Raw genomic sequence first — 71,621 nt, forward strand, 5'->3', positions numbered from 1 at the left:
AGCACTTATTTTCGTTTGTGGCTATTTTCTTACTACACGGTTATTAGGCTAATTTTTTTCCTCTGCTGTATCTGATTCCCATGAGGCTGAGCCACGTGTTCTGGTTCACCACGATGTACTTTGCTTAGAAGAGAATAGGCTTTCTGTTAGTGTTCATGGAATTAATGAATGAATGACTGAATGAATCAGAAGCTTGGATACAGACAAGGATGAGGGGAACCTTTGCGTGTTCCGTCAGTTGTTCCTTAGCACACGGGAAAACTAGGTCTTGGATCTCAAGTTCAGAGTATCTCCACGTTATTTTACAAAATCCTTCAAAGTAAAAGAAATGTTGACTTTGTTCATACCTGTGTGTTACCTACCTACACGTTGGAGTGAGGCATATTTTTTTTTAAGTTTATTGGTTTATTTTGAGAGTGCATGGAGAGGGAGGGGCACAGAGAGAGGAAGAGAGAGAGAATCCCTAGCAGGCTCCACACTCCGCATAGTGCTTTATGTGGGGCTTGATCCTATGAACGTTAAGATCATGACCTGAGCCGAAATCAAGTGTCGGACGTTTAATGGACTGAGCCACCAGGCACCCCTAGAGTCAGGCATTTTCATTAACCTGAAAACTCATAAGCTGAGGTAGTAATACAATAGCAATAGAACATGTACGAGGCAGTCTTCACCTTCAGATCAGAAAATCTTATTGACTTTGTTACAATTACAGTCCATGTGCCCAAAAGCATGCAGCCTAAACATAAGAAGGAAACAGGTGATAACTCCACTCTGAGCCCAAACACTATCTGGCGACATGGGACACATTATTTCACCATTTGAGTCTGTGTTACCTTAGAGAAACTGGGAAATTAACTGTGTACTTTCTAATCCTTTATGAAGTGTAAGAGTCATGATTTGTGGAAATGAATCTACACCATGCTTGCATACTGTAACAGCTTAATCTGTGGTAACCTTCTTATCAATTTGAGGGTGTAACTTACTGACACCAGGGACCCTGTCTGTTTGTTCTCTATGGTATCCCCAAGACCATGAATCATGTCTGACACATAGCAGGTACTTAACATTTGTTGAATGGATATTCGGCAGTCTTGGAGAGAAGGCAGAAGGAGGAATGGGACATGTTTGTAAAATAAAGTGATTTTTCTAGGAAAAAGTTTACATTATCCTACAGCACCCCACTTCCATGTATATTTAGATAATAGAGAGTCTTTTCTTCTTTTTCCTAAAACATGCTCATATAATGAGGAATAGGATGCAGAACTTCCCTGAAGGTTTCAGACAAAGCCCCAGAGCTCAGGAGGACTAAACATGTGTCCTCTTCCCTGACCAGAGGCAGTGAGGTAAGAAACTTTGGGGAGCATGTGACTATCGTATATCTTTTTTTATAATGCTTATTTATTTTTGAGAGGGAACAGATAGAGTGTGAGAGGAGAAGAGGCAGAAAGACAGGGAGACACAGAATTTAAAGCAGGCTCCAGGCTCTGAGCCGTCAACACAGAACGCAATGCGGGGCTCAAACTCACAACCTGCTAGATCATGACCAGATCTGAAGTCGGATGCTTCACCCACTCAGCCACCCAGGTGCCCCGTGACTGTCATATTTATTACATGGAGTGTCCATTCTTCATATATGGGTCCCAAGACAGAGGCAGGTCGCAGGTATCTAGGCTCCCCGACATAGTTATCCTACATACCAAAGTAAGATGTGACACTCCAAAATATGACACTAGATGGCCTCGGTCACCCAGCCCTGCCAGCTGCTCAGAAACCGAGAAGGAGTCATTGATCCTTTAGGTGCTGAATCGGGCCAGTGAGGTGGAGAATGCCCTGATGGAATATCTGGCAGTAGCTGAATCAGCTGTGGTGAGCAGCTGAACCCGATTCAAAGGGAGGTAGAGACGAGGACACAGAGGGCATCATGGCTATGTCTGGGCTCCTGGAAGGCAGGTGCAGGAAAAACATTTTCCAGGCCATATCTCCCCTGCCTCCCACCTAGGGTGGAGGGAGGGCGAAGTGCATGTGCATGTGCATTTACACTGTGTGGTCACCAGAGGGTATTGTGGCCCTAACTCTGTGTGACAGAAAATGATGCTTGTGAATGCGGCTGCTGCCAATCTCCTACTGAATGAACCCTTACTATGTGCAAGCTCACTTCCCCCTCACAACACCCTAATTCATTAAGGATTCTGGTACCTTTTTTTTTAATAGCAAAGAAACATAAAGAGATTAAATAACATGCCCAATCACAAAGCCCTTAAGAGGTGGAGGTGGAATGGTTATCTGAGAGGTCTGGCTTCAGAGCATGCATTCATTGATTCAACATGTGTATGCTGAGTACTCACTATGTACAAGGCCCTGTGTTGTGTAGGTTTATGGTTGTAGGGTTATGGTTAGAGTTGGTATGAAGTTTAAGTTGAGGGGCATGTTTAGGGTCACGGTTAGTGTTAGGGGTAGGACCCAGGAGGTTCCAGGCGGTGAACCCCTAGCAGTGAAGTTCTCTCCACTGAGGGCTGAGTGGAGGCAGCATGGGAGTCTTCAGTTCAGACTTAGTTTTTTTTTTCATGCCAGGACCAGCCTCCCGTGTGTGCCACTCTTCAGTTGGGCCTCAGCAACCTTCTTGTGCAACTCCATGCTGGCAATGGAATTGACATGATGATGTTCTGATTCAAATCTGAACAATACTGTAGGGATCGGGCCCTATGTGGGTGGTGTTCTCAGAGATAGGAACCGGATCCCCATTGGGAGGGAGCCATAGATAGGATGAGGGTTTGGTCCAGAGATATAAGAAGGGCTGAAACGACACCAGTCCTGTTGTCTCCATGGAGGGCTGAATGAGGGCCCATGAATTGGTGCGGGTCAGGTGTAGGGTTAGCATTAGAGCCGGAGTGAGGTTGAAGTTGATGTGTATGTTTCTGGTCACTATTAGGGTTGGGATTACTTCCCAGATGGCTCCAGTTGCTGATGCACAGAAGTACAGTGGTCTCCCTGGAGGGCTCAGCGGAGGGCACATGGGAGGGTGTCAGTCATGCTTAGTCTTTGTGTGCCAGGGTGAGCCTCCTTTGTGGGCCACTCCTTGGTTGAGCCTCAGAAACCCCCTTCTGCAACTGCATCTGGGTTTTGGATATTACATGGGTGGTATTCCACGTTCCATGCTGAGTAATCTTGCTCATCTTCTGGAACCCATATGTGTGGTATCGTCAGACTTAAGAAATGGGTCTTCATTGGGAGAGAGCCTTAGTTAGACTAAGGGTTCATTCTAGGGCCAAAAGCAGGGCTGAAGCTACACCAGTCCCTTTATTTCCATGATGGGCTGAATGAGGGCCCATGTGCGTGTGAGGGTTAGGTGTAGAGTTAGCATTAGATTTGGGGTGAGGTTTAGGTTGAGGACTATGATGCGGGTCACAGGTAGGGTTAGGGGTAGGTCCAAGGAGCCCCCAGATGCTGAACCCCTAACAGTGTAGTGGTCTCCATGGAGCTCTCAGTGGAGGCTGCATGGGAGCCTTCAGTTCAGACTTTTTGTGCCAGGGCCAAACTCCCTTGTATGCAACTCTTTAGTTGGCCTTAGCAACCTCCTTGTGCACCTCCATCCCAGCAGTGGAAATGACATCATTATGTCCCAATTCCAACATGAAGAGTACTGGAGGTGTTTGTGCCCTATGTGCGTGGTACTCGCACAGGTAGGAAGTGGATCCCCATTGGAAAGAGACATAGCTAGGGTGGGGGTTCGATCCAGGGATATACGCATGACCGAAGGGACACCAGTTCCGTTATCTCCATGTAGGGCTGAATGAGGACCCATGCACGGTGCAGGCCAGGTGTAGGGTAAACGTTAGAGGTGGTTTGAGGTTGAGGTTGATGTGTATGTTTCTGGTCACTATTAGGGTTGAGCTTATATCCCAGGTGGCTCCAGGCATTGAAGCACCAGTAGTGCATGGTCTCCCCCAAGGGCTCAGGAGGGCACATATGAGGGTATCTCTCATGCTTTGTCTTTGAGTGCCAGGGCGAGCCTCCTTTGTGGGCCACTCTTTGCTTTGCTGCCAGCAAACCCCTTCTGCAACTCCATTTGGACATTTCATATTACATGGTGATATTCCACATTCCATGCCCAGTAGTTCATCTCCTCTTCTGGACCCCATGTGTATGGTATCTTCAGAGTTAAGAAATGGGTCATCATTGCGAGAGAGCCTTAGTTAGACTTAGGGTTCTTTCCAGGGCCAAAAGCAGGGCGGAATCTCACCAGTCACGTTACTTTCATGGAAGGATAAATGATGGCCCGTGAGTGGGTGAGGGTCAGGTGTAGGTTTAGTATTAGAGTTGAGGTAAGGTTTACGTTGAGGAGTACAGTGAGGGTCACGATTAGGGGTAGGAGTAGGTCTAAGAAGGCCCCAGATTTTGAACCCCAGGCAGTGCAGTGGTGTCCCTGGAGGACTGAGTTGAGGACGCATGTTAGTGTGCCAATAAGTCTTAGTCTTGGGACCTAGGGCCTGCCTCAGCTGTGGGCCACTCTTTGGTTGGGCCTCAGCAACCCCCTTGTGCAGCTCCTTCTGGGCTTTGGAAATTATCTGGTCATTTTCCACGTTCCATGCCGAGGAATCCGGCTCCTCTTCTGAACCCCACGTGTGTGGTGTCTCAGATTTCGGAATTGGATCACCATCGGCAGTGAGCCATAACTAGGTTGAGGGTTCATGCCAGGAACATTGATAGGGCCGAGGTGACATTAATCCCATGTTTGCCCTTCAGGGCGGAAATGGGGGCCCATGCATGAATGCTAGTCATCTGTAGGGTTATTTTTAGAATTGGGGTGAGGTTACGTTGAAGAGTATGGTGAGGGTCACGGTTAAGGTTAGGGATAGGGCCAAGGAGGCCCCAGATTCTGAAACGCAAGCAGAGCAGTGCTCTGTACGGACAGCTGTGTGGAAGCTGCATGGTAGTCTTCAGTTCACACTTATGCTTTGTGTGCCAGGGCCAGCCTCCCATGTGTGCCACTCTACAGTTGGGCTTCAGCAACCTCCTTTTGCAGCTCCATCCCAGCAGTAGAAATGACATAATGTTCCAATACCATCCTGAATAATACTGCAGGGGTTTGGGGCCTATGTGCATGGTTTTCTCAGAGTTAGGAACTGGATCCACATTGGGAGAGAGCCTTACTTAGAGTTAGGGTTTGGTCCAGGGCCATAAGCATGGCTGAAGCTACACCAGTCCCGTTGTGTCCATGGGGGGCTGAATGAGGGCCCATGAGCGGGTGCGGTTCAGGTGTAGGGTTAGCATTAGTGTTGGGGTGAGGTTGAGGTTGAGGAGGACAACGAGGATCCTGGTTATGTTTAGGGTTGGGTTCCAGGAATTCCCAGATGCTGAACCCCTAGCTGTGCAGTGGTCTCCCTGAAGGGCAGAGTGGAGGGTGCATGGGAGGGTGTCGTTCAACTTAGTCTTTGGTTGCCAGGGCCAGCCTCAGGTGTGGGCCACTCTTCAGTTGGGCCTCAGCAACCCCCTGTGCACCTCCCTCTGGACTTTGGAAATTACCTGGTGATGTTCCATTTTCCATGGAAAGTAACACTGCACCGCTTCTGTGCCCACATGTGTGTGGTCATATCAGACTTAGGAATTTGGTCCTTATCGGGAGAGACTCTTAGCTAGTGTTAGGGTTTGGCCCAGGGACATAGATAGGACTGAAGGGATAGGAGTCCTGTGATCGCCCAGGAAGGCTGAAGTGAGGGCCCATGCACTGGTGTGTGTAAGGTTTAGGATTATGGTTAGAGTTGGTGTGAAATTTAGGTTGAGGGGTATGATGAGGGTCACCATTACTGTTAGGGTTAGGTCCCAGGAGGTTCCAGGCGGTGAACTCCTAGAAGTGCAGTGGTCTCCACAGAGGGCTGAGTGGAAGCTGCATGGGAGCCTACAGTTCAGACTAAGTCTTTGCGTGCCAGGGCAGCATCCTATGTTTGACACTCTTCAGTTGGGCCTCAGCAACCTTCTTGTGCAGCTCCATCCCAGAAGTGCAAATGAAATGATGATGTTCCAATTCCATCCTGAAGAATACTGCAGGGGTTTGGGCACTAAGTGCATGGTGTTCTCAGAGTTAGGAACTGGATCCCCTCTGGGGGAGAGCCATAGCTAGGGTCAGGATTTGGTCCAGCGACATAAGCAGGGTTGAAGCGACACCAGTCCCATTATCTACATGGAGGGCTGAATGAGCGCCCATGCAGGGGTGCAGGTCAGGTGTAGGGTTACCTTTAGAGTTGGAGTGAGGTTGAGGATGATGTGTATGGCTCCGGTAAATATAATGGTTAGGTTTTGTCCCAGGTGGCTCCAGGCGCTGAAGCACCAGCACTGCATTTGTCTTCCCGGAGGGCTCATTGATGAGCAGGTGGGAGGGTGTGGGTCATGCTTAGTCTTTGAGACCCAGGGCGAGCCTCCTTTGTGGACCACACTTTGGTTGAGCCTCAGGAACCGTTTCTGAAACAACATCCAGGCTTTGGATATTACATGGTGATATTCCATATTCCATGCCGAGTATTCCACCTCTTCTTCTGGACCCCATGTGTGAGGTATGCTTAGACTTAAGAATCAGGTCACCATCTGGAGAGAGCTTTAGATAGAGTTGGGTTTCAGACCAGGGCCATAAGCGGGGCTGAAGCTACCCTATTCCACTTACCTCCATGCGGTGAAGAATGATGGCCATTGTGCAGGTGAGGGTCAGTTGTAGGGTTAGCATTAGTGTTGGAATGAGTTTGAGGTTCAGGGTATGGTGAGGGTCATGGTTAGTTTTAGGGTTAGGGCCCAAGAAATTCCAGGCGGTGAACCCCTAGCATCACAGTGGTCTCCATGGAAGGCTGAGTGGTGGCTGCGTGAGAGCCTTCAGTTCAGACTTATTCTTTGTGTTTCTAGGCCAGCCTCCCATGTGTGCCACGCTTCATTTGGGTCTCAGCAGTCTCCTGGGGCAGCTCCATCCTGGCAGTGGAAATGAAATGATGATGTTCCACTTCCATACCGAATAATACTGCAGGGGTTTTGACCTATATGCGTGGTGTTTCAGAATTAGGACCTAGATACCCATTGGGAGAGAACCATGGATAGGGTGAGGTTCTGTCCAGGGACATAAGCAGGGCTGAAGAGACACAAGTTCTGTTATCTCCATGGGGGCCTGTATGAGGGCCAATGAGCGGGTGAGGGTCAAGTGTAGGGTTAGCATTAGAGTTGGGGTGAGGTATAGGTTGAGGAGTACGGGGAGGGTCACAGTTGGGATTAAGGCTAGGTTCCAGAAGGCCCAAGGTGCTGAATCCAAGGCAGTGCAGTTGTTTCCCTGGGGGACTCAAAGGAGGGCGCATGGGAGGGTGCCAGTCATGCTTAGTCTTTGGGTGCCAAGGCCAGCCTCTTGTTAGTGTTAGACTTGGGGTGAGGTTCCCATTGAGGAGTATGGTTTGGGTCATGATTAGGGTGAGGGTTAGCTCCAAGGAGTCCCCAGGTGATGAACCCCATGCAGTGCGGTGGTCTCCCGGGAGGGCTCAGTGGAGAGCGCATGGGAGGGTGCTGGTCAGGCTTAGTCTTTGGTTACCAGTGCCAGCCTTGCATGTGGGCCACTTTTCGTTTGGGCCTCAGCAAGCACTTTTGCACCTCCCTCTGGTATTTGGACATGACATGGTGGTGGTCCACGTTCCATGTGGAGTATTCCTGCACCGCTTCTGGTCCCCATGTGCGTGATATTCTCTGCCTTAGGAATTGGATCCCCATCGGGATAGAGAAATAGCTAGGGTTACAGTTTGATCCAGGGACATAAGCAAGGCTGAAGCAACACCATTCCATTTATCTCCATTGAGTCTGAGTGAGGGCCATGCGTGGTAGCAGGTCGGGTGTAGGGTTAGTGTTAGAGTTGTGGTGAGGTTTAGGTTGAGGAATACAGCGAAGGTCATGGTGAGGGTTAGGGGTAGGTTCCATGAGGTGCATAAGTGCATAAACCTAAGTATTGCAGAGGTCTCCTAGAGGGTTGAGTGGAGGGCGCAAGGGATGGTGCCATTCCTTCTTATTCTTAGGGTGTCAAGGTCATCCTTGGGTATAGAACACTCCTTAGTTGGGCCTCAGCAGCGCCTTTGTGCATCTCCCTCTGGGCTTTGGAAATGACATGGTGATGTTCCAGGTTCCACGCCGAGTGATCCTGCACCACTTCTCTATACCATGTGCGTGCTGTTGTCCGTGATTGGAATTGGGTCCCCATGAGGAAGCAGACACTGCTAGGGTTAGGATTCAGTGCCAGGACATCACCAGGGCAAAGGGACTCCAGTCTCGTGAATTTCATGGAGGGCTGAAGTGAGAACCCTTGCGAGGGTACGGGTCTGGTATACAGTTAGTGTGAAAGATAGGGTTAGGTTTAGGTTGAGGGTTATAGTTAGGGTTACGATTAGGTTTAGAGTTAGGTCCCAGGAGTCTCCAGGCGCTGAACCCACAGCAGTGCACTTGTCTCCCCGAAGGGCTGAGCAGAGTGCACAATGGTGGCTGCAAGTCAGGATTAGTCTTTGGTTTCCAAGGCCAGACAAATGTTTTGGGCACTCTTCGGGTAAGCCTGTTGAATCCTCATGTGCAGTGGCAGCCGGACTTTGAAATGACACGATGATGTTCCACATTCCACACCGAGTATTCCTGCACTGCTTCGACACCATGTGCGTGCTGATGTCGGACTTTGAATTGGGTCCCCATGGGGATGGAGCCTTAGCCAGGGTTAGGGTTCAGTGCAGGGAAGTCACCAGTGCCGAAGCAACTCCAGTCTCGTGATTTTCCTTGAGGGCTGACCTGAGATCCCATGCAAGGGTGCGGCTCAAGTGTAGGGTTAGGGTTAGAAACAGGGTTACGATTAGATTGAGGGTTATGTATAGGGGTATGGTTAGGGTTCACATCGGTCCCTAGGCTCCAAGTGCTGAATCCACAACAGTGCAGTTGCCTCCCGGAATGACTGAGTGGAGTGCACAATGGAGGCTGTGGGTCAGGATGAGTCTTTGGGTCCCAAGGACAGAAAACTGTATCCGGTCTGGTGTAGATATGTGTGTCTAGTGTGAGAGATAGGGTTAGGTTTAGGTTGAGGGTTAGCGTATAGTTCTGGTTAGCATTCAGGTTAGGTCCCAGGAGGCTCCAGGCACTGAACCCACAGCAGAGCAGTTGTATCCCCAAAGGGCTGAGTGGAGTATACAAGAGTGGGTGCTGGTCAGGATTATTCTTTGGGTTCCTTGGCCAGACACCTGTATGGGCCACCCATCATTTAGGCCTCGGGAATCCTCTTGTGCAGCTGCAGCTGCACTTGGAAATACATGGTGATGTCTACGTTCCATGCCGAGTGTTCATGAACTGTTTCTGGTCCCCATGTGCATGCTGTTGTCAGTCTTTTGATATGGATTCCCATGGGGAGAGGGCCTTAGGTTTATAGTTTTACGGTTAGCGGGTAGAGTTAGAGAATTAAGGTTAGGGTTTTAGGGTTAGAGTTAGAGGGTTAGTGTTAGAGGTTTAAGTTTAAGGTTAGGGTAAGTTCAGGTTATGTTTACGTTAACCCTTAGAGTTAGGGATAGCGTTAGGGGAAGGGTAGGGGCAGGATTTAGCATTAGAGTTATGGTTATGGTTACGTATTAGGTTTAGTTGGTGGCATTTCATTTAGTGATAGGGTTAGGAGTTGAGCAAGGAGTAGGTCATGCTTGCACCCCCACTTTGAGCTGGAAGGTGGACACCACCTCCATCTTCAAGGGATTGTGTTCATGCTATCACCCCAGTCTCTCTGCACTGCAGGTTGTTCTCGCCTCGCCCCATTTCAGCTTTGCTCTGGAGTGTTTCACACCGTTACCCCTCCCTCTCTCGGTATGGTAGGATTTCACGTGTCGCCCATTCCTTTTTTGGTGCATGGGTTGTGTTCATACTTGTGACACTCCACACCCTCTGCGTGCGATGGTATCACCCATGAGCCTCACCACTCCTTAGATTGGAATTACTGATGCCAGTATTAAACCTGATACTGATGCTAGTATTAAATCTTGAATATCTCTTTTCACTTTCACAGCTGAAAAAGCAGGCGGTTCATAAGGTAAGGTTTATGGTTAGGATTAATATTAGGTGTCAGTGTAAGGTTTAGGTCATGGTCGCAATCCCCCTTGGTGTGGGAGGGCTTCACGAATGTGTCCCATCTGCTCCCCTTTATCCACGATGTAGCAGTGATATTCCTTTTAATTCAGATGTTTTCTTTGGCGCCTGGGTGTCTCATTGGGTTAAGCGTCCCACTTCGTCTTGGGTAATGGTCTCTCGGTTTCTGGTTTTGAGCCCTGGGTGGCTTCTGTGCTGATGGTTCTGAATCTGGAGCCTGCTTCAGATACCGTCTGTCTCTCTCCCTCTCTGCCTATGCCCCACTTGTGTTCTTTGTCTCTTTCAAAAGTTAATGTACCTAAAATCATTTTCAATCCGATATTTCCTGGATGGCTCTTTTCACTTTCATTCCTGAAGTAGCAGGGTGTCTGTCTTGTCCATTGTTCTTTTGTTATCTTTGGCATAGCTGACGACATATACGACATTTCCCCAACCAGCATTGGGGATGCGCAACATTTCTTCTACGAGCTGGACACCTCTCATCCACTGTAACACTGCATTCCTCTAGCGCGTCCCACATGCTCCCGGATACTGGCCTGTAACTGTGGATGGTAGCACTGTCCCATAGTCTTCGGATGGTATTTCAGGAGATTCTTCATTCACATCTTTGGTTACCATCGTGTCTTCTGGCATCTTCTCTCATGTTTCCACTAGGTCACGCTACGACGCCCAACAGGGAACCCGAAGTAGAGAGGGATTCAGGAGCAGACCAGTTACTGCTTGGCTCCCACAAATGGTTGCCTTGGAACTCTTTATGGATGAAGAGAAAACACCCACCACCACCGTTTCATAACCCTGTACTGAATGTGGAGACAATAACCACCTACCCCCAAAAGGAAACTCCAGCAGGGTACATGTATCAAACCTAAGGTGTTGGTCATGTATTTTGGATCAATAAGTGAGGTTGTACTTTTGACTGGTAAGTGTACATCTAAATCCCTCAGAGGGGATATTATTCCCTGAGGTGACCCCAACCTAAATTGTTGGCCCACGGAGAGATGTGTTGTCACTATTGGTTGTGTTGATGTTGTCTCTGTAGGCTAGTGAATTAAAGCTCCATAGGGTCTTGTCCTATTCCAGCCTCTTCACCGGAAGGTCCATTTCACTGATTGGAAGAGACAGTAAAACCCTCATGTGGCCATTCATATGAATCACTATTTAGGGAACAAATGATTATGTTACCTTTGCACGGTCAGAATACCACGGCCATTTCACGAATGTCCCTGGGCAGGCAGGGCCTCTAAAACTACAAATGCTAGAGGTGATTTTATTGGTAAACAGGCAGGGTTTGTTTCACTGAGTTCCTTTTATTTCTTTTCATCTTTCCTTGATTGCCTATCTGTGTTGCATCAACAATTGGTTTGATACTGACTTTACAGTTAGGTTATTTTTATCTTGTGGTTAACTATCCATGGTTATCTACTCTGATAGACGCTATGCAAGGAAAAATATTTCTTGTTGCACATACTAGCATTATTGCTTTTATTGTGAAATTAACCCAGTCATCACTTAGGGGTTGGTTGTCTTTTTTTGGTATTCAGATCTTAAGATCATATACCAGTGCCTGAGCCCTACTATGAACGTTCATCGTCACAGCCCTAACAACCGCCTACAGTACACGAATCATACCTTTTGCACTTCTAGGACACCCTGATACACGTACTTGGCGATGCAGGGGTGTAATGCTCAAACCCCTCATTGGCGATGGACGGGTGTCATGCTAGCACTCCCCCATCAGCAAGGGAGTAGTGATGCCACCACTAAATCTACATTTCCTGAATAGGTTTCATCACTGTCAGAGCTGAAGAAGCAGTCTTATGTTACAGTTAGGGTTAGGGTTAGGATTAGAGTTAGAGTTAGGGGTTAGGGTAAAGTTTAGGTCACACTTACACCCCCCCCCCCCTTAGGTGCAGGAGGGAGGCACTCATGCACCTTGCCACCCCTCAGCATGGGAGGGTTTCATCCATGTGACGGCCCCCCTTGGCGAGGGAGTAGTGATGCCACTATTAAATCTGATGTTTCATGAATGGGTCTTTTCACTTTCATGGCTGAAGAAGCAGCGTCTCTTATCATGAGGGTTAGGGTGAGGGTTAGGTCATGCTTGCACCCCCCGTTTGGCAAGGGAGGAAGATCACACCTGACCCCTGCCACTCTCATTGCCGACGGGTGTTCAGGCATGCACCCTGCCTCCCCCCCACAAAGTAGTGATGCCACTATTTAATGTGTTGTTTTATGAATGGCTCTTTTCACTTTCACAGCTGAAGAAGCAGGCATTTCATGGGGCGCCTGGGTGGCGCAGTCGGTTAAGCGTCCGACTTCAGCCAGGTCACGATCTCATGGTCCTTGAGTTCGAGCCCCGCGTCAGGCTCTGGGCTGATGGCTCAGAGCCTGGAGCCTGTTTCCGATTCTGTGTCTCCCTCTCTCTCTGCCCCCCCCCCCCCCGTTCATGCTCTGTCTCTCTCTGTCCCAAAAATAAATAAACGTTGAAGAAGCAGGCATTTCTTAAGGTAAGGGTTATGGTTAGGATTGCCGTTCATGGTTCGGGTAAGGGATAGGCCATGCCTGCACCCTCCCTTGGAGTGGGAGGGCATTCACACATGCTCCATGCCCCCTCTCATCTTGGGAGGGTGTTCACCAATAGGACCCAGCCCCCTTCAACAGGGGAGCGTGTTGATGTATGCACCTGCACCCCTCTCGTGTGCGAGGGTGTTCACACATGGGCACCACAACCCTAGGCGATGGAGGGCATTTGCCCCTGCGCCCTGCCCTCTTTGGCTCAGGAGGGTGTTCATGCATGCGCACAGTCCCCCCTTGGCTTGGGAGGGTGTTCAGGTATGTGCACGCACACGCCTCCAGGTGTGGGAGGGAGTTCACGCATGTGCCCTGCCCCCCTGAGGCGCTGGAGAGAGTCACTTGTGCACAGTGCCACTACTCAGTAAGGGAGTAGTGATACCACTATTAAATCTCACGTTTCATGGATGGCTGTTTTCACTTTCACAGCTGAAGAAGCATACATCTCTTAAGGTCAGGGGTACGGTTAGCATTACAGCTAGGGGTTAAGGTAAGGGTTAGGTCATGCTTGCTCTCCCCCCTCAGCATGGGAAGGTTTCACGCATTACCCTGCTATCCTGAGCAATGGAGAGTATTCACCCTTTCACCCCACCCCCTGAGAGTGGTAAAATATTGAAGCATGTGCTCCACTCCACTTCCACTGGGGAGGGCTTTCATACATGCGTAGGTCTCTTCGGGACAGATTGTTCATACATGTGCACCACCACCTCTCAGTGTGGGAGGGTGTTCACTCATGGGCATACCCACCTATACACAGGAGATGATTCATGTATGTATCTTGCCCACCTCAGCATGGGAGGGTTTTTACACATGTGCACAGCCCCACCTTGGTGTGGGAGGAGCTCACCCATGCAGAGCGCCACCCATCAATGAGGGAATAGTGATGCTACTATTAAATGTGATGTTTCATAAATGGTTCTTTTCACTCCCACCGCTGAACTAGCAGACAACTCTTAAGGTAAGGGTTAGGGTTAGCATTACCATTAACGGTTAGGGTAAGGGTTAGGTCATGCTTCCACACCCCCTCGTCACCAGAGTGTATTCACGCAATAGCACCGCCCCTCAGTGCGGGAGAATATTCATGCATGTGTCCTGCCCCTTTCAGTGTGGTAGGGTGTTCCCACATGCGCCCCATCCCCTTCCACTTGGTAGTGCGTTCACACATTCGCACATTTGCACAACCCCCACCGAGGTGAGGGAGGGTGTTAACACATGTGCCCTGTCTCCCTCCACATGGGAGGTGGTTCACACATGCTCCTCACCCCTCAGCGAGGGAGGGTGTCACCCATGAACAGTGCCACCCCTCGGACTGGGAGTAGTGTTGTCACTATTAAATGTGACATTTCATCAATGATTCTTTTCACTTTTCACAGCTGAAGAAGCACGCATCACTTAAGGTAAGGGTTAGGGTTAGCATTACATTTAGGGTTTAGTGTAAGGGTTAGGTCATGCTTGCTCCTCCTTTCTGCACGAGAGGTGTTTCACTCATGTTCCCTGCCTCACTCGGCACGTAAGGGTGTTCACGGATGCGCACAGCCCTCCCTCGGGGTAGAAGGGCGTTCTCATGCACAACCCCCCTTTGCAACGGAGGGTGTTTGTACATGTACCCTGCCCCACTAGCACGGGAGTTTGTTCTCATGTGTGTAAGGCCCCCCCTCCTGGCATAAGGGCATTCACCCATGTGCACCATCCCCCTTTGGCATGAGAAGGTGTTGACCTATGTGACTTGATACGTCACCATGGGAGAATATTCACGCATCTGCCCTGCCCTCCTCTGCCTGGGAGGGTGTGTTCATGCATGGGCACAGCCCACAGTCAGTGAGGGACGGTATTCATGCATGCGCACAACAACCCCTCCATGAGGGAGGGTGTTCACGCATGCGCCATGCATCCCTCAGCAAGGGAATGGTTCAAGCATGCACTCCATACCCACTTTGGCACGGGAGGGTGTTGACCTATGCCCCTCGCCCCCTCAGCGCTGGAGGGCGGTTCATAGATGTGCCCAGCCCCTGTCGTGGCGGAAGTGTGTTCACGTTTGTAAACAACCCCGGCTAGGGGAGGGATGCCATTCTCACGTGGGTCCCACCCCATACCATGGGGGGGGGGGGGCGCTGTTCACACATGTGCACAGCTCTCCCTACTGGCAGAAGAGTGTTCACACATGCACAAAACTCCCGCTGGAAGATGTAGGGCGTTTCCACGTGAGCACAACCCCCATCAGCAAGGGAGGGCATTCATGCACGCTCCCTACCCGCTACTGCAGTAGGCTATACAGGCATGCGCACAGCTCCACCCCCCCCCAACTGGCTGGTGTTCACGCATGCGCACAGCCCCCCTTAATGCGGGAGGCATTTGCACATGCGCCCCCCTCCCTTGAGCAAGGAAGGGTGTTCAGACATGCGCAGAACCACCACCTCAGCCAGGGAGGTCATTGGCGCATGCGCCCTGCCCCACTTAGCACAGGAGGTGGTTCAGGCTTCCGCCTGGCCCCCCGTCAGCATGTGAGTCGGTCACCCATGCACAGCGCCACCCATCAGGGAGGAAGTACTGATGTCACTATTGAATGTAATATTTTATGAATGGTTCTTTTCACACTCACAGCTGAAGAAACACGTATCTCTTAAGGTTATGTTTAGGGTTAACATTACCATCAGTGATAGGTAAGGGTTTCATCAAGCTTCCTCCCCCTGCGCATGGATTTCCAGGCATTAGCCTGTCCCCCTTTGGCATGGGAGCGTGTTCACCCATGTGCCCAACCCCACTTTGGCACAGCAGGGTGTTGGCATATGCGCCTCACCCCCATATTGCAGGAGGCTATCCACGCACGGGCACTGCCACACCTAGGGACAGAAGGGTGTTCACACATGTGCACTAACCCTGTCATTGTGGAATGGTGTTCGCGCATGCGCCCAGCGCTCTCCACGGGGAGAAGGTTCTCATATGCACCACGCCCCCTTGACATGGCAGGGTGTTCACGCATAGGAACCAGCCCCTCTCTATTAGGGAGGGGTGCTTTCGTGCATGTGCCAAGCAACTCTGCCGCCAGGGAGGCTGTTGACATATGCTCCCCGCTCCCCTCGCCAGAATGGTGTTCACGCATATGCAAAGCCCCCCCTTCCTGTCCAAAGGGGGTTTAGGCATGCCCACAACCCCCGCTCTGTGAGGTAGACCATTTGTGCAGGCACACAACCCTCCCTCAGCAAGGGAGAGCGTTCACGCTTGGCCCAACTCACGTCGGCGTGAAGGGTGTTCGCACATGCACAGAACCCTCCTCAGCGATGGAGGGCGTTCAAACATGCGCCCCACCCCACTTGACGCCAGATGTGGTTCAGGATTCTGCCTTGCCCCTGGTTGGTGTATGAGATGGTCACACATGCACAGTGCCATCCTTCAGGGAGAGACTAGTGATGTCACTATTAAATGTGATGATTCGCGAATGGTTCTTTCACTTTCACAGTTGAAGAAACATGCATCTCTTATGGTAAGGGTTAGGGTTGGCACTGACATAAGGGGAGGGTATGTCTTAGGTCATACTTCCTCCACTCTGGGTATGGAAGGTTTTCAAGCATTAGTGCCCCCCCCCCCCCCCCCCCCCGCTTTGGACAGGAGGGAGTTGAAACATGCACCGTCCCACATCAAGGGTGGGCGGTCACCATTGCACCATTGTCTCTGGAATGGAGATGTGTCACTCATGTGCTCTCCCCCACCTCAGCACGGGAGGGGATCATGCATGTGTCCCTTCTGCATCCCTTCAGAAGGGATGATTTCTTAGGCTCCACGTCTATCATCTGTGTTTACTTCCTGGAAAATAGCGGGATTCTATTGTACTCCAAACGGAGATGTGGGATCAGGTCCACGTATGATCAGGTGTCCATGCAGGGGAGTTGCAGGATATTACCACTTCGCACTGGTAGTAGATGGGGGATGAGTATGGGAGTGGATTCAAAGAGTATTACACCAAAGAGGGTGATGTAAGATAGGCCAGACATGGATACATGGTTCTTCCTGCAGGAAATGTAATTTAATGTATTGCCTGGAGAACTGGGAATGGTCATAATAATGACTCAATTGCTGCCTGCAGTCAACTAGGTTGAAATGCCAGAACTTCCCTGACTTTCTCAGGGAAGGAAGACTCCAAAGTCCAAGGGAGATGGGAATGGGGGCCTGTTGTGCACACACCTGATCTTTTACCACAAACTTAATGGCTTATGAGAACAGAATTATGTTCTCTAAGAGTTCTGGAGGCCAGGAACCCGAAATCCCTTTACTCAGACTCAGGTGTCAGCAGGGCTGTACTCCTGGTGGAGACTCCAGGGCTCCAGGGGACAGTGTACCCCTTCTGTCTAGTAGCTCCCGGTGGCCACCAACCTCCTTTGGCTTGTGACCACATCACCCCAGTCTGTCTCCATGGACACAGTGCCTCCTCTTTTGTCAAGTCTCCCTTTGCCTCTCTAAGGATGTTCGTCATTCCATCTAGGGCTCACTCAGGCAACCCAGGCCTCAAGATCCTTAACTAGATCCCATCGATGGGAGTTAGATTCCAGCTATTAGGACTTGCTTTCTTTGAGGGCCATTGCCCAGCCTAGTACAATGTGTCCTTCCATAGGCAGACAGCCAAACTATGCTATCCCCGTGTGGTGGGCACTCACCTGTGAGCAGTGCCAGGGCACGCACTGCTGACAGACACTGCAGCAGGACTGAATCTCTGGAGAATTATGCCCAGAGTGGAAAAGTAAATCCTAAAAAGATCACATGCTTTTCGATTCGATTAGTATAATATTCTTGGTGTGACAAAATCATAAAAATGGTTAGCAGATCAGGGATTGCCAGGCATCACAGAGGTGATGGGTGCAGGAATGAGATGGGAATGTCTGCTGTAAGAGGACAACTTGGGAGTCCCTATGGAGGGCTCGATGCTCTGTTTCTCGTGTGCATCGGTATTGAAATGTTGGCCATGATCCCATTCTACAGGCAGAGAGAACGTAGGGCATCTTTATCATGTTCCCAATCACACGCATTCCCAACAACCTCACAGCTGCCCACATTGCTACATCTATCCCCATGGCCCTGGCTGGTGTCCCGTTGACACAGTTGGGTTGTATTCCTAAGGGAGAAATCCATCTCTTGCTAACACGCTTCCCATTCCGCTTCCCTCTCTCCTGCACACTGCGGGTTTTCTCAGGACCTGGCCATCGTGTGCACCTGCAGCTATTTCTCCCAGCCCACGGGGAGCAATCACTTCCCATCCAGTATCACCTGTTTGGTCTTCCTATGCCTAGCATTGCACGTGCCAGTGCCTGCAGACCTTCCCTTGTCTCTGTCAGCTGAGTCTGAATGGGCTTCCTCTCCCACTCATCCCTAGTTCTCATCTCTTTAATGAATGACATATATTGCTAAAGCTCACAGTGAAGTCTCAACCCCCTGTATGTGGACGACGTGGTACCATTTTACAGACTCACTTGATTACTCCCTTTCTTTAAAAATTCCTTCCTTCCTCCTCCCACCATCTGGGCCGCTGCTCACCAGTGTCTGTGTTGGTTGGTCCTCATCTTCTTCCCACACACCCCCCATCTGCTTTCAGTCCACCCTTACTCTGGTGTGATGGCAGCCAGCCTCAGGCTTCTATCTACCAGCAGCTGGGGCCTCCAAGTCCTTATGCCCTGACCCCAGCTCTTCAAGTCTCCAGACTACTGACTCCAACGTATACCACACAGGTGCTACCCTCCCCAGACTCTGCTTCCTCCTTGAAGGCCTCTCCTATTCCCCTCCCCTTGTTTACTAGGCTGCGGCCACACCTGCTCTCTCCCTGCTCCCTGAGCATGTCAGGCACATATTCCTGCTTCAGGTCTTTGCACTCACTTTACCTCTCTCTGTCCGGAATGTTCTCCCACAGACCAACAAGACATACTCCATCATTTCCGTCATAACTTTGCTCTGACATCCCCTGCTCAGTGGAGTCTCTGCTAGCTCTCTATCTAAAACCAAAAACTGCTCCTTCTCCAACCTGAACGCTTGATATCCCTTCCCACCATTCTTTTTCTTCCCGGCCCTTGGCATCATCTGTTTTTCTTTCTTGCTTGCTGAATGTTGCCTACTGCAGTCCCTGCCAGAATGTCGGCTCCATGGGGTTCAAAGACCAAACTAGCTTGTTTAGGGCTGTTTCCTTAGGGCCCTAGAACAGTGTCTAATTCCTTCAAAGGCTCAAACACCATTTTCTGAGCAAGTAAATATTGGGATTTCATATTAATTTGCTGGGTCCACCATCACAAAGTACCACAGACTGGGTGGCTTAAGGAATAGAAATTGATTTATTTATTTTCTCACACTTTATTTTTTTAAGGTTTATTTATTTTTGAGACAGAGACAGAGCATTAATGGGGGAAGGTCAGAGAGAGAGAGGAAGGCACAGAATCTGAAACAGGCTCTAGGCTCTGAGCTGTCATCACAGAGCCCAACGTGGGGCTTGAACTCATGAACTGCGATATCATGACCTGGGCCAAAGTCGGCACTTAACCAACTGAGAGACCCAGGCGCCCCAACTTTCTCACACTTTAGATCAAGGTGTGGCCAGGGTGGGTGTCCTGTCTCCATGACTGGTGGACAACATCCTTCCCACGTCTTCACGTGGTCTGACTTCTGTGTGTGTATGTGCCTACTCTCTTCCTTTACGACACCAGTTATCAGATTAGGGTCCCTCCCTGCAATTGAGCTCATTCGACCTCCACTTTACCTTTCAAGATCTGGCATCCAAGTACAGTCCCATGGGTAGTTAGGACTTTAATGTATGGACTTAGGGGGTAAATGCATTCCATAACAGGTTTCTGTCTGTTGTACCTAGTCACTACCTACATGTTTTTTTTTTCTCTATGCCCTTTTCCCCATTATTTGCTCACACAGTACTAATCCCAGTTTGCCCTTAGCCCAAGTTATAACTCTGTTTATTTATCTGTATAGGCTTGCATCTTTCCTCTACCTCTATACTCCAAGTTCCTGGCTGGCACTGGAGTTACATCCTTAGCATGGGCATCATAACCTCCAGGTGAGGTAAGTATGATTATTCTCATTTTGAAAATCCACAATCTGAAGCTCAAGAGAGAGTAAGTCATGTTTCTGAGATCACAGTACTAGTAAGTGCTGTCCTTTGGATAACTTTGTTCTCATGGGCTCCAAAGCCCACTTTCTTTCATCTACCACACTGTCCCCAAGATGAATGGGGAAAAGCGATACTTCAGCCTGGTATATTATAAGCAATGGTACATGTAAAGCTGCTCTCACATTCCAGGAAATGGGATTAAGTTTAGTATCTGAGTAATTATACCCACAGGTTGAATTTCAATATCACATCCTTTTATTTTTTTACTGCTGCAATTTCTGTTATCCTTAATGATTATATAAATGTATTCGTCCCTTTGCAAAATTTAGCCAGCAAGAATACTGAGAGAGTTTGTTTCCTTTGTAACAGGTCTGAATTATACAATGAATTCATAATGTCAAGATAATAGCTGTTATTTTTTCCTACAATATAGAAGAAAAGGTCATTGCCTTTGTTGTAAGAGTTTACCATGTGTTCTTGGTAACAAGACTGAGCTGTATTGCTCAAAACCATCGTAGACTTTGAAAGTCAGTTATTTATACTTAAGAGAGTATCGTTCTTTCTTTGGGTGCAGCTGGTTGTTGGAAATAGAACTTAGGATTTTTCTGCATAGATTGTCTATTTCAGAATGAGCTTTGTTTTAAAAAGTAGATTTGCATTCATGCGAGTTGTACAATTTTTCTTTTGGGTTGCTAATACTCCATTGTGTATGTATATATACATACATATATATACCACATCTTTTTATCCATTCATCCATCAATGGACATTTGGGCTTCTTCCATACTTTAGCTGTTGTTGATAGTGCTGCTATAAATTTTGGGGTTCACTTGTCCCTTCGAAATAGCATATCTGTATCTCTTGGATAAATACCTAGTTGTGCAACTGCTGGGTTAGGGTAGACCTCTTTTTCATTTTGTGAGAAACATACCTACTGTTTTCCAGAGTGGCTTCACCATTTTGAATTCCTGCCAGCAGCGCAAGAGTTCCTCTTTCACCGCTTCCCCGCCAACATCTGTTGTTGCCTGAGTTGTTAATGTTAGCCATTCTCACAGGGGTGAGGTGTTATCTCATTGTGGTTTTGATTTGTATTTCCCTGATGATGATTGATGTTGAGCATTTTTTCATGTCTCATTTGGCCATCTGGAAGTCATCCTTGGAGAAGTGTTTTCTCATGTCTTTGCTCATTTCTTCACTGGATTACTTGTTTTTTGGGTGTTGAGTTCGATATGGTCTTTATAGATTTTGAATACTAATCCTTTATGTCATATGTCGTTTGCAAATATTTTCTCCCTTTCCGTTGGTTGCCTTTTAGTTATGCTGATTGTTTCCTTCTCTGTTCAGAATCATTTTCTTTTAATGAGGTCCTAATAGTTCATTTTTGCTTTTGTTTCCCTTGCCTCCAGAGACTTGTTGACTAAGAAGTTGTGGAAGCAAACATCAAAGAGGTTTCTGCCAGCTTTCTCCTCGAGGGTTTTGATGGCTTCCTATGTTACATTTAGGTGTTTCATCCATTTTGAGTGTCTTTCATCCATTTTGAGTGTGAGAAAGTGGTCCAGACTCATTCTTCTGCATGTCGCTGTCCAGTTTTCTCAGCATTCTTGCTGAGGAGACTGTCTTTATTCCATTGGATATTCTTTCCTTCCTTGTCAGAGATTAGTTGGCCATACGTCTCTGGGTACATTTCTGTGTTTGTATTCTCTTCCAGTGATCTGAGTGTCTGTTCTTGTGCCAGTACCATACTGTCTTGGTGATTACAGCTTTGTAATACAGCTTTAAGTCCAGGATTCTGATGCCTCCTACTTTGGTTTTCAAGATTGCTTTGGCTATTCAGGATCTTTTCTGGTTCCATACAAATTGTAGAATTCTTTGTTGTAGGTCTGTGAAGAATGCTGGTGTTATTTTGATAGGTATTGTGTTGAATATATACATTGCTCTGGATACTATTGACATTTTAACAATATTTGTTCTTCCTATCCAGGAGCATGCAATATTTTTCTTTTCTGTGTGTTTGTCATCTGCAATTTCTTTCATAAGCTTTCTATAGTTTTCAGTGTATAGCTTTTTCACCTCTTTGGTTAGACTTATTCCTAGGTATTTTATGGTTTTTGGTGCAATTGTAAATGGGATCGATTCCCTGATTTCTCTTTCTGTTGCTTCATTGTTGGTGCATGGGAATGCAACTTATTTCTGTGCGTTGATTTTATATCCTGCCACTTTGCTGAATTCATGTTATTACTAGCAGTTTTTGGTGCACTATTTTAAGATTTCCACATAGAATTTCATGCCATCTACCAAGAGTGAAAGATTGAGCTCCTCCTGGAGGATTTGGATGCCTTTTATTTTTTTGTGTTGTCTGATTGCTGAGGCTAAGACTTCCCATATTATGTTGAATACCAGTGGTGAGAGTGGACATCCTTGTCTTTTTCCTGACCTTAGGAGAAAAGCTCTCAGTTTTGCTCCATTGAGGATGATCTTAGTGTCGGATCTTTCACATTTGCCTTTTATGATCTCGAGGTATGATCCTTCTATCCCTACTTTCTTGAGGGTATTTATCAAGAAAGGATGCTGTATTTTTTCAAATGCTTTCTCTGCATCTATTGAGAGGATCATGTGGTTCTTGTCCTTTCTTTTATCAATGTGATAAGTCACATTGATTGTTTTGTGGATATTGAACCAGCTTTGCATTCCAGGTATAAATCCCACTTGGTCATGGTGAGTAACGTTTAAATGTATTGTTGGATCTGGTTGGTTCATATCTTGTGGAAGATGTTTGCGTCCATGTTCATCATGAAAATTTGTGTATACTTCTCCTTTCTAGTGGGTCTTTTTCTGGTTTTGGAATCAAGGTAATGCTGGGTTCAGAGAAAATGTTTGGAAGTTTTCCTTCCATTTCTTTTTTTGGGACAGCTTCAAGAGCATAGGTATTAACTCTTCCTTAAATGTTTGGTAGAATTTTCCTGGAAAGCCATCTGGACCTGGGATCTTGTTTTTTGGGATATGTTTTATTAGTAATTCAATGTCTTTGCTGGTTATGGGTCTGTTCAATTTTCTATTTCTTCCTGTTTCAGTTTTGGTAGTTAATATATTTCTAGAAATTTGTCCGTTTCTTCCAGATTGCTGATTTTATTGGCATATATTTCCTGATAATATTCTCTTATAATTGTTTGTATTTCTGCTGTGTTGGTTGTGATCTCTCCTCTTTCATTCTTGATTTTATTTATTTGGGTCCTTTCCTTTTTCTTTTGATCCAAATGGCTAGTGGTTTATCACTGTTAGTAATTATTTCAAAGAAACAGCTTCTGATTTCATTGATCTGTTCTACCGTTTGTTTGTTTTTTGTGGGGTTATATGTTGTTGTTGTTGTTTTTCCTGTGTGTGTTTTTGTTTTAGTTTTCAGTTTCAATAGCATTGATTTTTGCTGTAATCTTTATCATTTCTTGCCTTCTGCTGGTTTTGGTTTTATTTGTTGTTCTTTTTCCAGCTCTTCAAGGTATAAGGTTAGGTTGTGTATCTGAGACCTTCTTACCTCTTTTGGAAGGCCTGGATTGCTATAAACTTCCTCTTATGACTACCTTTGCTGAATCCCAGAGGTTTTGGTGTGTAGTGTTATCCGTTTCGTTGGCTTCCATGTACTTTTTAATTTTCTCTTTAACTTTTTGGTTCACCCATTCATTCCCTGTTCTTTGAATTTTATCTTTTATTTTTTAACGTTTACATCCAAATTAGTTAGCATATAGTGCAACAATGATTTCATGAGTAGATTCCTTAATTCCCCTTACCCATTGAGCCCAACCCCCTCCCACATCCCATCCAGTAACACGCTGTCTGTTCTACATAGTTATGAGTCAATTCTATTTTGACCCCTCACTGTTTTTATTTTATTTTTGTTTCCCTTCCCTTATGTTCATATGTTTTGTCTCTTAAAGTCCTCATGTGAGTGAAGTCATATGATTTTTGTCTTTCTCTGACTAATTTCACTTAACATAATATACTACAATTCAATCCACATAGTTGCAAATGGCAAGATTTCAGTCTTTGTGATTGCCAGGTAACACACCTTTGTATATATGTACACTTCTTCTTTATCCATTTATCCATTGATGGACATTTAGGCTTTTTCCATACTTTGGCTATTATTGATAGTGCTGCTATGATCATGGGGGTGGTGCATGTGTCCCTTCGAATCAGCACACCTGTATCCCTTGGATAAATGCCTAGCAGTGCAATTGTTGGGTCGTAGAGTAGTTCTGTTTTTACTTTTTTGAGGAACCTCCATACTGTTTTACAGAGTGGCTGCACCAGCTTGCATTCCACCATTCATTCTTTAGTAGTATGTTCTTTAGTCTCCAAGTATTTGTCTTCTTTCCAAATTTTTTCTTATGGTTGATTTTGAGTTTCATAGCATTGTGGTCTGATAATATGGAGATCATGGAATGATCTCAAACTTTTTGTACTTCTTGAGGGATGATTTGTTTCCAGTATGATATCTATTCTGCAGACGTTCCATGTGCCCTGGAGAAGAATGTATATTCTGCTGCTTTAGGATGAAATGTTCTGAATATATCTGTTAAGTCCATCTGGTCCAGTGTCTCACTCAAATCCATTGTTTGTTTGTTGATTTTCTGTTTAAATGATCTTTCTGTTGTCATAATGGGGTGTTGAAGTCCCATACTATTATGGTTTTATTATCAATGATCTTCTTTATATTTGTGATTAATTGATTTATATTTTTGGGTGCTCTCACATTGGGAGCATAAATGTTTACAATTGTTAAGCTTGTTGGTGGATAGGCCCCCTCAATTATGATGCAACATCCTTCTTCATCTCTTGTTACAGTCTTTTTTTAAAAGTCTACATTGTCTCATATGAGTACGGTTACTCTGGCTTTCTTTGGCGACCATTAGCATGATAGATGGTTCTCCGTCCCCTTACTTTCAATCTGAAGGTGTCTTTAGGTCTCATGTGGGTATCTTGTAAACAGCATATAGATGGATCTTCTTTTTTTCCCCACTCTGTTACCCTATGTCTTTTGATTGGAGCATTTATTCCATTGACGTTTAGAGTGAGTACTCAAAGATATGAGATTATTGTCATTATGTGTCTTGTAGAGTTAGATTTTGTGGTGGTGTTTTTTGTGCTATCCACTCTTTGGTACTTTTGGTGTTTGTGTGTGTGTGTGTGTGTGTGTGTGTGTGTGTGTGTGTGTGTGTTTACCTTTTTACATCTTTTCTTCCTCAGAGAGTCCCCCTGAAAATTCCTTGAGGTCTTGTTTAGTGGTCACGAACTCCTTTAAGTTTTGTTTGTCTGTGAAACTTTTAATCTGTCCTATTTTGAATGACAGACTTTCTGGATAAGGAATTCTTAGCTGAATAGTTTTCTGATTCAGCATATTGAGTATACCTTGCCACTCTTTTCTGCCCTGCCAAATCTCTGTGGATAGGTGTGCTGCAAACCTGATCTGTCTTCCATTGTTTGTTAAGGACTTTTTTCCCTTGCTGCTTTCATGATTCTTTCCTTGCCTGAGTATTTTCTGACTTTGAATATAATATTCCTTTTACTGGTGGGTTTTTGTTGAATCTAATGAGAGTCTTCTGTGCTTCCTGGATTTTAATGTCTGTGCCTTTTCCCAGGTAAGAAAAATCATCTGCTATGATTTGCTAAATTAACACTTCTACCCCTTTTCTCTCTCTTTATCATCTCGGACGCTATGATTCTGATGTTCTTTTTAATAAGATAGGGTTAGGGGTAGGTTGATGGTTATGGTTAGGGTAAAGGCTAGGATTGGGGTTAGGTCCCAGGAGGCTGCAGGCACTGAAACCCCAACAGTGCACTTGCTTCCATGAAGGGCTGAGTGGAGTACACAATGGAGGGTCCAGTCAGGATTAGTCTCTGGGTACCAAGACCAGCCAACTCTAAGGGACGCCTTTTGAGTAGGCCTCAGAAATACTCTCTTGTAGATGCAGTCGTGCTTTGGAAATGGCATGGTGATGTTTCAGATTCCATGCTGAGTATTTCTGCACGAATTTATGAACCTGTGTGCGTTCTGTTGTCAGACTTTGAAATTGGGTCCCCATTGGGAGACAGCCATAGCTAGGGTTAGATTTCATCCAGCGACATCACCAGGGCTGAAGTGACACCAGTGTCCTGAAATACATGGAGGGCTGAAGTGAGGGCACATGTGCGGATGCGGGTCTGCTGTAGAGTTACTGTGACAGATAGGGTTAGGTGTAGGTTGAGGGTTACGGTAAGGGTTGAGGTTAGGGTTAGGGTTATGTCCGAGGAGGCTCCAGGCACTGACCCCCCAGGAGAGCAATTGTCTGCCCGAAGGGCTGAGTGGAGTACACAGGGAGTGTGCCAGTTAGGATTAGGCTTGGGTTCCAAGACCAGACAAAATATGGTCAGCCCTTCAGGGAGACCTCAGGTATCCTCTCATGCAGCTGCAGGTGCACTTTGGAAACGACATGGTGATGTTCCACATTCCATGCCTAATATTTTTGTACTGATACTCGAACCCATGTATGTGCTGTTGTCAGACATTGGAATTGGGTCCCGATTGGGAGAGAGCCTTAACATTGGTTAGGGTTCGATCCAGGCACTTCGCCAAGGCTGAAGCAACTCGAGTCTCCTGACCTTCGTTTATATGGTGGGGTTCGGTTGAGGAATAAGCTTAGAGTTAGGGTTAGGTTTGTTTCCCAGGAGGCTCAAGGGGCTAATACCACAGCAGTGCAATTGCCTCCCCAAAGTCCTGAGTTGAAGGCAAAATGAAGGGTGCTGGTCAATAGTAGTCTTTGGTTTCCAAGAACAGTCAACTGTTTGGGCCACTAGTCGGGTAGGCATCAGGAAACCTCTCGGGCAGCTGCAGCCCGGCCTTGGAAATGACATGCTAATGTACCAGGATCCAGTCCAAGTGATCCTTCATCTCTTCTGAGCCCAGGTGTTGTCAGATTCTGGTATTGGATCCCCATGGGGAAAGAGTCTTAGCTATGTTTGAAGTTCAGTCCACAGATGTCGCCAGAGGGAAAGCGAATCCAGACTCGTGATACCAGTCAAGATTTGAAGTGAGGGCCCAAGCGACGGTGTGGGTCAAGTGTAGGATTATGTTTGAGAAAGGGTTAGGCTTCCATTGACCTTTGTGGTTAGATTTATGGTTAGGTTAAGGCCCCAGGAGCCTCCAAGCACTGAAGCCAAAGCAGTACAGTTGTATCACCGAAGGGATGAGTGGAGGGCACAAAGGAGGGTGCCGGTCAGTATAAGAATTTGGATTCAAAGGCCACACAATTCTATGGGCCACAGGTTGGGTAGGCTTTAGGAATGCTGCAACCAGGCCTGGCAAATGACATGGTGAATTTCCAGGTTCCATGCCGAGTGACCCTGCACCAATTATGGACCACAGGCGCTTGGTACTGTCAGACTTTGGTATTGGGTACCCATGGGGAGAGAGCCTTAGCTAGGGTTAGGTGTCGGTGCAGGGATGTCGCCAGGGCCAAAGCGACTCCAGTCTTGATATATCCCTTAAAGTCTGAAGTGAGGGCCCATGCGATGGTGCAGCTCAAGTGTAGGGTTAGGCGTTGAGATAGGGTTAGTTTTTGTTGGAGGGTTCTTGTTTGGGGGAAGGTTAGTGTTATGGTTAGGTCCCAGGAGGCAACAGGCGCTGAAACCATAGCAGTGCAGTTGACTGACCGAGGGGCAAGGTTGAGGGCACAAGGGATGGTGCCGGTCAGGATAAGTCTATAGTTTCCAAGGCGAAACAACACTAACAGCCCTCGTTCGGGTATACCTCAGGAATCCTCTTGGACAGCTGTAGCTGGGCCAGGGTAATGACAAGGTATGATTCCAGGCTCCAGGCCGAGTGAGACTGCACTGCTTCTGGACCCCAGGTGCGTGGTGTTGTCAGAATTTGATATTGGGTCCTGATGGGGAGGGAGCCTTAGCTAGGGTTAGGGTTCGGTCCAGGGATGTCGCCAGGGCTGAAGCCACTCCAGTCTCGAGATCCCCCACGAGGGCTGAAGTGAGGGCCCATGCGACGGTGCAGCACAAGTGTTGGGTTAGGGTTTGAGGCCAGCTTAGGTTTCAGGGGAGGGTTCTGGTTAGGGTTGGGTTTGGGATAGGTTTGGTCCCAGGAGGTTCCAGACGCTGAACCCACTGCCGTGCAGTGCTCTCCCCCACATGCTGAGTTGAGAGCAGAAGGGAGGGTGCGGGTCAGGATCAGTCTTTGGCTGCCAAGGCCACACAAGTCGATGGGTCCCTGGTCGGTGAGGCCTCAGGTATATTCTCGGGCAGCTGCAGCCTGTCCTGGAAAACGACATGGTGAGCTTCCAGGTTCCATGCCGAGTGACACAGCACTGCATCTAGACCCCAGGTGCGTGATGTTGTTAGTCTTTGGTATTGGGACCCCATGGGAACAGCCTTAGCTAGGGTTAGGGTTCGGTCCAGGGACGTCGCCAGGGCCAAAGCAACTCCAGTCTCTTGATCTCCCTCGAGGGCTGAAATTAGGGCCCATGTGATATTCCGTCTGAAATGGAGGGTTAGGGTTCGAGGCCGGCTTGGGTTTTGGTGGAGGGGATCCGGTTATGGGTATGAAGTGAGGTTTAGGGTTAGGGTTGGGTCCCAGGACGCTCCAGACATTAAACCCAAAGCAGTGCAGTGGTCTCCCCGAAGGTATGAGTTGAAGGCACATGTGAGGGTACCAACAGGATCAGTCTTTGGCTTCCAAGGCCACACAGGTCAATTGGCCCCAGGTCGGGGAGGCCTCAGGAAATCTCTAGGTCAGCTGCAGTCGGGCCTGGGTAATGACACGGTGAGCTTCCATGTTCCATGCCGAGTGACCCTGCACTGATTCTGTACCCCAGGCGCATGGTGTTGTCAGACTTTGGTTTTGGGGCCCATGGGGAGAGAGACTTAGCTTGGGTTAGGGTGCGATCCAGGGTCATCACCAGGGCTGAAGCGACTCCAGTCTCGTGATCTCCCTCAAGGGCTGAACTTAGGGTCCATGTGATAGTCCGGCTCAAGTGTAGGGTTAGGTTTTGAGGCCGGCTTAGGTTTCAGTGCAGGGTTCCGGTTAGAGGTAGAATTAGTTTTAGGTCCCAGAAGGCTCCAGGCGCTAAACACACAGCAGTGCAGTGGTCACCCCGAAAGGCTGAATTGAGGGCACAAGAGAGGGTGACGGTCAGGATCAGTCTTTGACTTCCAAGGCCACACAACTCTTGGGCCCCTGGTCTGGAAGGCGTCAGGAATCCTCTCAGGAAGCTGCAGCTGGACCTGGGAATCAACATGGTGAGCTTCCAGGTTACATAGCGAGTGACCCTGCACCTATTCTGTACCCCAGGCGCATGGTGTTGTCACAATTGGATATTGGGTCCCGATGGGGAGGGAGCCTTAGCTAGGGTTAGGGTTCGGTCCAGGGATGTCGCCAGGGCCGAAGCGACTCCAGTCTCGAGATCCCCCATGAGGGCTGAAGTGAGGGCCCATGCGACAGTGCAGCATAAGTGTTGGGCTAGGGTTCGAGGCCAGCTTAGGTTTCGGGGAGGGTTCTGGTTAGGGTTGGGTTTGGGATAGGTTTGGTCCCAGGAGGTTCCAGACGCTGAACCCACTGCCGTGCAGTGCTCTCCCCCAAATGCTGAGTTGAGAGCAGAAGGGAGGGTGTGGGTCAGGATCAGTCTTTGGCTGCCAAGGCCACACAAGTCGATGGGCCCCTGGTCGGTGAGGCCTCAGGTATCCTCTCGGGCAGCTGCAGCCGGTCCTGGGACATGACATGGTGAGCTTCCAGGTTCCATGCCGAGTGACACAGCACTGCATCTGGACCCCAGGCGCGTGATGGTGTCAGACTTTGGTATTGGGACCCCATGGGAACAGCCTTAGCTAGGGTTAGGATTCGGTCCAGGGATGTCACCAGGGCCGAAGCGACTCCAGTCTTTTGATCTCCCTCGAGGGCTGAAATTAGGGCCCATGTGATATTCCGTCTGAAGTGGAGGGTTAGGGTTAGAGGCAGGCTTAGGTTTCGGTGGAGGGTCCTGGTTCGGGGTAGGGTTAGGGTTAGGGTTAGGTCCCAGGAGGCTCCAGGCGCCGAACCCACAGCAGGGCAGTGGTCTCCCCAAAAGGGCTGAGTTGAGGGCACAAGGGAGGATGCCGCTCAGGGTGAGTCTTTGGCTTCCAAGGCGACACAACTCTATGGGCCCTTGGTCGGGGATGCCTTAGGAATCCTCTTGGGCAACTTCAGCCAGGGCTGTGAAACGTCATGTTGAGCTCCAGGTTCCATGCCGAGTGAGCCTGCACCTCTTCTGGACCCCAGGCGCTTGGTGTTGACAGAGTTTGGTATTGGTTCCCCATGGTGAGAGAGCCTTAGCTAGCGTTAGTGTTCAATCCAGGGATGTCTCCACGGCCAATGCGAGTCCAGTCTTATGATCTCCCTCGAGGGCTGAATTGAGGGCCCATGGGGTGGTGCGGCTCAATTGTAGGGTTATGGTTCGAGGCCGGCTTAGGTTTCGGTGGAGGGTTCCGTTTCGGGGTAGGGTTAGGGTTAGGGTTAGGTCTCAGGAGGCTCCAGGCGCTGAATCTACAGCAGTGCAGTGGTCTCCCCGAAGGCTGAGTTGTGGGCACAAGTTAGGAAGCTGGTCAGGGTCTGTCTTTGGCTTCCAAGGCCACATTACTCTATGGTCCCCTGGTTGGTGTGGCCTATAGAATTTTCTCGGGCAACTACAGCCTGGCCTGGAAATGATTTGGTGAGTTTCCAGGTTCCATTCCGAGTGACACTGCACCACTTCTGGACTGCAGGCATGTGGTGTTGTCAGTCTTTGGTTTTGGGTCCCCATGGGGAGAGAGCCTTACCTAAGGTTAGGGTTCAGTCCAGGGACGTCGCCAGGGCTGAAGCAAGTCCAGTCTCATGATCTCCCTTGAGGACTGAAGTGAGGGCCCATGCGAAGTTGCAGCTAAAGTGTAGGGTTAGGGTTTGAGGCCAGCTTAGGTTTTAGTGGAGTGTTCTGGTTAGGGGTATGGTTAGGGTTAGGTCCCAGGAGTCTCCAGGTGCCTGTCCCACAGCAGTGCAGTTGTGTGCCTGAATGACTGAGTTGAGGGCACAAGGGAGGGTGCCAGTCAGGATCATTCTCTGGCTTCCATGGACACACAACTCTATGGGTCCCTGGTTGGCGAGGCCTCAGGAATTCTCTCTGGCAGCTGCAGCCGGGCCTGGTAAAGGACATGTTGAGTTTTCAGGTTCCATGCCGAGTTATTCTGCACTGCTTGTGGACCCCAGGTGTGTGGTGTTGTCAGACTTTGGTATTGGGTCCCCATGGGCAGAGAGCCTTAGCTGGGGTTAGGATTCGGTCCAAGGATGTTTCCAGGGCCGAAGCGACTCCAGTCTTGTGATCTCCCTTGAGGGCTGATTTCTGGGCCCATGTCACGGGGTGGGGGGGGGGTAGCAAATGTAGGGTTAGTGTTCGATATAGGGTTATGTTTGGTTTAGGGTTCTGGTTAGGGTTCTGTAGGGTTAGTGTTTGGGTTAATTCCTATGCGGCTCCAGATGCTGAACCCACAGTATGGTAGTTGTCTCCCCGAATGGTGATTTGATTGCAGACGGGAGGGTCTTAGTCAGGACTAGTCTTTGCCTTTCAAGGCCACATAACTCTATGGGCCCCTGGTCAGATAGGCCTCAGGAATCCTCTCGGCACATATTGCTGGTTGTGTCAAAGGATATGCTGAGGTTCCTGGTTATATGCCAAGTCATCCTGCACTGCTTCTGGACCCCAGGCGCGTATTGTTGTCAGACTTTGGTATTAGCTCCCTATGTGGAGAGAGCCTCAGTTAGGGTTTGTGTTCAGTCCAGGTACATCACCAGGGCCAAAGTGACACCATTCACATGAGTTCCATGGAGGGCTAAAATGTGGGCACTTGGGCGGTTGTCTGTCTGGTGTAGAGTTAGTGTGAGGGTTCGTATTAGGTTTAGGTTTAGGGTTAAGTTTACATTTCTGTTTAGGGGTAAGATTAATTCCCAAGCATTTCCAAGCCCTTAATGTACAGTAGTGCAGTTGTCTCCCCGAAGGGCTGACTGGTGTGCGGAAGGGTCCTGATCAGCATTAGTCTTTGTGTTCCAAGGCCAGACACATATATCTGTACTCAGGATGTAGGCCTCAAGATTCCTCCTGTGCATCAGATGCCATGCTTTGGAAATGACATGGTGATGTTCCACGTTTCACACAGAATTATCTTGCACCGCTTCTCAACCCAGTGTGTGTGCTCTTGTCATACTGTGGTATTCGGTCCCCATGTGGAGATAGCCTTAGCTCCGTTTGGGTTTTGTGCCAGGGAAATCTCCAGGGCTGAAGTGACACCAGTCCTGTGATCTCCCTCTATCGATGATGTGTGGGCACATGCATGCTGCGAGTCACGTTTAGGGTGAGTGTTAAAGATGAGGTGAGGTTTAGGTTCATGTATATACTGTGGGTGACTGTTAAGATTAGGGCTTGGGCACAGGAGGCTCGTGGCACTATACCCCCAGTAGGGCAGTTGTCCCCCCACAGGGCTGAATAGAGGGGTCTAAGGAGGGTCCCAGTCAGGCTGAGTTTTGGGTCCAGGGTCACTCCTTGGTTAGACCTCAAGAAGTCCCCTGTGGAGCTCCTTCTGGTCTTTGGAAATGACACTGTGATATTCCAGGTTCCATGCTGAGTAATCCTTCTCCACTTCAGGGGCCCATGTCCGTCATGTCCTCAGACTTAGGAATTGGGTCCCCATTAAGAGAAAGCTTTAGCCAAGGTTAAGTTTTGGTCCAGGGACGTTGCCAGGGCCGAAGCAACACCATTGCCATGATCACCCTGGAAGGCTGAATGAGGACCCATGCGCGGGTGCGGGTCATGTGTAGGGTTAGGTTTGAGTTGGGGTGAGGTTTAGTTTGAATGGTATGTGAGTGTCACAGTTAAGGTTAGGGTTAGGTCCCAGGGAGCTCCAAGCGCTGAAACTCTTGCAGGGTAGTGGTATTCCCAAAGGATTGAGTGTAGGCCTCATTGGAGTGGGCTGTTCAGGCTTAGTCTTTGTGTGCCAGGGCCAGCTGTGTGTACCATCTTCAGTTGGGCCTCATCAACCCCCTTGTGCAGCATCATGCGGGCATTGGAAATGTCATGATGATGTTTGATGTTCCATGCCAAGTAAGTCTGCACCGCTTTGGGCCATTTGTTTGTGGTGTTCTCAGAGATAGGAATTGGGTCCCTATCCAGAGAGATCCTTAACTAGGGTTAATGTTCTGTCCAGGGACTTCACCAGTGCCAAGGTGACACCATTCCTGTGTGTCGTGTATGTTGGCTTAGGGTTTGGGATTGGGTTTGGTGTTAGGGGTCAGGGTTATGGTTAGGGTTGGTGGTAAGTGTTAGTGTTAGGGGCTAGAATTAGGTTTATGTATTAGGGTTGGGTTTAGGGTTAAGGTTAGTGTTTAGGATTATGGTTAGGGGTTAGGGTTTTGAGTTAGAGTTAGGTTTAGGTGTTAGCTTTGGACTTGGATTAGGCTTAGGTTTAGGGTTATGGTTTGGGGTGAGAGTTAGGGTTATGGTTAGATGGTAGGGTTAAGGTTAGGTGTTAGCGTTAGTGTTAGGGTTTGCGTTAGGTTTAGGGATAAGGTGTGATCTAGGTCTAGGACTTTGGTTCAGGTTATGGGTTAGGGGATTGGATTAGGGGTTAGCGTTTGGGTTAGTGTTAAAATTTTATGTTTAGGGTTAGTGTTAGTGTTTGGGGTTATAAGTTTAGTGTTAGCAGGTAGAGTTAGAGCATTAGGATTAGGGTTTTAGGATTAGAGTTTTAGGATTAGGGTATGAGGGTTAGGGTTAGTACGGGATATGTTTACTTTTACGGTTTGGTTGGGTTAGGGTTGGGTTTACACGTAGGGATAGGGCCTGGGTTTAGTATTCGGACTATGGTTAGGGTTAGTTGTTAGGTTTAGGTGTTGGGATTTTGGTTAGGGTTAGGGTTAGGGCTACAGCAAGAAGTAGGTCATGTTTGCACTGCCACTTGGAGTGGGTGGATGTTCATGCGTGGACACTGCCCTCCATCATGGAGGGATTGCATTCATTTTATCACCCTTGTATTCCTGCACTGCAGGTTGTTTTCACCTCGCCCCTTTCCAGCTTGGTTGTGGAGTGTTTCATGCCATCACCCTGCCCTCTCTCGGTGTGGTAGGATTTCAATTACTGCCTCATCCATTTTTGGTCCTTGGGGTGCATAGTTTTAATCTTTATGTCATTTATTTCTCCTCTGACTTTAATTATTTTCAACATTTTGCTCTTTGGGGGTTTTGTTTGTTGTCCTGTATCTGGCTTTTATAGTTATAAGGTCATGGAGTTTACTTCAGGGTTTTCTTTTTCTTGAGGCAGACCTGTATTGCTATAAACTTCCCTCTTAGAACCAGTTTTCCTGCTTTACAGAAGTTTGGATTGCTGTGTTTTCATTTTCTTTTGTTTCCATGTCATTTTGGATTTTGTCTTTGATTGCTCGGTTGAGCCATTGATTGTTTAGTAGCATGTTATTTAACTTCCATGTTTTGTGCCTTTTCCAGATTTTTTTTTTCTTGTTGTAGTCTTCTACTTTCATAGCATTATGGTCTGAAAAGACACATGGTATGACATCGATCAGTTTGATTTTGTTTTGGCTTGTTTTATGACCTAATATTTTATCGAGTGTGGGAATGTTCCATGTGCACTTGAAAAGAATGTGTATTATGCTGTTTTAGGATGGAATGTCTAAAATATATTGGTTAAGTCCATCTGGTCTACTCTATCATTCAAAATCACTACTCCCTTGTTGATTTTCTGATGGAATGATCTCTCCATTGATGTCATTGGGGTGTTGAAGTGCCCCACTATGATGGTATGACTATCAATTATTTAGTTTTGGACTGTTTTGTGTATTTGGATGCTCTCAGGTTGAACGCTTATATGTTACAATTGTTCCATCTTTTTGCTGGATGGTACCTTTTATTAGTATAGTGTCTTCTTTGTCTCTTGTTACCGTTTTATTTTTAAATCTATTTTGTTTGATATAGGTATGGCTACTTCAGTTTTCTTTTGATACTTTTGTTCTTTAACTAGTCTTTTGTAGGTAGGAAATAGATGGGTCCTATATTGTATTCATTTTATCACCCAATGCTTTTTATTATGAAGAGAGAGAGCACAGGCATGGTAGGGCGGGGTGGGGAGAATGGGAGAAGAGAGAGACAAAGAGAGAAAGAGGGAGAGAGAGCATAAGAATGAGAATGAATCCTCACCAAGTTCCATGCTCAGTGCTGAGCTCAATTGGGGCTCAATCCCATAATCCTGGGATCATAGCCTGAACTGAAATCAAGAGTCAAAATTTCAAGCGATTGAGCCATCCAGTTAGCCCTATCTGGCACACAGTGCCTTTGATTTGAGCATTTATTTTGTTATCATTCAAAGTAATTGATAGACATGTACTTGTCCTATTACTACTTGATGTTGGTTGTTTCTGAATTTTTCTGATCCTTTCTTCTCTTTCTCTTTTTTGGTTTTCTGGGTTTCATCACAATTTCACAGTTGAAATTGCTTGTCTTTATACTCTGCATATGTATTAGTGGTGTTTGTTCTGTGGTTATTATGAGGTTTGTACCTAACCACTTCTGCATATAGAGGTCTATATTAAGTTGATAGTTGCTTAAGTTTGAACCAGTTCTTTACTCCTCTCTTCCCCGTGTTGTAGCTATGTAGTGTTCCTATTTCAAAACCTTTCATATCATGAATACCTTGACTGATGTTTTACAGATATACACATTTTTATTGCTTCTGCATTTCACACTTTAATATGGTCACTTTAGGTGTTTCTTTTCCACTTAAATAGTCCCCTTTAACATTTCTTGCAGGGGTGGTTTGTTGGTTTTGAGCTCGCTGAGTATTTATTTGGGAACCTCTTGATCTCTCCTCCCATTTAAATGATAGTTTGCTGGATAGACTCTCTTTGGTTGCAGATGTTTTCCATTCAGCACCTTTACCATACCATGCTGGTCACTTACAGTTTCAAAGTTTCTTTTGAAAAACATCCAGTGATAACCTTGTGGGGCTTCCCTTGTAGGTAAATGCTGTGTTTTGTTTTCCTGCTGTGAAAATTTTTCTTTATCAGAATATTTTGGGTTTTAATTACTATATTACTTGGTGTGGATCTGCTTCCGTTGAATATATTGGGGGTTATTTGTGCCTCCTGCTTCTGGACTGTCTCCTTCCCCGCATTAGGGAAGTTTTCATCTATTGTGTCTTCAAATACATTTTCTGATCCTAATTTCTCAGAGTTCTGAAAATGAGAAATAGGACAGAAAAGACCTATTGAAGGTTCTCTGATGATCCACTGGATTTGCATGCGTGGAGGATAGATTTGGGACTCAAATGAACAACCTACCTTTAACTTCAAAGAACTAGAAAAAAACAACAATCTATGTCCAATGTTCTCAAAAGGGAGAAAGTAATCCATACGAGAATGCAAACCAATGAAACTGAGACCATGAAGTCAATAGAAATATGAAGAAGACCAACAGGGGTTTTCAGAAGAGTGAAACAAAATTGTCAAGACTATACATAGACTACGCTAAGACACAGAGAGTACGCAGTTCAAAATAATTATAAATAAAGAGAAGAAATTATGCCTTCTACCAAAGAACATAAAGGAGACAAAGAGGGGACTATGGCCAAATTAGATGCCAGCAAACCGCCTGCCTAGAAGAAATGGATAGGTTCTTAGAAACACACAACCTACCAAGACTGTACCAGGAAGAAATAGAAGGTTTGCACAGACCCATTAAAGGAAGACTGTATCAATACAAGAAGATAACCAATGCAAGTAAATTGAATCAGTAATCGAAGTTCTCCCAGGGAAGAAAAGCCCAGGACCAGGTGGATTCACTGGTGAATTTGACCAAATGTTTGTAGAAGAACTAACAGCAGTTGTCTCTCTGATTCAAAAGGAATGAGCACCACCAAACTCATTTCATGACACTGGAATTAACCTGGTAGGAAGCCAGAGGAGGATATTACCTGAACAGAAATCTATAGGCCAGTATCCCTGTGATGAATATAGATGAATAATTCCCAATAATGTACAGGCAAACCAAATTCAGCAGCACATTAAAAGGGTCATTGACCGTGATGAAGGATTTTTTTCCCTGCAAAGGAAGGATGTTTCAGAAATGCAAATCAATCAATATGACCCCTCACATAATTGAATGAAAGAAAATCAACCAGAAAGAAGATTCTTAATTATAAATAACAAACGGAGCGTTACTATAAGGGAGGTGGGTAGGGGGATGGGTTAAATGGGTGATGGGCTAAGGAGGACACTAGTAGTGAGGATCACTAGGTGTTGTATGTAGGTGATGGATGACTACATTCTATACCTGAAGCTAACATTACACTGTATGTTAACCAACTGGAATTTAAATAAAAACTTGAAAAAATAAATACTAAAGAAATACATAAATATCTTTAAACTAAACTAAATAAATACATGTTAAAAAAGAAAAAGAAAACTCATGTGATGATGTCAACAGACACAGAAAAACGTTCTGAGAAAATTTGGTATCCATTTGTGCTAAAAATCTCTTTAAAATTCTGTGTAGAAAGAACATATCTCAACATAAGAAAGGCCGTGTTTGTGAAGCCCACAGCTAATATCATACTCAGTAGTGAAATTGTGAAAGATTTTCCTCTAAGATCAGGCACAAGACAAGGATGCCCTAGATATGTGAAGGGGATTGGGTGATGCAGGCTTCTGATTATGCAATGAATGAATCACAGCTAGAAGATATAGCATAGGGAACATAGAGAATGGTTCTGGAGTAGTGATGCATAGTGACAGATGATAGGTACACCTGTATTAGCGTAGCAGAAAGTATACATTTGTCCAATCACTATGTTGTTCATCTGAAACTAATGTAACATAGTGTGTCAGCTATTCCCAAATAACATGTTTGTTTTTAAACAAGGTAAAGGACTGAAATAAAAAGTTTAATGTAAAATAACCTGTTAATATCTAATCAAGAAATGCAGTGAAGTTCCAAACTAGAAAGTCACCGTATCAAATTCTGTATCATTCCTATACACTAACCCAATTATCTAACAAGAGTAAAGAAAACAATCCCATTTACAATAGCATCAAAAACAATAAAAATTATAGGAATACATTTAGCCAAGGAAATGAAAGATCTCTCTACAGAAAATTGTAAAACCTGTGTGCAGGAATGGAAGAAATTCAATTTGGGTGAAAGAAAGGGGAGAACACACAAGTCAGTGAAAATCCATCCCTTGTCCAACTTTCAGAGGAATTAATACAGATACAATGTCCATATTACTCAAAACCATCTAGAGATTCAGTGCAATCTCTATCAAGACTCCAATGCAATTTTTATGCAATTAGAAAATCATATCCTAAAATTTATTTGGAACCACAAAAAGACCCCATGTAGCCAACGCAAGAAAGAACAAAACAGGAAGCATCACACTTCTTGATTTCAAGCGTCATTCTAACACAAAGAAATCAATTATGTCACTGGCATAAGCACACACACAAGACAATGGAACAGAAATTGAGAGCCCAAACTAAACCCATGCATCACAGTCACCTAGTATTCGACAAGGGAGTCAATAATACACAGTGGAGAAGAGTAGTCTTTTGAATAACTGGTGCTGGGAAAATTGGATATTCACATGTATAAGAACAAAGTTTGGCACCGTATAATACACCACTCCCTAGAGAGTGAAAGGAAGAAATAGAGAGAGATGTGGTTAGAGAGAAACAGAGACAAAGAGGAAGTACAAGAAGGAAAGTAGAGACCTGGTCCGGGTATGTGGACACGGTTAGATGGGCCAGGGGAGAGGGGATGTAGGAAGTGGCTCTGAGTGCTGGGGCAGAAAGGGCTTCTATCATGGGCATCAGGGTTCCATGGCCCCAAGACTCCCAACATCCCTGGGTCCAAGTTCTGCAGAGGCCATTGGAATTGAAAAGATGGGTAGCCCTCATTTCTTCTGGAATTGTGAGGTTCAGCCTCACGTTCTGTCATGGAGAGGGATGTCTTGAGGGAGAGTGTGCCGCTCTTTGGCAGGTAAACTCCATAGCCTGCCCTGTGGGGAGGTGTCCCAGGGCCATCTCCCTCAGTGCCCCAGGCTCTGTTGGATTTCCCCCCTCCCCCACCAGCTGGCCTTCCTCAAGTTCTGAACCCAGGCATCAGGCATTGCGTTGCCCCCAGGTCCTGCAGTCTGGACCTGGCAGAGGTGGACTAGTAATATTGGTAAAAAAAAAAAAAAAAAAAAAAAAAAAATATATATATATATATATATATATATATATATATATTTGACAATAAGGTACACATCCTCTCTCTGGGACTAGCGGTGTGCATCCAAATCATAGGTTGCTATCCTCCTCTCCACAACCAATCTGAGGAATCCAGAAGGTAGGTGGACCCTTTCAAACACCCTAGTCTTCTCTTACATGAAATTCAAAGGCATTTTCTTGACCCAGCTTTCTTTTAGTTCTAAAGAGATGGCAATTAGTAATTGAAGGCATAATAGTCCTATAGGAAATTGACCTATATGACGGATGGACATTATTTCATCCATCCGTATCCCTAAAGCACATTTCATTGGAAATATTAGCCAAGGATACACACTGTAAATTCACAACAGATGTGTAGCTCCCTGTAAGTTGTATTCTGACCTTGTCACATATGTGTCATCAAAGATATTATTAGTGACTTCTCAGATAAGCTTTCAGATAACCTTCAAGAAGGTGATGTTAGAGAATCTGGTATAAATGCAAATTTGCAGATTCTAAATGAGGAATGATTTTTCATTTTTAATGTTTCTTTTTTTGAGAGAACCCAAACTGGGGAGGGGGATAGAGTGGGAGACACCGAATATGAGGCAGGCTCGAGGCTCTGAGCTCTCAGGATAGAGCCTGATGCGGGCCTCAAACTCATGGACTGCAAAATCATGACTTGAGTCAAAGTTGGACGCTTAACTGACTAAGCCACCCAACAACCCCAGGAATGATAGTTTATTGGCAAAGAAGAAGAAATTAAAGATAGTGTAAAGGATGTCTATTTTTAATTGAAATATTGTTCACACATTTGTTGTGTTAGTTTTAGGCATACATTGTAGTCCTTTCATATGTCTATACATTATGTTGTACTCAACCACAAGTGTAGCTATCCTGTGAAAGCATGCAACAATATTGTTACAGGATTGACTCCATTCCATTGGCTGTCCCTTGTATCCCTAGGACTCATTCACTCCATAGCTGGACGCCGGTATCTCTCTCTCTCAAAGGTGTCCATTCTTTATCTAACCTAAGTATTTTGGTGGTAAATAAAATTACCTCTTGTTCAGCATGTGTAAATAGGTGGTCTATTTTTCTGTGAATATTGCTTAAAACATTACAAATGATGTCGTTACGTTAACAAATTCGGTTTCATTCTTCACTCACAAGAAAGAGAAGGAAAAGATTTTGTGTCCCAGGCCCTGTCACTAAAACCTTCCCAACGAGGAGAACAGGCTTAGTTGCCCAGAGCACCTTCGGTCTCTCAGCTGAGCAACCAGGGCCTTCCACATTGAAGGAATTCCCATGGTGGCCAGCAGAGAGAGCTCAAGCACCACAGACCCCCGAGGGGCGGGTTCCTCTGCTGGGCAGTGATAGCCAGCAGAGGGCGCACCATCTGCTTTTCTGACCCAGGGCACCTCAGAGCAGGAAGGGCTTCGATTGCTCTCAGAGGACTCAGACCTCTGCTGGTGCCTCAGTACAGAGAGCAGAGCTGCATTTCCAGCAGGTTCTGCCACCCGCCCCAGGGGAGACCTTGGGAGCTTAGCAGCAACTTGGCATCTCCTGAGTCGCCAGAGAGAAGCTGCCTTGTTGTACTGAGTGCTGAGGAGGGGGCGCCGGGTGGCTTCCCTGGTCAAGCTGGTCGCTGAGCTGCACAGGCCTTTGCATTTTCTGGGCTGTTCCCGTGTTTCATTCCACCCCTTCCTGGACAGTGTTTGCACAAGACGTATTTTACTAAAGGACTTGTGGATTGCGGGGTCCCACGACATCACCTCATAGATGCAGTCGATGGTGTGTTCCAGATTCAGGCTTGTTTCCAAGAAGGAACCCTAACAGAAATTCAGAAGCATGGGAGCTGCATTCAATTACGACATGGATCCATGAAATGCTCGTCTCACGACCTTCTAGAAGAATGAGCTGGGACCCATGTTCCAAGTCCTGCTGGAACCAGAGACCAAGGTAAGGGCACAAACTGTCCCACACATCATACATGCTTTTTAAAAAATTTCATGGTTATTTTTCCAACCTAGTGAAGTGATTGAACACTACAGAAAACCTGGTAGGTAAGTGTCATTAACCTTATGTTATCTTTTAATTTAAATTCCAGTGAGTGAAGACACAGTGTAATATTAGTTTCAGGTGTCCAATATAGAGCAACACTTCCACACATCACCCGGTGCTCATCCCAGGTGCACTTCTTAATCCCCATCAGCTGTTTCACCCATTCCCTCACCTCGCTGTGGAACTCCCCAGTTTGTTTCCTAGTTAAGAGTCCGTTTGTCTCCTCCCCCCGCCCCTTTCTTTTGTTTTCTTGCCATGTGTTAGTGAAATCATTGGGTATTTGTCTTTCTCCGACAGGCTTATTTCACCCAGCATAACATTCTCTCTCTCCATCCACCTCGTGGCAAATGGCAAGATTTCACGTTTTTACGGCTAAATCATATTACATTCCATAGACCACATCTCAATTTATTCATCCGTTGATGGGTGCTTGGATAGTTTCTGTCATTTGGCTTTTGTAGAAAACGCTGCTGTAAACATCACGGTGCATGTATCCCTTTGAAGATTTTGTATTCTTTGTGGAAATACCTTGTAGTGAAGTTGCTGGATTGTAAGGTACTTCTATTTCTAGTTTTGTTTTGTTTTTGGACATCTCCATGTGGTTTTCCAGAGTGGCTGCAGCAGTTTGCATTCCTACCCACAGTGCAAGAGGGTTATTCTTTCCCCACATCCATGGCAACACCTGCTGTGTCATCCTTCATTGATTTTAGCCATTGTGACAGATGTGATGTGTTCTCTCATTGTACTTTCGAATTGTATTTCCCTGAAGATCAGTATTGTTGAGCATTTTTTCATGTGTCTCTTGGCCATGTATATGTCTTCCTTCGGGAAATGTCCACTCGTGTCTTCTGCCCATTTTTAATCAGATTTCTCATTTTTTGGGTGCTGTATAACTGTATATATTTTGGGCACTAACCCTTTATCTGATGTCGTTTGCAAATATCATTCTGTAGGTGTTTTAGTTTTGTTGATTATTTCCTTGGTGATTGAAGGTTTTAATTTTTATGAAGTCTCATTATTTTTGCTTGCGTTTCCCTTACCTCTAGAGATATATCTACAAAGACGTTTGTACAGGCAATGTCAAATAAGATACTACCCGTGTTATCATCTGGGATTTTTATGGTTTCAGGTTTCACATATAGGTCTTTGTCCATGTTGGATTTATTTTGTGTATGTTGTAAGAAAGTGGTCCGTTGTTTATGTTTTGTTTTGCAGATTGCTGTCCAGTTTTTCCAAAACCATATGCTGAGGAGTCTTTTTTTAAATTTATGTATTTATTTTTGAGAGAGAGAGAGAGCATGCAGAAGAGGGGCAGAGAGAAATGGAGAGAGAGAATCCCACGCATGCTCTGCACTGCCCTGAGATCATGACCTGAGATGAATCCACCATCACACGCTTTCATGACTGGGCCACCCATGTGTCCCAAGACTATCTTTTTTTCCATTGGATGTTCTTTCCTGCTTTGTTGATAATTAATTGACCATAGAGGTGTGAGTTTATTTCTGGGTTTCCATGCTATTGAGCTATGCGTATGAGTTTGTTGTTGTTGTTATTTTTTGTTGTGTTTTGTCAGTACCATACTGTTCTGATCAGTATAGCTTTGTAATATAACCTAAAGCCTGGAATTGTGATGTCTCCAGCTTTGCTTTTCTTCTTCAAGTTTGTTTTGGCTGTTTGGGGACTTTTGTCATTCCATACAAATTTTGAGATTATGTGTTCTTGTCTGTCACAAATGTTTTTGTTAGTGTGATAGGGATTTCATTACATGTGTAGATTGTTTTGAGGAGTGTAGACATTTTAACAGTATTTTGTGCTTCCCATCCATGAACATGAAATGTATTCCATTTCTTTGTGTCCTCTTTCATTTCTTTCATCAGTGTTTCATAGCCTTTAGAGTACAGGTCTTTCACCTCTTTGGTTAGGTATATTCCTGTTATCTTGTGGTATTTGTGAACCTGTCAATGGGATTGATCCCTTACTTTCTCTCTGTGTTAATTCATGATTTGTGTTAGAAATTCAATACATCTATGTTCCTTGATTTCTGTATATTGTGACTTGTCGAATTCATATAACAATTCTAGCAATTTTTAAGGGAGCCTTTCATGTTTTTTTATAGAACATATCATGTCAGTTCAAAATAGCGAAAGTACTACTTCTTCCTTGCCAATTTGGATGCCTCTTATTTCTTTTTGTTGTCTGAGTGCTGTGGTTAGGGTTTCCCGTACTATGTGGGATAACAGTGGTGAGAGGGGTCATTCCTATCTTGTCCCTGACCTTGGAAGAAAAACTTTCAATTTTTCCCCATTGAGGATGAGATGAGCTGTGGGTTTTTCATAGATGACCTTTATTATGTGCAGGTAGGTTGAGTCTCTATGTACTTTGGTGAGGGTTTTTATCATGAATGGATGTGACATTTTATCAAATAGTTTTCCTGCCTCTGTTGAAAGCATCCTATTGTTCTTACCCTTTCTTCTATTACTGTGGTGCATCATGTTGATTGATCTGTGAATGTGGAACCACCCTTGCAGCCCAGGAATATATCCCACTTGATTATGGTAAATGATTCTATCAATGTATTGTTGACTTTAATTAGAAGGTATTTTAATGAGAATTTCGGCATACATAGTTATCAGGCAATTGCTCTGCAGTTTTATTTAAAAATTTTTGAACATTTTTTTAAATGTTTCTTTCCTTAGAGTACATAAAAGTGAGGGAGGGGCAGAGAGACAGGGAGAGAGAGAATCCTGGCCATGCTCCACCCTGTCATGGCAGGGCCCAATGTGGGACTCGAAACCATGCACCACAAGATAATGTCCTAATCCAAAATTAAGAGTTGGACAGTAAACAGACCGACCCACACAGGCGCCACTGCAGTTTTCGGTTTTAGTGGAGGCTTCATCTCGTTTTGGTATCAGGGTAATGATGGCCTCATATGATGAATTTGTAACTTTTCCTTCTTTTTTTATTTTTTGTAATAATTCGAGGAGAATACCTATTACCTCTTCCTTGAATGGATGGTAGAATTCATCAATGAAGCCATCTGGCCATGAACTCTTGTGTTGGGGGGAGATTTTTTTAATTACTGATGGGGTATCTTTCTGTTTTCAGCTTTTAGGTATCGTCCTGTTTCAGTTTTGGTAGTGTGTGTGTTTCTAGGAAGTTGTCCATTTTTCTCAGAGTGTCCAATTTGTTGCATATAGTTGTTCATAATATTATCTTCTAATTGTATTTTTGTGGTGTTGACTGTCATTTCTCCTTTCTTATTTGTGATTTCATTTATTTGGGTCCTTTCTGTCTTCTTTGTGAAGAGTCTGCCTAGGAGGTTTTCAAGTTGATTACTGCTTTCAAAGAACCAGCCCCTGGTTTCATTGATTTGGTCTAGTGTCTTTTTGGTTTCTATATTCCTTATTTCTGCCCTAAACTCTATTATTTCCTTTCTTCAGCTGCTCTTTTTCTCATTCCTTTAGGTTTAAGTTAGGATTGTTTGAGATTTTTCTTGTTCTTTAAGGTAGGCTTGTATTGCTATATACTTCCATCATAGACTGCTTTTGCCGCATTTCAAAGGGTTTTACCAGTGTATTTTCATTTTTATTTGTTTCAGTATATTTTCTCATTGATTTCCTGTTTGACCCATTCATTTCGTAGCATGTTATTTAACCTCCCTTTATTTGTGGCCTTCCCCCCCGCCCTTTTTTTGTGGTTGACTTCAAGTTTCCTAGCTTTGTGGTCAGAAAAGATGCTTGGTCTGATCTCTGTCGTTGGGTACCTCTTGAGGCCTGATTTGTGACCTAGAATGTGATCAATTCTGGAGAACACCCCATGTATGCCTGAAAAGAATGTGTACTCTGCCATTTTAGTATGGAGTGTTCTGAATATATCTGTTAAACCCTTCTGGTCCAGTGTGTCATTCAAAGCCATTGTTTCCTTGTTGACTTTCTGTTTATAGGTTCTGTCCATTGATGTGAGTGATGTGTTAAAGTTCTCTACTATCATCATATTATTATAAATGAGTTCCTTTATGGTTGTTCCTAAATGTTTTATATACTTGGTGATCGCATGTTGGGTGCATCAAAATTTACAATCATTGGATCTTCTTGTTTGTCCCCTTTAGTATGAGATCCTGTCTGTCTTCATCTCTTGTTATAGCTTTATTTATTTATTTATTTATGTATTTATTTATTTATTTATTTATTTAAATTTAATGGGGCGCCTGGGTGGCTCAGTCGGTTGGGCGGCCGACTTCGGCTCAGGTCATGATCTCGCGGTCCATGAGTCGAGCCCCGCGTCGGGCTCTGTGCTCACAGCTCGGAGCCTGGAGCCTGTTTCAGATTCTGTGTCTCCCTCTCTCTGACCCTCCCCCGTTCATGCTCTGTCTCTCTCTGTCTCAAAAATAAATAAACGTTAAATTTAAGTCTTAGTTGACATACAGTACATTCTCGGATTTAGGAGTAGAATTCGGTGATTCATCCTTTACATACAACACCCAGTGCTCATCACAACAAGTGCTCTCCTTAATACTCGTCCTCCATCTAGCCCAGCGCTGACCCTTCTCCCTCCATCAACTTTCACTTTTTTTTCCTCTAACATTAAGAGACTCATGTGGTTTGTTACCACGCTTCTCTTTTCCTGCCTCCTTCCCTAGTTTTCATGTGTTTTGTTTCTTAACTTCCACAAGAGTGAAATCATATATGTGTCTTTCTCTGATTGACATATTTCACGTACTATAATACATTCGAGCTCCATCCACATCGTTGCAAATGGCAAGATTTCATTCTTCTTGAAGCTGAGTTATATTTCATTGTATATACGTACGTATGTATATATGAACATACATATATGTCCATATGCATATACATACGTATACATACACACACACACCACAACTTCTTTACACCTTCATCAGTTGATGGATACTTGGGCTTTCTCCATAGTTGGGCTACTGTTGATAATTCTGCTATAAATATTGGGTGCATGCAATGTCACTATTAGGTATTTACCCAAAGGGTACCAAAATAGAGTCTCGGTTTTAAAGTTTATTTTGCCTGATATAAGTATTGTTACTGGCTTTCTTTTGACATTATTGGCATGATAAATATTTCTTCATTCCCTCACTTCAAATCTGCAGTAGACTTAAGTCCAAATAAGGCTTTGTAGGCAGCATCTAGATAGACATTGTTTTTTGTTTGTTTGTTTGTTTGTTTGTTTTGTCCATTCTGACGCCCTATCCGATGTCTTTGGATTGGAGCATTTAGTCCATTTATATTCAGAGTGATTATTGGTAGGTATATATTTAGTCCCATGCTACTAGTTGTTTTGTCATTGTTTCCTGATGTTTTCTCTGATCCTTTCTTGTCTGTAACACTTTTAGTCTTTCCTTTCCACTCAAGAGCCCGATTTAAATATTCTTTTCTTTTGACTGGTGGTACATTTCTTTACTTATTTTTAATATTTCTTCTTTTTAAAATTTAAGCCCAAGTTAGTTACCTTATAGAGGAATACAGTTTCAGCAGTAGAATTTAGTGATCCATCAAGTACAAAATATACCCAATACTCATCCCAAGGTCCACCCCTAATGCCCATCACCCATTTAGCCCATACCCCTATTCACTAACCCTCCAGGAACCCTGAGATTCTTCCCTCTATTTAACAGTCTCTTATCATTTGACTCCCTCTCTGTGTGTATCTTATTTTTGCTTTCTTTGCACTATGTTCACCAGTTTTATTAAATTCGACAGATGAGCGGAATCATAGGATGTGTGTCGTTCTCTGACATATTTTGCTTAGCTTAAGAAAGTCCGGTTCCATCCCTGTTGTTGCAAAGAGCGAGATTTCATTCATTTTGATCACAGAGTAATAGTCCATTGTATGCATATACCATATCTTCTTTATCCATTCATCTGTCAGTGGTCATTTGGGCTCTTTGCATAACTTAGCTATTGTTGATAATGCTGCTATAAATATTGGAGTACATGTGTTACTTCGAGTCAGCGTTAGTGTATCTTTTGGGTAAAAGTACCTAGTAGTGCAATTGCTGGGTCCTAGTGTAGTTCTATTTTTTGTTTTGGTGACGAATCTCCATACTATTGTCCAGAATGGCTACACCACTTTGCATTCGCACCAGCATTGCAAAAGGGTTCCCTTTCCCTGCATCCTTGCCAACATGTCGTTTCTGGAGATGTTAATTTTAGCCATTCTGATAGGTGTGAGGGGATATCTCATTGTGGTTTTGATTTGTATTTCAGTGATGACGAGTGAGATTGAGCATCTTTTCATGTGTGACCAATCTGGATGTCATCTTTCTAAAGTGTCTCTTCATGTCCTTTGCCCATTTCTTCACTGGATTATTTGGTTTCTGGGTGTTGAGTGTGATCAGTTTTTTATAGATATTGGATACTAAACCTTTATCTGATATGTCAACCTGCAAATATCTTCTCCCATTTCATTCAGTTGCCTTTTAGTTTGGCTGATTGTGTCCCCTGCTGTGCAGAAGCTTTTTATCTTCAGGACCCAATAGTTCATTGTGGTTTTTATTGCCCTTGCTTCTGGAGACATGACAAGTGAGAAGTTGCTGCAGCCAGGATCAAGGAGGTGCATTGCCTGTTATCTCCTCTAGGATTTTGATGGTTCCTGACTTACATTTAGATCATTCATCCATTTTGAGGTGTGTGTGTGTGTGTGTGTGTGTGTGTGTGTGTGTGTGTCGTTTAAGAACAGTGTCCAGGTTCATCATTCTCACTGTCCAGTATTCCTAGTACCATTTGCTGAAGAGACTCTGATTCCATTGGTTAGGGCTAGGGTTTGGGTTAGGACCCAGGAGGCTCCAGGTACTGAACCCACAGCAGGGCAGTGGTCACCCGAATGGGCTAAGTTGAGGGCACAGGGGAGAGGGTCAGTAAGGTTCAGTCTTTGTCTTCCAAGGCCACGCAACTCTATGGGACCCTGGTCGGGTAGGCCTCAGGAATTCTCTCAGAAAACTGCAGCTGGGCCTGCAAAACGACATTGTGAGGTTCCAGGCACCATGCCCTGCTTCTGGAACCCCAGGCGCGTGGTGTTGCCAGACCTTGGGATTGGGTCCCCAAGGGGAAAGAGCCTTAGCTAGGGTTAGTGTTTGGACCAGGGACGTAGCCAGGATCGAAGCGACTCCAGTCTCGAGATCTCTCTCGAGAGGTGAAGTGAGGGCCCATGCGAAGGTGAGGTTAAAATGAAGGGTTAGGGTTGAAGGCAAGCTTAGGATTCGGTGGATGGTCCAGTTAAGGGTAGGGTTGGGGTTAGGTCCCAGGAGGACCCAGGTGCTGAACCCAGAGCAGTGCAGTGGTCTCCTCGAAGGACTGAGTTCAGGGCACAAGGGAGGGTGCCGGGCAGAATCAGACTGTGTTCTTCCAAAGCCACACAATTCTAAGAGTGCGTGGTTGGGGAAGCCTCAGGAATCTTCTATGGCAGCTGCAACCGGCATGGGAAATGATATGGTGAGCTTCCAGATTGCATACCGAGTGACCCTTCAACCCTTCTGGACCACAGGCGCGTGGTGTTGTCAGACGTGGGATTGGAACCCCATGGGGAGAGAGCCTTAGCTAGGGTTAGGGTTCGGATCAGGGATGTCACCAGGGCCTACGCAACACTGATCACATGATCTCTCTCAAGGCCTGAAATGAGGGCCCATGCGATGGGGCGGCTCAAGTGGAGGGTTAGGTTTTGAGGACGGCTGTGGTTTCAGTGGAGGGCTACAAAACAGGGTACGGTTAGGGTTAGGTTTATGTCCCAGGAGGCTCCAGGCGCCGAACCCACAGCAAGGCAGTGGTCTCCCCGAAGGGCTAAGTTGAGGGCACAATGGAGGGTGCTGGTCAGGGTCAGTCTTTGGCTGCCAAGGCCACACACGTCGATGGGCCCCTGGTCGGGGAGGCCTCAGGAATCCTCTCAGGCAGCTGCAGCTGGGCCTGGTAAATGACATGTTGAGCTTCCAGGTTCCATGCCTTGTGAGCCTGCACCACTTCTGGACTCTAGGCGCGTGGTGTTGTCAGACTTTGGTATTGCATCCCCATGGGGAAAGAGTCTTAGCTAGGGTTACGGATTGCTCTAGGGATGTCATCAGGACCGAAGTGACTCTGGTCTCGTGATCTCCCTTGAGCGCTGAAGTGAGGGCCCATGCCACAAGGCGGCTCAAGTGCAGGGTTAGGGTTCGAGGCAGGCTTAGGTTTCGGTGGAGGGTCCCGGTTCTGGGTAGGGTGAGGGTTAGGGTTAGGTCCCAGGAGGCACCAGGTGCCAAACCCACAGCAGGGCAGTGGTCTCCCCGAAGGGCTGAGTTGACGGCACAAGGGACGGTGCCAGTCAGGATCAGTCTTTGGCTGCCAAGGCCACACACGTTGATGGGCCCCTGGTCAGGCAGGCCTCAGGAATCCTCTTGGGCAACTGCAGCGGGGTCTGGGAAATGACATGGTGAGCTTCCAGGTTCCATGCCAAGTGAGCTGGCACTGCTGTGAACCCCAGGCTCACGGTGTTGTCAGAATTTGGTATTGGGTCTCCATGGGGAGAGAGCCTTAGCTAGGGTAAGGGTTCGGTCCAGGGACATCGCCAGGGCCGAAGCGAATCCGGTCTCTTGATTTCCCTCGAGGGCTGAAGTGAGGGCCCATGCGACAGGGAGGCTCAAGTGGAGGGTTAGGTTTCGAGGCCCCCTTAGGTTTCAGTGGAGGGTCCCGTTTTGGGGTAGGGTTAGGGTTAGAGTTAGTTCCCACGAGGCTCCAGGCTACAAACTCTCAGCAGGGCAATGGTCTCTCCAAAGGGCTGATTTGAGGGCAAAAGGGAGGGTGCCAGTCAGGATCAGTCTTTGTCTGCCAAGGCCACACACATCGATGGGCCCCTGGTCGAGGAGGCCTCAGGAATTCTCTCAGGCAGCAGCAGCCGGCCTGGGAAACAACATGGTGAGCTTCCAGTTTCCATGCCGTGTGAGCCTGTACCGCTTGTGGACCCGAGGCACGTGGTGTTGTCAGACTTTTGTATTGGCTCCCCATGGAGAGAGTGCCTTAGCTAAGGTTATGGTTCGGTCCAGGGACTTCGCCAGGACAGAAGCGACTCCGGTCTCGTGATCTCCCTCGAGGGCTGAAGTGAGGGCCCATGCAATGTGGCAGCTCAAGTGTAGGCTTAGGGTTTGAGGCCGGCTTAGGTTTTGGTGGAGGGTCCTGGTTTGGGGTAGGGTTAGAGTTAGGGTTAGGTCCCAGGAGGCTCCAGGCACGGAACCCACAGCAGATCAGTGGTCTCCCCAAAGGCCTGAGTTGAGGGTACAAGAGAGGGTGCCAGTCAGGATCAGTGTTTGACTGCCAAGGCCTCACACGTCTATGGGCCCCTGGTCGGGGAGGCCTCAGGAATCCCCCGGGCAGCTGCAGCCGGGCCTGGCAAACGACATGGTGAGCTTTCAGGTTCCATGCCAAGTGAGCCTGCACCGCTTGTGGACCCCAGGCCCGTGGTGTTGTCAGACTTTGGTATCGGATCCCCATAGGGAGAGTGCCTTGGCTTGGGTTTGGTTTTTGTCCAGGGACGTCGCCAGAGTCGAAGCGACTCTGGTCTCATAATCTCCCTCGAGGGGTGAAGTAAGGGTACAGGTGACATGGCGGCTCAAGTGTAGGGTTAGGTTTCGAGGCCGGCTTAGGTTTCAGTGGAGGGTCCCGGTTTGTCATATGGTTAGGGTTAGGGGTAAGTCCAAGGAGGCTCCAGGCGCCGAACCCACAGCAGGGCAGTGGTCTCCCCAAAGGGCTAAGTTTAGGGCGAAAGGGAGGGTGCCGGTCAGGATCCGTCTTTGGCTGCCAAGGCCACACACGTCGATGGGCCCCTGGTCCGGGAGGTCAGGAATCTTTTCGGGCAGCTGTAGCTGGGCCTGGGAAAGGACATGGTGAGCTTCCAGGTTCCATGCTGAGTGAACCTGCACCGCTTGTGGACCCCAGTCGTGTGGTGTTGTCAGATTTTGGTATAGGTTCCTAATGGGGAGTGAGCCTTAGCTAGGTTTAGGGTTTGGTCCAGGGACATCGCCAGGGCCAAAGCGACTCTGGTCTCGTGATCTCCCTCGAGGGCGGAAGTGAGGGCTCACGTGATGGGGCAGCTCAAGTGTAGGGTTAGGATTCGAGGCCAGCTTAGGTTTTGGTGGAGGGTCCCGGTTTGGGGTAGGGTTAAGGTTAGGGTTTGGTCCCAGGAGGCTCCAGGTGCTGAACCCATGGCAGGGCAGTGGTCTCCCCAAAGGGCTGAGTTGAGGGCACAAGGGAGGTTCCAGTCAGGATCAGTCTTTGGCTGCCAAGGCCACACACGTCGATGGGTCCCTGGTTGGGGAGGCCTCAGGAATCCTCTCGGACAGCTGCAGCTGGGCCTTGGAAATGACATGGTGAGCTTCCACGTTCCATGCCGAGTGAGTCTGCACCACTTGTGGACCCTAGGCGTGTGATGTTGTCAGAATTTGGTATAGGGTCCCCATGGTGAGAGTGCCTTAGTTAGGGTTAGGGTTCGGACCAGGGACGTCACCAGGGTCGAAGCGACTCCGTTCTTGTGATCTTCCTCAAGTGGTGAAGTGAGGGCTCATGGGACGGGGCGGCTCAAGTGTATGTTTAGGGTTCGAGGCCGGCTTAGGTTTTGGTGGAGGATCCCTGTTCGACGTAGGGTTAGGGTTAGGGTTAGGTCCCAGGAGGCTACATGCGACGAACCCATAGTGGGCCATGGTCTCCCCGAAGTGATGAATTGAGGGTTCAAGGGAGGATTTTGGTCAGGATCAGTCTTTGGCTCTCAAGGCCACACACGTTTATGGGCCCCTGGTCGGGGACTCCTCAGGAATCCTCTCGGACAACTGCAGCCGTGCCTGGGAAACGACATGGTGAGCTTCCAGGTTCCATGTGAATGAGCCTGAACCACTTGTGGATCCCAGGCATGTGGTGTTGTCAGATTTTGGTATTGGGACCCTCGGGTAGAGTGTCTTAGCTAGGGTTTGGGTTCGGTCTGGGATGTCGCCAGGGATGAAGCGACTCCGGTCTCGTGATCTCCCTCGAGGGCGGAAGTGAGGGCTCATGCAACAGGTCGGCTCAACTGTAGGGTAGGGTTCGAGGCCGGCTTAGGTTTCGGTGGAGGGTCCCGGTTCGGGTTAAGTTTAGGGTTCCAGTTGAGTCTCAGGAGGCTCCAGGCGCCGCACCCACAGCTGGGCAGTTGTCTCCCCGAAGGGCTGAGTTTAGGGCACAAGGGAGGGTGCCGATCAGGATCCGTCTTTGGCTGCCAAGGCCACACACGACGATGGGCCCCTGGTTGGGCAGGCCTCAGGAATCCTCTCTGGCAGCTGCAGCCAGGCCTTGGAAAAGACATGGTGAGCTTCCAGGTTCCATGCTGAGTGAGCCTGCAAGGCTTGTGGTCCCCAGGCACGTGGTGTTGTCAGACTTTTTTATTGGGACCCCATGGGGATAGAGCCTTAGATAGGGTTAGGGTTTGGACCAGCGACGTTGCCAGGGCCGAAGCAACTCCGGTCTCGTGATCTCCCTCTACAGGTGAAGTGAGGGCCCAGCTGACGGTGCTGCTCAAGTGTACGTTTAGGGTTCGACGCAGGTTTAGGTTTCGGTGGAGGGTCCTGATCGGTGTAGGGTTAGGGTTAGATTTGGTCCCAGGAGGCTCCAGGCGACGAACCCATAGAGGGCAGTGGGCTCTCTGAAGTGCTGAGTTGAGGGCACAAGGGAGGGTGCCGATCAGGATCAGTCTTTGGCTTCCAAGGCCACACACTTCGATGGGCCCTTGGTCAGGGAAGCCTCAGGAATCCTCTCGGGCAGCTGCAGCCAGGCCTGGTAAATGACATGGGGACCTTCCAGGTTCCATGCTGAGTGAGCCTGCACTGCCTTTTGGCCCCAGGAGTGTGGTGTTGTCAGATTTTGGTATAGGGTCCCCATGGGAAGAGTGCCTTAGGTAGGGTTAGGGTTTGGTCCAGGGACATCGCCAGGGACACCACGACTCTGGTCTCGTGATCTCCCTAAAGGGGTGAAGTGAGGGCTCATGCAACGGGGCGGCTCAAGTGTATGTTTAGGGTTCGATGCTGGCTTAGGTTTCAGTGGAGGTTCCTGGTTTGACGTAGGGTTAGGTTAGTGTTAGATTCCAGGAGGCTTCAGGCGCTGAACCCACAGCAGGGCAGTGATCTCCCTGAAGGGCTGATTTGAGGGCACAAGGGAGGGTACCGGTCAGGATCCGTCTTTGGCTGTCAAGGACACACACGTTGATAGGTCCCTGGTCGGGGTGGCCTGAGGAATCCTCTCGGGCAGCTGTAGCCACGCCTGGGAAACGTAATGGTGAGCTTCCAGATTCCATGCCGAGTGAGCATGCACTGCTTGTAGACCCCACGCGCGTTGTGTTGTCAGATTTTGGTATTGGGTCCCCATGGGGAGAGTGCCTTAGCAGGGGTTAGGGTTCAGTCCAGGGACGTCGCCAGGGCCGAAGTGACTTCGGTATCGTGATCTCCCTCCAAGGCGGAAGTGAGGGCTCATGCGACGGGACAGCTCAAGTGTAGGGTTAGGTTTCAAAGTTGGCTTAGTTTTCGGTGGAGGGTCCTGGTTGGGGGTAGGGTTAGGGTTAGGTCTAAGAGGCTCCAGGCTATGACCCCACAGCAGCAGACCCCTCCAAAAGGCTGAGTTGAGGGCACAAGGGAGGGTGCCGGTCAGGATCAGTCTTTGGCTGCCAAGGCCACACATGTCTATGGGTCCCTGGTCGGGGAAGCTCAGGAATCCTCTCAGGCAGGTGTAGCCGGGCCTGGGAAAGGACATGGTGAGCTTCCAGGTTCCAAGCCGAGTGAGCCTACATCGCTTGTGTACCCCAGGCCCGTGGTGTTTTAAGACTTTGGTATTGGGTCCCCATGGGGAGAGAGCCTTAGCTAGGGTTAGGGTTCGGTGCAGGAATGTCGCCAGGGCCGAATGGACTCCAGTCTCGTGATCTCCCTCGAAGCCTGAAGTGAGGGCCCATGCGACCGGGTGTCTCAAGTGTAGGGTTAGGTTTCGAGGCCGGCTTAGGTTTCGGTGGATGGTCCTGGTTCAGTGTAGGGTTAGGGTTAGGGTTAGGTCCCAGGAGGCTCCAGGCGCCGAACCCACAGCAGGGCAGTGGTCTCCCCGAAGGGCTGAGTTGAGGGCACAATGGAGGCTGCCGGTCAGGATTAGTCTTTGGCTGCCAAAGCCACACCTGCCGATCGACCCCTGGTCGGGGTGCCCTCAGGAATCCTCTCCGGCAGCTGCACCCGGACCGGGGAAATGACATGGTGAGTTTCCCCGTTCCATGCTGAAGGAGCCTGCACTGCTTGTGGACCCCAGGTGCGTGGTGTTGTCAGACTTTGGCGTGGGTCCCCATGGGGAGAGCCTTAGCTAGGGTTAGGGTTCTGTACATGGACGTCGCCAGGGCCGACGCGACTCCAGTCTCGTGATCTCTTTCGAGGGCTGATGGGAGGGCTCATGCGACGGTGCGGCTCAAGTGTACGTTTAGCGTTTGAGGCCGGCTTAGGTTTTGGTGGAGGATCGTGTTTCGGGGCAGGTTTAAGGTTAGGGTTAGGTCCCAGGAGGCTCCAGGTGATGAACCCACAGCAGGGCAGTGGTCTCCCCGAAGGGCTGAGTTGAGGGCAAAAGGGAGAGTGCCGGTGAGGATCAGTCTTTGGCTGCCAAGGCCACACACGTCAATGTGCCCCTGGTCGGGGAGGCCTCAGGAATCCTCTCGGGCAGCTGCATCCGGGCCTCGAGAACGACATGGTGAGCTTCCAAGGTCTATGCCGAGTGAGCCTGCACTGCTTGTGGACCCCAGGCGCCTGGTGTTGTCAGACTTTAGTATTGGGTCCCCATGGGGAGAGAGCCTTAGCTAGGGTTTGGGTTCGGTCCAGGGATGTCGCCAGGGCCGAAGCAACTCTGGTCTCGTAATGTCCCTGGTGGGCTGAAGTGAGGGCCCATGCAACAGGGCGGCTCAAGTGGAGGGTTAGCATTCCAGGCCGGCTTAGGTTTCCGTCGAGGGTTCTGGTTCGGGGTAGGGTTAGGGTTAGGGTTAGGTCCCAGGAGGCTCCAGGCGCTGAATCTACAGCAGTGCAGTGGTCTCCCGGACGGGCTGAGTTGAGGGTACAAGGGAGGGTGCCGGTCAGGATCAGTCTTTGGCTGGCAAGGCCACACAATTGATGGGACCCTTGTCGGGGAAGCCTCAGAAATCCTCCCGGCAGCTGCAGCTGGCCTTGCCAAAGGACATGGTAAGCTTTCAGGTTCCATGCAGAGTGAGTCTGTACCGCTCATTGACCTCAGGCGCATGGTGTGTCACCCTTTGGAATTGGGTCCCCATGGGGAGAGAGCCTTAGCTAGGGTTATGGTTCGGTGCAAGGACGTCGCCAGGGCCGAAGCCACTCCAGGTCCGTGATCTCCCTCAAGGGGTGAGTTGAGGGCCCTTGCGATTTTGCAGCTCAAGTGTAGGGTTAGGGTTCGAGCCCTTCTTAGGTTTCAGTTGAGGGTTCTGGGTAGGTGTAGGGTTAGGGTTAGGGTTAGCTCCCAGAAGGCTCCTGTCGCTGGACCCACAGCAGTGCAGTGGTCTCCCCGAAGGGCTGAGTTGAGGGCACAAGGGACGGTGCCGGTCAGCATCATTCTGTGTCTTCCAAGGCCACTCAATTTTATGGGCCCGTGGTAGTGGAGGCCTCAGGAATCCTCTCGGACAGATGTAACCGGGCCTGGGAAATGACAGGGTGAGCTTCCAGGTTCCATGCCGAGTCCCCCTTTTTCGCTTCTGGACCCCAGGCGCTTGGTGTTTTCAGACTTCAGTATTGGGTCCCCATGGGGAGAGAGCCCAAGCTAGGGTTAGGGTTTGGTCCAGAGACGTCGCCAGTGCCGAATGGACTCCAGTCTTGTGATCTCCCTCGAGGGCTGAAGTGTGGGCCCTTGTGACGGCTTGGTCAACTATAGGGGTAGGTTTTGAGTCCAGCTTAGATTTCGGGGGAGGGTTCCAGTTAGCGGTAGGGTTAGAGTTAAGGTTAGGTCCCAGGAGGCTCTAGGTGCTGAACCAACAGCAGTGCAGTGGTGTCCCCGATGGGTTGAGTTGAGGGCACAAGGGAGTTTGCCAGTCTGGATCAGTCTTTGACTTCAAAGTCCACACAACCACAAGGGCTCCTGATCTGGGAGGCCTCAGGAATCCACTTGGGCAGCTGCAGCTGGGCCTGGGAAATGACATGGTGGGCTTCCATGTTCCATGTCGAGTGACCCTGGACCACTTCTGGCCCATAGTACCGTAGTATTGTCACTTTGGTTTTGGGTCCCCTTGGTGAGAGAGCCATAGCTAGGATTAGGGGTGGGTCCAGGGACGTCGCCTGGGCTGATGCGACTGCAGTCTCGTGATCTCTCTCAAGAGCTGAAGTGAGAGTCTATTGGAAGTTTCGGCTCAAGTGTTAAGGTTAGGTTTGGAGGCCGATTAGGTTTCAGTGGAAGGTTCCTCTTAGGGGTAGGGTTAGTCTTAGGGATATTTCCCCGGAGGCTGCAGGCACTGAACCCACAGCAGTGCATTGGTCTCCCCGAAGGGCTGAATTGAGGGCACAAGGGAGGGTGCCGGTTAGCAATATCTGGCTTCCAAGGCCACACAACTCTATGGGCCCCTGGTCGTGAAGTCCTCAGGAATCCTCTCGGGCAGCTGCAGCCCGGCCTGGGAAATAACATGTTGAGGTTCCAAGTGCATGCCAAGTGAGCCTGCACTGCTTCTGGACCCCAGGGGTGTGGTGTTTTCAGACTTTGTTATTGGGTCCCCATGGGGTGAGAGCCTTAACTAGCATTAGGGTTCATTTCACGGACATCGCCAGGGCTGAAACGACTCCAGTCTTGTGATCTTCCTCAAGGGTTGAAAGGAGGGCACATGCAATGGTGCGGCTCAAGTGTAGGGTTTTGTTTCGTGGTCGGCTTAGGTTTCGGTGGAGGGTTCCATTTAGGGGTAGGGATAGTGTTAGGGTTTGTTCCTAGGAGGCTGTGGTGGTGACCCCTCAGCAGTGCAGTGGACTCCCCGGAGGGCTGAGTTTACGGCACAAGGGAGGGTGCCGCTCAGGATCACTCTTTGGCTTCCAAGGCCACAACCTCTCTGGGCCCAGGTTCTGGGAGGCCTCAGGTATCCTCTCGGGCAGCTGTAGCCAGGTTGGGAAACGACATGTTGAGGTTCCAGGTTCCATGGTGAGTTAGCTTGCACCACTTCTGGACCCCAGGCACATGGTGTTGTCAGACTGTGGTATTGGGTCCCCATGGTGAGAGAGCATTAGGTAGGTTTAGGGCTCGGTCCAGGGACGTCACCAGGACCGATGCGACCCGAGACTCATGATCTCCCTCGAGGTCTGAAGTGATGGCCTATGTGACGGTGGGGCTCAAGTATAGGGTTAGGGTTCGAGGTCAGCTTAGACTTCGGTGGAGGGTTCCAGTTAGGGGTTGAGTTAGGTTTAGGGTTAGGTCCCAGGATTCTCCAGGCGCTGAACCCACAGGTGTGCAGTGGTCTCCCCGAAGGTCTGAGTGGAGGGTACAGGAGGGTGCTGATCAAGACCAGTCTTTGGCTTCCAATTTCACACAAATCTTTGGCCCCCTGTAGGGTAAGCCTCAGGAATCCTCTCGGGCAGCTGCAGCTGAGCCTGGGAAATGACATGCTGAGGTTCCATGTTCCATTCCGAGTGACCCTTTACCGCTTCTGGACCCCAGCCACATGGTGTTGTCAGAGGTTTATGGTTCAGTCCAGGGAAGTCGCCAGGTTCGAAGCGACATCAGTGTTTTGAATTCCATGGAAGGCTGAAATGAGGGCACATGCTCCGAGATGGATCTGTTGTAAAGTTAGTGTGATATATAGAATTAGGTGTAGGGTGAGTGTTCTGGTTAGGGTTACCATTAGGTTTAGGGTTAGGTCCCTGGAGGCTCCGGGTTGTTACCTTAGAGCAGAGCAGATGTATCCCCAAAGGGCTGAGTGGAGTCACAAGGGTGTGTGCCGGTCAAGATTATTCTATGGGTTCCAATGCTAGACATATGTATGTGCCACCCTTACTGTAGGCTTCAGGAATCCTCTCGTGCAGCTGCCGTCTCCCTTTGGAAATGACATGGTGATATTCTACGTACCATGTCGAGTATTTCTTCATCAATTTTGGAACCCAAGTGCATGCTGTTATTAGAAAATATAGAAATGTATATTTTCTGATGGAATGATATCTCCTTTGATGTCTTGCGGTGTTAAAGTGCCCTTCTATGTATGTATGAGTATCAATTCTTTACTTTAGGTTTTCAGTGTTTTGTGTATTTGATGCTCTCAGGTTAAGCACATATATGTTTACAATTGTTGTATCTTTCATTGGATTATACCTTTTATCATTATAATTTCCTTCTTTCTCTCTTCTTAGAGTTTATTTTTAAATCTATTTGATATAGGTATGGCTACTGCTGTTTTTCTTTGATAATTTACTTCTGTAATTACTCTCTTGTAGGTAGAGGATAGATAGGTCCTATATTTCATTCATTCTCTCACCCAGTGCCTTTTATTATGAAGAGAGCTCGGAGATGGGAGGGCAGGTTGGGGGAAATGGGGGAAGATAGAGAGTAAGAGAGAGAATGAGACTATGTATCTTAAGCAAGTTCCATGCTCAGTGCAGAGCCCAATTAGGACTCAATCCAATGACCCTGGCATCATAGCCTGATCCAAAATCAAGAGTAGAAATCTCAAGTAATTGAGCCATCCAGGCTTCCCTGTCACCCTGTGCCTTTGATTTGAGCATTTATTCTGTTTCCTTTCAAAGTAATTGATAGACATATACTTGTCCTTTTATCACTTGATGATTGTTGTTTCTGAATCTTTCTGATCCTTTCTTCTCTTTCTCTTTTTTATGGTTTGCTGGGTTTCTTTAGTACCACAGTTGAAATTGCTTGTATTTATAGTCTGCATATGTATTGGTGGTGTTTGATTTGTGGTTATTATAAGGTTTGTACCCAACCACTTGTGCATATAGAAGTCTATATTAAGTTGATAGTTGTTTAAGTTTGAACCAGTTCTTTACTCCTCTCCTCCCCGTGTTGTAGATATGTAGTGTCATATTTCAAAACCTTTCATATCGTGGATACCTTGGCTGATGTTTTACAGATATATTCATTTTTATTGCTTTTGCATTTCGCACATTAATACTGTCAGTTTAGGTGCTTCTTTTCCACTTAAAGTGTCCGCTTTAACATTTCTTGCAGGGGTGGTTTGTTGGTTGTGAACTCGCTGAGTATTTGTTTGGGAACCTCTTCATCTCTCCTTCCATCTGAATGATAGTGTTGTGGATACACTCTCTGGCTGCAGATGTTATCCATTCAGCACATTTACCATACCGTGCTGCTCACTTACAGTTTCAAAGTTTCTTCTGAAAAACATCCAGTGATAACCTTATAGGGTTTCTCTTGTAGGTAATTGTCACCTTTTTGTTTTTCTGCTGTTAAATTTTTTCTTTATCATGACATTTTGCATTTTAATTACTATATGAATTGATGTGGATCTGCTTCTGCTGAATATATTGGGGGTTCTTTGTGCCTCCTACTTCTGGATCTGTTTCATTCCCCACATTAAGGAAGTTTTCATCTACTGTGTCTTCAAATAAATGTTCTGGTTCCATTTCTCACAGTTTGGAGAATGAGAAATAAGGCAGAAGAGACCTATTGAAGGTTCTCTGATGAGTCACAGGTTTTGCATGCGTGGAGGATAGATTTGGGACTCAAATGAACAACCTACCTTTAATTTAAGAGAACTAGAAAAAAACAACAATCTACCAATGTCCAATGTTCTCAAAAGGGAGGAAGTAATGCATATGAGAGTGTAAACCAATGAAACTGAGACCATGAAATCAATAGAAAATATGAAGAAGGCCAACAGTGGGTTTTCTGAAGAGTGAAACAAAAATTTCAAGATTATACGTAGACTATGCTAAGACAGAGGACCCAACCCAAAATAATTATAAATAAAAGTGTAGACATTACACCTGATACCAAAGAAACATAAAGGAGACAAAGAGGTGACCATGGCCAAATTAGATGTCAGAAAACTGCCTACATAGAAGAAATGGATAGGTTCTTAGAAACACACAACCTACCAAGACTGTATCAGGAAGATATAGAAGGTTTGCACAGACCCATTAAAGGAATACTGCATCAATACAAGAAGATAACCAATGGAAGTAAATTGAATCAGTAATGGAAATTCTCTCAGGGAAGAAAAGCCCAGGACCAGGTAGATTCACTGGTGAATGTGACCAAACGTTTGTAGAAGAAATAATAGCAGTCCTCTCACTGATTCAAAAGGAATGAACACCACAAATTCATTTCATGAGACTGGAATTACCCTGGTAGGAAGCCAGAAAAGGATACTACCTGAACAGAAAACTATAGGCCAGTATTCCCATGATGAATATAGATGAATAGTTCCCAGTGATATACAGGCAAACCAAATTAACCATCACATAAAAAGGATCATTGACCGCGATGTAGGGTTTTTCCCTGTAAAGGCAGGATGTTTCAGAAATGCAAATCAATCAATATGACCCCTCACATAATTGAATGAAAGAAAAACCATCCAGAAACCAGACTCAACTATAAATAGCAAACGGAGGATTACTAGAAGGGAGGTGGGCAGGGGGATGGGTTAAATGGGTGATCGGCTAAGGAGGGCGCTAGTAGTGAGGAACACTGGATGTTGTATGTAAGTGATGGATGACTACATTGTATACCTGAAGCTAACATTACACTGTATGTTAACCAACTGGAATTTAAATAAAAACTTGAAAAAATATATAGTAAAATACATAAATAAATTTAAAGTAAAGAAAAATACATTTTAAAAATTGTTCTTAATGTTTATTTATTTTTGACAGAGAGTGAGAGAGAGACAGACAGACAGACAGGGCATGATCAGGGGAGGGGCAGAGAGAGTGTGAGACACAGAATCCGAAGCAGGCTCCAGGCTCTGAGCTGTCAGCACAGAGCCTGATGCAGGGCTCGAACCCATAGATCGTGAGATCATGACGTGAATCAAAGTCGGACGCTCAACCAACTGAGCCACCCAGGTGCCCCATACGTTTTAAAAATTAAAAAGAAAACTGCTGTGACTATGTCAATAGACACAAAAAAAAAGTTCTGAGAAAATTTGGTATCCATTTGTGCTAAAAAACTCTTTAAAAATTCCCCGTAGAGGGAACATATCTCAACATAAGAAAGGCCATGTATGTGAAGCCCATATCTAACATCATACTCTATAGTGAAATTGTGAAAGATTGTCCTCTAAGATCAGGAAAAAGACAAGGATGCCCTAGATATGTGAAGGGGATTGGGTGATGCAGGCTTCTGGTTATGGAATAATAAATTACAGATAGAGGATATAGCATAGGGAACATTGAGAATGGTACTGGAATAGTGATGCATGGTGACAGATTGTAGCTACACCTGTGTTAGCGTATCAGAATATATACACTTGTCCAATCACTATGTTGTTCATCTGAAACTAATGTAACATACTGTATCAGCTATTCCCAAATAACATGATTTTTTTAATAAGGTAAAAGAATAAAATAAATTTCAGTATAAAAGAACTTATTAATATCTAATCAAGAAATGCATTAAAGTTCCAAACTAGAAAGTCACTATATCAAATTCTGTAGCTTTCCTATACACTAACCAAATTATCAAAGAAGAAAAGAAAACAATCCATTTACAATAGCATCAAAAACAATAAAGTGTATAGGAATAAATTTAGCCAACACACTGACATTTTGGAGATGAACGCTGCATTGTGCACTGAGAGCGATCCCACATAGCAGCTCCATATGGACCTCACACTTCCTGCTCAGGCTGTGGCCAGGAATGACCTCCAGCTGCATGTCACTGACCCCAACACCCTCCCCTCTGCACCACCTCAAACTCTGCTTACTGTGCTCAACATCCCTTTTATTCCTGTATGATTCAAGGCTCCCCCAGTTTTGCACTGGATCCTTCACTGGTGTTTCCATTTTGGTGATCACAAGGTCTGCATCGTTTAATGAATGTCCCTCTTTCACACAGGACACCTGATGCTCTAAAAGTTAGAGGTGCACCTCATTCATTACAGAACCCAACACATTGTGTCTCCATCATACGCACCAGTACTGCTGATACATCTGCTTTTGTGTAAAAAATCCTCTTTCATTTGACAAGAGAAACGTATAGCTCACTGTATTACAGGGACATGACACTGCCCATTGTATGTATGTCCTGAGAAACTTGAGATATGCTACAGTGTCCTCAGGCAGTTTGTAGTTGGCTTGCCAAGACTCACAACCATCTCTACATCATTGCCACAAAGTCAATCATGAAGAAGATGAATATACTTTACCAGCCACTCAGCCAGTTCAGGTCATCTTAACAAATAGAGTAGGTGGAGGAGGGGGATGTGGCCTATAGCCCATGACTGGTGGTGAAGGGTGGTCCACGGGGCACAGCCTGCAAGGCAATCCTGGGAAAGGACCAGGACTCTTGCATACAAAATAGCCTGCGGAAAAGAAATGAGAGGTATGTTCATAGGACAGAACAGAGCACCAACACCAGCAAAAAGTGGAAACCCAAAGCAGCAGTGCTCATATCCTACTAGCTTCCCCACCACCAGGTTCCAAGAGGGCAGCATCAGCGCCAAAATCTCTACCCATACTTTGGGTTCCACTTACAGCTTTGAGGTGAGGAATGGATGTTATTGGGATAAACTAGTGTCCCCACGTGTCTGGAAACGTAGAAACAGCAAGGGCCATTTTCCTAGAAGATTTATAGGCTGAATACTAAATTAACAAAGTAGCATATTCCAGATAGGAAGGCAACTATGTCCAGGATCACACTCCACCCTTCATCCTCTCCACCACAGAGGCTGTTTATTGTGTCTGTGAAGAACTACAGAATGAGAAGGAATGACAAAGCCAGTGTCCACACATGGAATCATAGCCCTTGTGGCTCAAAGTTCTGCCTCTAAGCCCCTGCCTGTGTCCAAACTACTGTCCCGACAATGGGGTCTCCTCCTCTCTGGAAGTGCTATCCATGGGCACAGAGACATATGGAGAGATGGGGATCCTGAGGGCCTGTAGAGGACCTGAGAAAGCATGCTCTTAGAGAAACAGGTAGCTTATACATGTTAGTTGGGTTCAGCTAATTTATTTTACTTCAGAGGTACTTCTCAGCTTAAGTGCAGTATACTTTGCAGGGTAATTGTGTTCTCTGGAAAAATGAGCTGAAATTCTAAAAGACAAAATTAACACAAATGCACTTTGATGTCTGGTGTAAGTTTCCATGTTTTAGCTGTACCTGTGACACAGGACACGAGAGAACGTGCTCATGTGAACACAAGTGAAGGACACCGTGGGGACTTGCCACACAGGTAATTTTGGATTTTTTCTCTTCACAACTTAAGTTTCAGTGCATGTTTTCTATCACAAATATGCCACCTCTTATAGTTCAGAGTGTTTGTGCCCAGGGCACACCTGAAGGGATTCTGGACAGCATGTTTACCAAAATGCTGATGAGTATGAAATTTACTTTGTCTAAGACCATTGTAAAGGACACATACAAAAATATGAGTTGGAGTGAAGGCAGTTCGCATTTTCAAATTGTAACGATACCCACAGATTTTTCTGAGCACGTTAAAATCCTCAATAGAAGGAAACAGGAGAGGAAGACACAGCAAGAGCAATGATTCCACACTGAGGAGATCCACAAAGAATGAGGCAAGGTAGGAGACTTCCAAGTGGAGTGTGGTGTCATCGTCCTTGATTTATTCCAGGAACACATTAGAAAAGCCCTATGGTCCCCACCTTTAGGCACACTTAGCTGCTCAAGTTACCACAAACAGATGCCAGCTGGGAAACAGGGAAGCCCGTAGACTCGGCAGTAAAGGTTTTGCATTTGGGAAAAAAAAAAACAAAAACAAAAACAGCAGACAGACCATACAACACACAAACCAGAGACAATGGCAGGAGAGTGTCCTGTACAGAAACATGTGGCGGTCCGTAAATACTTAGAACTGAAAATGGCCACAGCATTTACTTTGTGCTTCTTGGCAGTTTTGGCAGAGCCAGTGTCGATGTCACTCTTGGTTGTGACACCTACTTCTGGACCTGCAAAAAGCCCTAGAAGGGATGGAGGTTTATTCTGACTTGAGTAGACTGTTTGAAGGTCAAAAACAAAACAAAAAACCCTCCCCTCATACTTCCGACAACTTAAACTCTTTGTCCCACTGAGATCCCAAATTACATGCACAGGGTGTCCCACATGCCTCCCGTGATACCCAAAAAGAACTTGAAGAACCATCCCTTATAACTTGATGAAGACTCCTAAAAGCCCTGATTCAGATGTATTCATCACTCATCGAACAACTATGGATGGCTGGAGGCACAACTAGATGGACATACGTTACATTGTGCCTCATGCCTCACAGATCCCAGCACGTGGACTGTGTACAGGGCATTTCTGCTGAAGCGCTATGTCTGGTTTTCTGCATACAGCCCCATTCCTTTTCCACAAGAGACGCCTGTACCAACCCATGGTGGGGGAAAGGACAAAGATGAGATCCTGAGAAACTTGAGGAATGTGGTAATGGCAGCAGACACATTCCTCTTGCATCACAATGGTCTGTGGTACCACCTCTGCACCTTGGCCCAAGACCTAACAGCAACAAAATAAGGTGAGTGTGTTTTACAAGTCAACTCCTAGTGCTCAGATCATCTTACCAAGTGTTGCAGGTGGAGGGGTTCCGGGTGGCCTCAGGGCCACTAAGGTTCAGGAGGTGGACGTGCCTGATAGTTCATGGGGGTGGGGCATCTCCAGGGTAGGGCATGCAGAATCGTCCAGTTAACCGAGGAGGTCCCCAGGATCCAGACTGTCCTGCAGAATTGACAGCTACATCCATATGCCAGACAAGAGAACCAATACCAAAAGCAGCTGTAACCCAGAGAAGAAGGTGTCAGCACCTGCCACCTTCTCTGCCACCAGGATCCAAGAGTGTAGCATCAGTACCTGAAAACTCTGTCCCTGCCACTGGATGCCACCACACATCACTGCCCATGTCTGCAGAAGTAAACTGGCAAGGGTCCTGTCCTAGAGGCTTAACAGAAGTAATTACAGATTAATGAAGTAGCATTCTCCAGACAGGCAGCCATCGATGTCCAGGCTCACCCTGCATCCCTCCTCTATGGCGACTCCAGATGGTCTGCTTTTGGTATAGTAAGAACACAAAAAAAATGAGTGGGAATACAGGGCTCATATTCTGCTCATGGAATCACAGCCACTCATGGCAAAACGTTCTGCAGTCGGACCCTCTCTGTGCCTCCTCTGCTCCTCTCCCTGAGAAAGGAGCCTTCCCTCTTGAAGTGTTGTCAAAGGCCTCGGAGACCTCTGGGCAGTGGAGGATGCCTGGAATCTTGCAGGGGAAGGAGAGTCTTCTGTGAAGAACGAGTTACTTGTGGTGAATGTCTACAAAGCTCAGATGTGTTCATCTTAATTCGTAGGGAATTCTGACTTTAAGCATACTACAGGACACAGAGTCATTATGTGCAATGGAAAAAAAGAGGGAGAAATTCCCATAACAGATTTCATGCAAGTGTTTTAGTATAAAATTGGTATGTATCATGAGACTATATCAGCTCTAACAGTGACGGGACAAAACCAGAAACTGCTCATAGAAACACAATTGAAGGACACAGTGTGCAAATTGTATTTACCTAAGGCATAGCTGGAGGATTCCAGACAAGTCATTTACCGACAAAGACGGAAAGGTGATGAGTGATGATATTGGCTTTCTCTATGACCACTCTAAATGGCACAGGGCACATAATAGAAAGTTGGAGTCACGATGTCGTTTCTAACAGGTTCATCTCCTAGCCAGAATCAAGAAAGGAAGACACAGCAGCCACACTGTTCCCACAGAGGTGAGGTCTGGAAGGGATCACCCAGGCCGAGAGACATCTGTTTGGAGTGTGCAGTCATCCTCCTCTCATTATTTCCTGAAACTCACAGAAAAACCTTAAGGTACTCAGTCTCTAAGCGCTTTTGGCTTCTAAACGTACCACAGAAAGCTGACAGACTAAAAATTGAGAAGCCTGTGGGCTCCTGGGTTATGAGTGTGCATTTGGAAAAGAAAGAACAAACAGACATAGCACACAACATGCAAAATTTCCCAAAAGAGTTACAACTGAGAATGGTCCCGGCATTTACCTTGCCCTTGTCTGCATTCTTGGTACAGTCAGAGCCGCTGTAACCCACAGAGGTTTCAGCAGTTTCTCGATCTACTAAAGACCCTAGAAGGGACAGAGGTTTATTCTGCTTTTAGAGAACAGTGTGGAATGAAAACAATCCCTGAACTCATTCCTCAAATATCTTAAACTATTCCCTACAGTCAGGTCCCTGACCAGAGGCAGAGGGTATCCCAAATGCCTCAGGTGACCCCCAAGGAAAAAGGGGAGAACCGTCCCCTCACCTTGATAAAGACCTCACGGTGCCCTAGTTCATGATGTTTCATAATTAATCACGTAACTGTGGACAGGTCAGGTGCAACTAGCAATTTAGAATTCACCAGTAAAACAGTTTTCTCAGTATACATCATGGGAAATCACGATTTCATTACAGATCAGGAATTAGTCTGAGGATGCTTGGATTCAGCATCCGACTCTTAATTTTGGCTCAGGTCACGATCTCACAGCTTGTGAATTCAAGCCCAGCGTTGGGTTCCTCACTGACAGTGTGACGCCTGCTTGGCATTCTGTCTATGCGTCTCTCAAAATAAATAAACTTAACAAAAAAGAATAACACTGAGAACACTGGTTTGGTGTATATCCTCAATGAGTCCTCAACAAGGGTGCATTTCTTCAGGCAATTTGTTCAATCTCCCAGCTTATCTACAAGCTGCCTTCCACAGCAGTTATTATGTAAGGAAAGACTAATTTGACACTATTGAGAAAAGGAAAACTGCGAGAAGTTAGCAGTGAAGCTGCAGAGTTGCACTGATACCATCAGAGGACTAAGCTAAGCTTTATGGAACTTGAATGGCGGGATGTAGGGCTACAGTTCCCAAAACAAACAAAAAGAAAGACTCTTCAAACTAGTGAATAAAGGACCTTCTCCTCAAATAAACTAAAGTCTTCACATTGTATCCGGGTGGGAAGAAAGTTTCCAGGCTCTTCAGACAGGGGGATGCTAGAGGAGGTGGGAGGGTCACCATCAGAGGAGGGGCATGAGCTCTACCAGTCACAGGGACAAGTGCCTCACTGTCTGTGGCACCAGAGGACAACATCCTTCTGTCACCCCTTCAGACCACCTGCCGTCCTTAGTGCGTGTGATTCTTTCCAGACCACACGATGATCACACACAGGAACAGGCTGCACAGCAGAAATTGGACTGCGGCACATCACAACGTGCTCCTTACCTCTCCTTGGAGGGTTCTTGCAGTGATTGGTTTCTGCCTCGTGTATCCCTCAGGCAGCCTCTTTGGTTCCATCCCCGTCCAGTCTTGGATACAGAAAAATAATGGACTTCTATAAGAGTTGCAACACCACGTCGTCTACTAGACAACTAACAGTGCAGGTGTCATCCCTGGAAACACGCATAAAAACGCAAGTCAAATGACCACACCTGTATTTCAAGTAAGCGACCTCCCTGCCCTGCTCTGCCATCTCCCTGTCCCAGATCTGAGTCTTCATCTGGGGGAGAAAAAACACATCCACCTTCAGTCGGAAGGTGGTGCCACACTGTGCACCAAAGAAAGAGGAGGAAACAAGAAAACACTTACCTAGTTGTCCTGAGCATTCTTCTCATGAACTGCAAGCGGAAAAAGCCAACAATGAAAAGCCCGTGGTGAGGGATTCCAAGGGCCACTACACTCACCTGCGTGAGGTGCTAAGGGTTCAGTATGTCAGGCAGAACTCAGGTTACCTGGTATCTAAAGGTGAGCTCTGCCTGCTGCAGCTGTTCCCGTGTTTGTTCAATTTGTGGCCTGTGAGTTACAATTGCTCTTGTCAGATAAGGCCCAATATTGGGTATGATTTTAAATAAGCTGCCCAGGGGCGCCTGGGTGGCTCAGTCGGTTAAGCGTCCGACTTCACCTCAGGTCACGATCTCACGGTCCGTGAGTTTGAGCCCCGTGTCAGGCTCTGGGCTGATGGCTCAGAGCCTGGAGCCTGCTTCCGATTCTGTGTCTCCCTCTCTCTCTGCCCCTCCCCCATTCATGCTCTGTCTCTCTCTGTCTCAAAAATAAACGTTAAAAAATTTTTTTTTAAAATAAGCTGCCCACATTCCCAACAACCTCATATCTGTACCCTGATACAATTTATTCTTACACATGAAACACTTTGCACATGATTATCAATGTACAGTAGGATCAAAGCTATTGTTACATCCTTTCCTTACTCATTATTCCATGCCTGTAGGGTTCAGAGTTCATAGAATTCCTTCCCATTTTCAATTTTTCTCTAACTCATCATGTGATGTGTCTTTTATCATAAAGATCTATTCTTCTATAATTTATATCCTCACCATGTTTCCCAGGGTTGCAAAGACGAGGGCCATGAAATGGCACTACCACATTGCTGGGTATGATTCATTGTAGAACACACTGCTTTCCTACAGATTATGACAACTGACACCACCCCCGAGGAATGTTAGCATGGACAAAGTTTCCACACAGTCTGGCCACTACTTGAGATCTGCAAATGTTTAGAAACTTAATTGTTTTATTCCTTCTAAACTTACCTTTTTTATCTGTTAATATTCTATGCATATGTTGACTTTAAACATTGCAAAAAGATTAAAAACCAAAAAATTAACAGCGGTTTCATGAGCTTCTGGTAATTACTAGCTGAACTCACTTTTACTTGTTTATTTCTTCTGTAGCTATTTTCTTTTTTTTCCTAATGTTTATTTATTTTTGAGACAGAGAGAGAGTGAGCACATGCATGAGTGGGGGAGGGACAGAGAGTGATGTAACAGAATCTGAAACAGGCTCCAGGCTCTGACCTGTCAGCACAGAGCCTGACATGGGGCTCGAACTCCCGGACTGTGAAATTATGACCTGAGCTGAAGTTGGACGCTTAAACGACTGAGCCACCCAGGCGCCCCTTATATAGCTATTTTCAAATTTTACCTGCAGCTGCCAGCTGATTCTTCTTTGCCGCCAGTTCACAGTGTCATTTTCAGCTTCCTAAGATGGGAAAGATACATACACAGTCAGGAACAAGGTCCAGAAGTTCTTCCTTTTTACCTCCCAGCACTCTTGAAGGCCTATGCAAATATCCCTTCCCCCACTTCTTCCATAAATGCACAGACTGACAACCCAATCAGAGAAATGAAGTGAACACCCCATTTAAGTTCAAGAAAATTCAACTTCTGTCTGTTGCCACGTCTCTACTATTGGAACTGTCTTTATAGTTCTCTTGTTTCCTCTCCTTTATCATAAAGTCATCAAATAACATTGTACTTTGTGCCTTCCCAGAGTTGGTCTTTTTTTTTTTAATTTTTTTTTCAGCATTTATTTATTTTTGGGACAGAGAGAGACACAGCATGAACAGGGGAGGGGCAAAGAGAGAGGGAGACACAGAATCGGAAACAGCCTCCAGGCTCTGAGCCATCAGCCCAGAGCCTGACGCGGGGCTCGAACTCCCGGACCGCGAGATCGTGACCTGGCTGAAGTCGGACGCTTAACCGACTGCGCCACCCAGGCGCCCCTAGAGTTGGTCTTTTGTTTGATATGGCGAAGACTCATTTCATCAATGAGTGAAAAACCATATCTGACCAACTGTACCCATTAGGATGAATCAGGGGATCATCACTAGTCTTAAACCTCCATGGGGAGCCCTGATTCTCAGTCCAAAAGTTGTACCATGACACAGGCAATCACCTGAAAGACGACCTTCCAGAATATGGTTTCACTAACATTGCAGCTCACTCCCAGATATCGCTAGCGTTCAGGACTGCAACCCCTGCCTCCACCTTCAAAAGGCCAATCTTAGAACAACATCATCTCCTAACGTACAACCTGATATGAACTGTCACACAGTCTGGGTTTACTTCCAGGAACCAGATTTCAGGTGGAAAACTCTCAACTTCATGGAGCCAAATCTACTTTAACAAGACTCATTCCATTGATAGTGAAGGCAGCAAAAGGCAATGCTTGGCAAGGCTGGGTTGCTGTGTTGCCCTCAGACTATTTTCTTTGTGGTGTTGATTGAGATGGTTTCAACTTGACACTTGATGTACTCAAGAATCACATGCAAAATTGAAAATCTCTTAGCAAATGACACAAAAGCACTAGACAGAGAAAGGCACATGCATTTCCTTCTGGCCTCTCAGGCAGTCCTTCAGCAAATGCTTGCTGGAGTGGCTGTAATGTAGTGGCTATGTTGTAAGGTGTTGAAGATAGAGAGGTGGTCAGGGTGCTGTACCCACTCACAGAAAGAGCTTACGAGTTAACAAAAACAAGATGCCAGTGAGTCAGAGCAAGCCCTAACCCCAGCTGTGGGAAGGACTAACATAAAGGTGAGTCTCCAGGGAAGAGAAGACTTCACTTTCCAACACGAGTGAGGGAATCTAAAGTCCCCCATCTACTCCTGAGAACAAAAGGAAATACTGTACAAAGGAGGAAACATGGGACTGAATGCACCAAGTATCTGACAACCCCACAAAGACACACAAGACCAAGACGGAGAAGGAAGCCCAGGACAAAGCCAGCCTGGCAGCTGGACCCAAACTCCCTAGGACTCATCATTGATGTGGGGGGCATACATTTGAACAGCAAAGAAGCTGAACAACTTTATGGGCACAGACTTAGAAGTAAACAAGTGTAGTTCAGGGGCGGCCAGCAAAGATGAGCCCTAGTGAAGCTGCGGGCTTTGGCCAAGACTCAGAAGAGTTACACTTAAAAAATCAGGGGACAGGAAACAACTTGACTTTCTTAGGGATTGGGCCTGCAGTGAGCAATCTCACTGGCATAATGGATGCAGGGATCCAGTACTGCTGGTACCCGTACCCACTTTCCAGAAAGCAACTTCCATTGTTTCTGCAGCAAGATAATTCATTTTTTTCCCCACACATTTTTGACCCATGTCTGGTCCTGAACAAAAATGACCTAATTGCTGGGTGACAAAACAGTGTGATGCGTTTGAAACCTATAGGACAGTGTAGGTGGATCCAGGTATTAAAGTGATTAATGATGGTTCCTTCCCTCTTCTGCCCCAAAAACATGACACAATGTGTGGCAAGCACTTAGGAGAAAGAAAAATGCAGGCTACGTTACAGAAAGCAAGGTAGGAAGGGTAGGTCCAATTCTACTGAATGCATTGGGCAAAAATACTCTGGACCCAGTTCCAAAAAATAAATACAATTATCTCTACTGGCTGCCATGTTCTCCCATACAATCTGGTCCTTGTGACAGTTCTCACATGAACATCTTACTTTTCTAAAATTTTTTAACGTTTATTCATTTTTTGATAGAGACAGAGTGCGAGTTGGGTAGGGCCAGA

The 71,621-nt window shown here is 46.7% G+C and overlaps 3 long non-coding RNA genes across 3 annotated transcripts; 2 read left to right on the forward strand and 1 right to left on the reverse strand.

Annotated features, from left to right (window-relative positions):
* The first annotated feature begins 10,771 nt into the window (after positions 1–10,771).
* LOC125158844 (uncharacterized) lies at positions 10,772–40,919 on the forward strand. Its single transcript, XR_007149542.1, has 3 exons — positions 10,772–11,032; positions 19,639–19,728; positions 40,870–40,919. It is a non-coding gene; the product is annotated as an uncharacterized LOC125158844 (long non-coding RNA).
* A 20,824-nt stretch (positions 40,920–61,743) lies between these two features.
* On the reverse strand, positions 61,744–65,186 carry LOC125158843 (uncharacterized). Its single transcript, XR_007149541.1, has 3 exons — positions 65,131–65,186; positions 64,845–64,998; positions 61,744–62,626 (listed from the first exon to the last, which is right to left on the reverse strand). It is a non-coding gene; the product is annotated as an uncharacterized LOC125158843 (long non-coding RNA).
* LOC125158842 (uncharacterized) lies at positions 63,393–69,000 on the forward strand. Its single transcript, XR_007149539.1, has 3 exons — positions 63,393–63,496; positions 64,620–64,798; positions 68,653–69,000. It is a non-coding gene; the product is annotated as an uncharacterized LOC125158842 (long non-coding RNA).
* The last annotated feature ends 2,621 nt before the right edge of the window (positions 69,001–71,621 follow it).

This window comes from Prionailurus viverrinus, unplaced genomic scaffold (assembly GCF_022837055.1).
Source record: "Prionailurus viverrinus isolate Anna unplaced genomic scaffold, UM_Priviv_1.0 scaffold_38, whole genome shotgun sequence".
Classification (NCBI taxonomy): Eukaryota; Metazoa; Chordata; class Mammalia; order Carnivora; family Felidae; genus Prionailurus; species Prionailurus viverrinus.